We start from the raw sequence: 72,089 nt of genomic DNA, 5'->3' as shown, positions 1-72,089 counted from the left end.
TCTGAGTCAACTTAGACAATGAAACGTTAGTAATAACAGAATCACTACTTCTAATTGATCATAATCAGAACTTATTATAAAAGACTAATCCAATCTCATTTCAGAAGATACTCATACATAAGATCTTCTCATCTTCTCATTATGGGCATACATCCATACTGATATTCTTCAGAATGAACTTAAACCTATCTTCAGCAAGGGGTTTTGTAAAGATATCAGCCCATTGATGGTCTGTATCCACAAAGTTTAAAGATATAACACCCTTCTGAACATAGTCCCTTATGAAATGATGTTTAATCTCAATATGTTTAGCTTTTGAATGTAAGATAGGATTTTTAGATAAACAAATAGCAGAAGTATTATCACAGAAAATAGGAATGTTACTCTCATATATCTGATAATCTTCTAGCTGACTTCTCATCCAGGGCATTTGTGTGCTACAACCAGCAGCAGCAACATATTCTGCTTCTGTTGTTGAGAGGGCAATAGTAGCTTGCTTCTTGCTGTACCATGAGATCAGGTGACTTCCAAGAAATTGACAACTTCCAGAAGTACTCTTCCTTTCTATTCTATCTCCAGCATAGTCAGCATCATAGAATCCTACTAAGTTGTAATCTTTGGATCTTCTGTAAACTAAACCAACATTAGTAGTACCTTTCAGATACCTCAGAATTCTTTTAACCGCAGTTAAATGAGATTCTCTCGGATCTGATTGGAATCTAGCACACAGACAAACACTGAAGAGAATGTCAGGTCTAGAAGCAGTTAGGTATAGAAGAGATCCAATCATACCTCTGTACAACTTCTGATCTACCTTCTTACTTACCTCATCCTTACCTAGTATGCATGTTGGATGCATAGGAGTTTTGGCTTCTTTGCTTTCAGAAAGATTAAACTTCTTCAGAAGTTCTTTCACATACTTCGTTTGATGAACATAGGTTCCATCAGAAGTTTGGTTGATTTGAATCCCAAGGAAGTACTTGAGTTCTCCCATCATGCTCATCTCAAACTCAGCCTGCATAGACTCAGCAAACTCCTTTCCAAGTGTAGCATTAGATGTTCCAAAGATAATATCATCAACATATATTTGACAAATTAAAATATCCTTTTTAAATGTTTTACAGAAGAGAGTAGTGTCCACTTTTCCTCTAGTGAAACCATTTTCCAGAAGGAAAGAACTCAAACGTTCATACCAAGCTCTAGGAGCTTGTTTCAATCCGTATAATGAATTCTTTAATTTAAAGACATGATTTGGAGACATGGAGTCTTCAAAACCAGGAGGTTGATGGACATAAACTTCTTCATCTATGTAACCATTTAAGAAGGCACTCTTAACATCCATCTGATAAAGAGTGATGTTGTGTTGAGTGGCAAAAGAAATTAATAGACGAATAGATTCTAACCTGGCCACTGGTGCAAAGGTTTTTGTATAGTCAATCCCTTCTTGCTGACTATAACCCTGAGCCACCAGTCTGGCTTTATTTCTTACCACTTCACCTTTCTCACTCAGCTTGTTTCTGAAAACCCATTTTGTTCCTATAATATTGAATCCTTTAGGTCTTGGAACAAGATCCCAAACATCATTCCTTGAAAACTAATTTAACTCTTCTTGCATGGCAACTATCCAGTCTGTATCTTCTAGAGCTTGATCAACAGAAGTTGGCTCGATCAGAGAAACCAGACCTAATTGACATTCAGCATTGTTCTTGAGGAATGCTCTTGTTCTGATAGGATCATCTTTCTTTCCAATAATGACATCTTCTGAGTGAGCAGATGTGAGTCTAGATGATCTTCTGATAGTTGGTTCTTCAGAAATTCTCAGATTTTCTGAAGATGCAGCAACTTGATCTTCTGATCCATTGCTTCTGAGACTGCCAGCTTCTGCAGCTTTGCTTATTGGTTCTACTGCTTCTGATATATCAATATCAAAATCTGCAAAATTCTCAAACTGCTTTGGTTTTTCAAGACCAAGCTTATCATCAAACCTGATATTGATTGATTCTTCTACAACCAATGTTTCAGTATTGTATACTCTGTAGCCTTTAGAGCGTTCAGAATATCCAAGAAGGAAACACTTTTGTGCCTTAGAATCAAACTTACCAAGATGATCTTTAGTGTTCAGAATAAAACAAACACATCCAAAAGGATGAAAATATGAAATGTTGGGCTTTCTGTTCTTCCACAATTCATAAGGAGTCCTATTTAGAATAGGTCTTATAGAGATTCTATTCTGAATATAACACGCAGTGTCTATTGCTTCTGCCCAGAAATGCTTAGCCATATTGGTTTCGTTGATCATGGTTCTGGCCATTTCTTGTAGAGTCCTATTCTTTCGTTCTACAACTCCATTTTGTTGTGGAGTTCTAGGACAAGAGAAATCATGGGCAATACCATTTTCTTTGAAGAACTCCTCAAAGAATTTGTTCTCAAATTCACCACCATGATCACTTCTGACCTTTATGATTTTACACTCCTTCTCAGTTTGGGTCTGAGTGCAGAATTCAAAGAACGCTGAATGAGACTCATCCTTGTGTTTCAAGAACTTTACCCATGTCCAGCGGCTATAATCATCAACGATGACTAATCCATATTTCTTCCCTTTGACAGATGCTGTTTTGACTGGGCAAAACAGATCAATGTGCAAAAGTTCTAACGGCCTTGAGGAAGAGACAACATTCTTAGACTTGAATGCAGGTTTGGAGAACTTGCCCTTCTGACATGCTTCACAAAGAGCATCTGATTTGTATTTCAGATTAGGGAGTCCTCTGACAAGATTTAGTTTGTTAATCTGAGAAATCTTTCTCAAACTAGCATGTCCTAATCTTCTGTGCCAGACCCATTGCTCTTCAGAAACAGACATAAGACAAGTCACCTTCTGATTCTTAAGATCCTGAAGATTTGTCTTATAAATGTTGTTCTTTCTCTTGCCTGTAAATAGGATTAAGCCATCCTTCTGACTTACAGCCTTGCAAGACTTTTGATTAAAGATTATGTCATAACCATTGTCACTTAATTGACTTATGGACAATAAGTTATGAGCTAATCCATCTACTAGAAGAACATTAGAAATAGAAGGAGAGTTACCAGACTTTATAGTTCCTGAGCCAATAATTTTGCCCTTCTGATCTCCTCCAAACTTCACTTCTCCAGCAGATTTAAGCACCAGGTCTTGGAACATAGACCTTCTTCTTGTCATGTGTCGCGAGCACCCAGAGTCCAGGTACCATGACATTTTGCTTTTTGTCCTCTTTGCCGCCAAGGATATCTGCAACAGAAATTATCTTCTCCTTAGGTACCCACAATTTCTTGGGTCCTTTCTTGTTAGTTCTCCTCAAGTTCTGATTGAACTTGGGTTTAGCGAAATATTTAACAGGAGGAACAGCATGATATTCTTTAGGTTTGTCAGCATGATATTTCTTAGGATGTGTCACATGCTTCTTGGTGTGAACAGTGTTAAACTTCTGTGCATGTGAAGTGAGCCTAATATCATGAGCATGGCCATATTTGAACTGATCATACAATGGCTTGTATGTGATCTTCAGATCATCAACAGGTTCAAATTTATGTGAGGTATCACCCTCATAGCCAAAACCAAACCTTCTGTTTCCAGAAACACCATATATCATAGAAGCAAGATGACTTCTGCCAATACTTCTAGATAAGAACTTTCTGAAGCTCGAGTCATATTCTTTCAGAATATGACTCATGCTAGGAATGGATTTTTCTGTTTCAAAAGGAGATCCACTATTGTCGCACGCTCGCGAAAAATGAACAGAGTCGCCACCAATATATTTATCCCATAAGGGAAAGGAATATCAGAAAACCTAACAAAGGAAGGAACAAGGTCTTGCGACCAGAGAATCAAGGTACGGGAGTCGGTTACGCAAGGGGAAGGTATTAGCACCCCTCGCGCCCATCGTACTCGATGGTATCCACCTATGTTTGTTTCTATCTAAAGGGTGTATAACTATGTCTATGCCTAAATGCGAAATGAATGCAAAATGTAGGGAAAATAAAGAATTGTACTCGCACGGGCCCTACCCCGCTGCCTACGTATCCTGTTCAGGAATCAGAGTTACCGTAGCTCGGCTAAAGATTTTCTGTTTGTTTTTGTGTTTTTTAGTTGGGCGGAGTCAACGTTCACGTTCTTGCATAAGGGGACAGACCTACGATGCGTACGAACGGAAATGACATTGCCCTTAGGTGCCAACGAGGCAAAAGAAAAAGAAATGATTGGTTTGTGTCTTTTAGGATAGATGAGTGATGAATAGTTCCCAATACCGGGCCACTCACCACTTTCTCTACTTTGCTTTAGTCTGAACCATTGTTAGATGTTTTAAAGTGTTTTTGGTTGTGTATTTTTTTAAGGGGAGTTTACTTCACGATTCGAATCACATAAAATGCATAATGATCGAGAAGCAGATTAGAGAATGAATCCCACTCACTTCCATCCCATTATGTAATGTTTGAGAAACAGATTAGAGAATGAATCTCACTCATTTCTCTCCCATTAATTAATGTTTGAGAAACAGATTAGGGAATGAATCCCACTCGTTTCTCTCCCATTAAGTAGTGACCGAGAAACAGATTAGGGAATGGATCCCACTCGTTTCTATGCCACTAAGTGATTGAGAAACAAATTAGGGAATGAATCCCATTCATTTCTCTATCACTTTCTTAATGTGATTTGCATCTTCCTTTTATTAATGTTTTAAAGAGTTGAAAAAGAAAAAGGAAGCAAGAGGGAGCTAATTCTATGTTCTAATCTAAGTGTTGTCTAATTCCTACTTATGTACAAAAGGAGTATAAAATGGTACTAACAAAATAGGCCTAAAATAAGGCCCAAAATACAAGCAATAAAATCACACAAGCATCATACAAAAATAACATGGGAATAGCACAAAAACCATCCAAGCATTAATGCAAAATTACACTAAAATACTACTATTTTTATGAGCTTTTTTAATGTCAACGATTACCTAAAAATCTAGCAAATTTTAATGGTGACTATTTATTCTTTTATCAAAAAACTAACAAAGAAAATTGATTTTTATATGTCGTTTTTTATTACCTAAAAATCTAACAAAAATTATGATTCTAAATGTTATTATTACCTAAAAAAAATGTAGTAAAAACTAAGTAAAAAATCTAAAACCTATCAACTAAACATGTGAGCCAGGGGGTTGAAATTGAATTATGGAGTGTAATCAGCAAACAGGCGCACAGGGCCCATCTGGTTGGCCCAGAGTGATATTTTTTGTTCATTCAGGTTTGTCTATAGCTCAAAAAAAATGGTGCATGGGCCAAATAAGGGTGCAAAACGCAATAGCAGTGAAACCAGGCCCAGAAGAATTGATCCATCATGCATTCAGATTTTGTTGTTTTTTTTTCATAAAAATAAATTAAATTAACTTAAGAAAATAAACGAATAAACAATGAGAAGAGGAATTAGGGTTCACCTGTGTGGCTATTGAAATTCTCACGAGTCTTCTTCCTCAAGGTAAAACGGCGCAGCGTGGTCTTGCTCTTCCTCGATGAGTTTCCGGTGAAACGTCCTCTCTCGACTCTCCTTCAACAACGACGACGACGGCGACTCAAACTTCTTCTCCGATGAATTCTCTCCGGTCACGCTCCCCTCTCGTGTATCTCAACTCGATGCAATCGTGAGCGAATGGCTAGTTTATGCGATGGAGATGATGAACGTTGTTGTTGTGGATGCAGATTCGTGGATGAGTGTCATGGAGATTGTTGAATCGTATTTGCGATGAGAACGAAGACGCGACGAAGATTGAAGTGTTGTTGTTGTGATTGAAGCGTCAAGGAGTGGATTCGAGTTCAGATTGTGGTGAGTCCCTTTCTTTGTCAATCTTTTCTCTCTGACCTTCTGCTCGATATTAATCACCTCTCTGTGTCTCCTTTTTTCTGGTTGTGTCGAAGAAGATTAAAAGGATTTATGGTTTCTGAAGGGAGAGGTATCAAGACAGAATTTGAAGGTTGATCTATGAAGATGATGAAGTTATTGAAGGAGGAGGAGAAGAAGATGAAGGTGGAGTGAATTGGAGCCGGTGGTGAAGTGAAGGAGATTCTGATTTATAGTGATTGAAGGTTCAGTTCAGGTTAGTTATCTCTCTCCCAATTTTCTGTTAGTTCTGTTATAATTCTGTTAGAGGGTGGTAACTGAAATCGGTTAGTCTCTGTTGGAGTTTGTTATACAGTTAGTTATGAATGTTAGATTTCTGTTTCAGTTTGTTTAGTAGTTATAGTTAGGATTTTTTATTCAGTGGGGAAAGTCAGGGCTTTTGTAACTGTTTTGGTTTTTTGTTAGATGGTTAAAGGAATGGGACTGTTTAGAATTGGCAGCCTATTGGTGGTTGTTGTATATGCAGGGACTTTGATAGAATGCATTGTTTGACTGTTTGCTGTTAGTGATTTTTGTATGTAGGATTTTTATGGTTTGATTTATGCAGGGGCTGAATCTTGGTTTTTCATTGATGGGTTTGGATTGAATGTATGGGGACTGAACTGGTTTTGTTGAATGTTTTGCGGGATGCTGTTAGCAACAGGCCAAGTGCAAGATCCTCAGCAGTTACTTGTCAAGTGCTTCTTCTTTTATTTCTTCTCTGAAATTATGCTGTAGTATCAAATGGACCCAGTTTGAATGTTGACTGTGTGCATGTAGTGTTGGCTTGTATTTGCGTATGCTACCGGGTTTAATTTCTTTCTTTTTTCTGAACTGATGCAAAGGTGTTTTGGTATGCTGCAGGGCTGAAGTTTATTTTTCTTCGCTTCTGTTTTGTAGGATTAATGGTTAGAGACTGTTGATTGATTCTCAATAGAGGGCCACTTATCTTTCTCTTGAACATTGGAGTTACTAACATAGCTTTGATCATTATTTGTCTCCGAGGCATTCATGTTGTGATGTGAGGTGGCGAAGTCGAAGACTTAGAAACAGTAGCCCTTTTGATTGGCTTAAAGACCTTTGTAATGGAATTGTAACTTGATTGCAAATAAAATGTATCTCTTTTTTTGTAATTTCTCTTTATGATGTACTTGTAATGAGTAAGACTTGTAATGACTTTTGGTATAGGATTTGTAATAATGTGATATTATCTCTTGAACTTGAACGGGTGACTATATGAGAGATGACATTAGATGATTAGAAAAAAGTGGTGGGAAACTGCCTGGGAATTTGAATGGATTTGAAGCTCTTGAATGCATTCCTTTTACATGAATAACTCTTGTAAAACTCTTGGATAATTTCCAGTTACAACAAATCAATGCCAAAGAAATTGGTTTTTAAGCACCTTAATCATGTCCATTTTTCAAACTATCTCATTCAAATTTTCTATCCGTATTCCAACATGCTTCCAACACGCATCCCTCAACAATTTATGTTTCTTGATGATAAAAGCCAAAATCCTCTTAACGTGAAACCCATTTAACTTCAATTAGAACACCCATCTCAGACACCATATCTAAGAGGCTCTAATCTCTTGATAACCACAGGGAAATAAACCCTAACTGTTTGATCTTGGTGGAAATAGCCTTGTAGCACAATAACCATGGATCCAAACCCTGTTTTCACATTCCAATGCTCCAAGGAGAACTAGATGAATCAGAGCTATTTGATCTGTACACCTCAAACTCTTATGAAACCGTAACGTTTCAAAATCATTGATCCCATGCTTTGTTATTTTAGTTAATGATGCATGATCCATGTTAATGCCCTAATGGAGTATGTACATGAATGTGTAAAGCCTAAGCCAGTTAGGAATAAAGGGCAGGACAAATTTGGGGTATGACAGCTGCCCCTATTTAATCGTCTTAAACCTGAAAGTGAGATTGGCGTTAGCTTTTCGAACATTCAAGGTTTAAGAAGATTAAATATAAAGACCTGAAATTTGTCCTGAAAAGATGGTGTAAGTGTTATCCTTATTTTTGTTTCGATATCTGCTGGGGAAAGAGAAATTTATTTTTGTTTTTCTGGTGGAAGAATTTACAATGAGTAATGGATCTGAATGGTGGTAGCTTGTAACGTGGTAACGGTGCCAATACAAGGTTCTCAAAGGAGGTGATTGTTGTATGAAACTATGATTGGACAGCGCGGGTCTGATGAAAAGGTGGGACCTACGATCCACAAGAATGAAAGAGACGAGGATAAGGTTGACAGACCTACGATCCACAAGAAATGAAAAAGACGAGGATAAGGTTGACAGACCTACGATCCACAAGGAATGAAAAAGACGAGGATAAGGTTGACAGACCTACGATCCACAAGGAATGAAAAAGACGAGGATAAGGTTGACAGACCTACGATCCACAAGGATTGAAAAAGACGAGGATAAGGTTGACAGACCTACGATCCACAAGGAATGAAAAAGACGAGGATAAGGTTGACAGACCTACGATCCACAAGAAATGAAAAAGACGAGGATAAGGTTGACAGACCTACGATCCACAAGGAATGAAAAAGACGAGGATAAGGTTGACAGACCTACGATCCACAAGGAACGAAAAAGACGAGGATAAGGTTGACAGACCTACGATCCACAAGGATTGAAAAAGACGAGGATAAGGTTGACAGACCTACGATCCACAAGGAATGAAAAAGACGAGGATAAGGTTGACAGACCTACGATCCACAAGAATTGAAAGAAGGGATGAACATCAACACTGGGGTTGGAGGACATCAACGCTGAAGTTGGAGCGTATCAACACTGAGGTTGGGGGACATCAACACTGAGGTTGTGAAAGGAAAGGCGTCGACACTGAGGTCGAGGACATCAACACCGAGGTTGGGACGAGGAAAGATAAACATCGACACTGAGGTTGTGAATAACGATTGGCATCGACACAGAGGTCGGTGAAGGAGTGATAGGCATCAACACAGAGGTTGGACAAGGAAAGGATAAGCGTCAACACTGAGGTTGAAAAAGGAAAGGTATCGACACTGAGGTCGAAGGAAGAAAGAATTAATATCAACACTGAGGTTGGAAATTGGGGATTAGTTTTGAAATGGTTTGCCAGGACGGAAGGCAAAGGATACACAACACGGGGGTTGGATCTAAAAGTTTTCCCGTACAAGGGGAAGGGACCACGGAGACTAGTGACGACTAGACTCGATCAAAAGACATAATCACGAAGATGTTGATGCTTGCGAAGCATAAGAATTACATTAATCCCTCAGGCCAAAGGCGGGGTGTAACTCATCAAGAGTGGCAATCGTTCGAATTGCCACACACCAAGTATGGTTATTCAAACGGTTGAAAAATGAGATGGGTTGAATGCCCACCCTCATTCGCACTTTAATCTTCACGCAGCACACGGGAAATAACCTCGGAGACAACGATTCTGACGAAGAAGGCCAGGAGAGAGAAGATAAGATTTCTTTTGGGGATTGAGAATACCAGGTATTGGCACCATGGTTTGAGGAGATTTGTGATGTAGTAACAGATATCAATCGGAGTTTGTAAGGATAACATTTTCTGTGGGGAATTATCGTCGTCTTGATTGAGTGTTGATTTGTATTATCTGGCTTATGCTTTGTATGCATGTTTGAATTTTTCTATGGCGTAATGATCCGCTTTGACGGATATGCTACGCTTTTGAGGATGCAATGCTATATGCAATGGGTTCTATATGCAAAAGTGCCAAATAAAGGCGTTAGTGAGATAGGGAAGCATGATCATTGGGGTCCGTTGCTTGTCGTCTTGAGCTACCAATATGAATCGGTATTGGAAACCCTACAGTACCAAAGATCTTTAGCAACCGCATTGAGGATTGGAATGTAGCTTTGTTGGGGAGGAAGTGACTTCATTTGACTTTCCCTACACCTTGAACTGCTTGGGGATGGTGAGTTTGAGGAGATTCCCTCGATTCACCATGTTGAGGATGAGAAATTCAGACAAGGGGACCAAGTTGGGAATGGAACAACTCCCGTGAGAAATAAACTCATGCGCTTGGGGAGAGACCGAAGTTCCAGGAGAAATAAACTCCTATAATCGGGGAGAAGGCAATAAAACTCAGAAGATTGTGCCCCAAGATTCGTGAACTATGAAGGAATTTGCCCGAAAGGATCCTTGGAGAGATTTGTCAAATCTCGACGTAATTGCCCCAGATTAATTGACCTCAAGAGAGATTCCTCGACTTGATTGCCCCAGATTGATGGAAATTTGAATGGATGCCTCAGTTAACAGAGTCTTCACACATCTTGCCCCTTGGAGTAATCAGCCTCTGAAGTGAATGGCTCATGGAATCGATCAACTTTTTCTGCAGTTGTTCATTGTTGGATCTTCCTTGATGTCACGTGTCTATTCACAAGTAAAAGATATTTGTTTTGAAGATGCTAATATTAATGCAATGCTTATGCTAGCTTCGAAATCAAAGTTATTAAAACAAAGTTGTGACACTCAGTGCTTGAATTATTTGTCATATCGATATCAGCATAAATGGTAAGCAAACATCTAGGAGTCAGTTTTTCACAGCTTGCTTTTGAAATAAACCCTGCTTCAATTAGGTCTTTTAAGGGTTGTAACGGGGTCTGGTTCACGGTTTTAGAAAGAAAGGATTTAAGGCTCAAAGTCTAACCTAACCCACCCATTCTTCGTGATGTTCTCCAGTCCTAAGTTCAACTTAACCTGATACGAGCGTCCATCCTTCAAGAGGAGTTTTGAGATGATTGAGGAATCAATGAGGTATTCTTGGACATGGTAGTCACTCACTTTCTTTTTGATGTCTGATCACACAACTTTGTTCCTTTGATGAGGATCTTTATGTTGTAATCCTCGTTTTCCGCTTCTGCCTTCTTGTTTCCCTAACTTTTGCCTGGACAAATTCTTTTGAATTTTATTTTGGAGTCCAGCGGGATGCCCTAATTTTTGCCTAAGTCACTTGTTTTCAAGTTGGTGACTTAGCGGGCTCTCTTTTTTTTTATTCACTTCTTTTTTTTTTTTTGAACAAGTCGTGTGATCCTGAATCTCTGATTTGTTGGAGGTAATTGTGACTGCCTCATTCTTTGGTTGATGAGGGGTTACCATTGTGGCATTGACTTTCCTCAACCTTTTGAAAGATAATCATTGCTGTATCCTTGGACAGACACTCCTGATGAATTTGATTACTCGATCAGATTAATTGAATGCTACCCTGCCCCTGGGTTAAATGTGAGGGTTTTTTCTTTGGTATAGAAAAGAAACTCCTACTTCAAGGCTCAAAGGGGTTAACGAGGGTCTATCTCCCTTATATCTCCAGTGTTTGGGGATTTGAAACAATGCCTGTACATCCTCAGCGGGGTTTTATTCAAAAGCACATGATTAAAGATTTTGCGTTTTTATATTTTTCATCATTCTCCTTTTGATATTTTTGCTTAATCAAGAGTTTGATATCGATAGACAGAAAAATATGAGTGAACACGAATGGATTGATTCAAAACTAGCATATGCAGTGCATTTTTATTATTATTAAAAACAAACAAGTTTTACATGGAAGAAACATTTAACAAAACAAGGAAGACTACAAATGAAATGCAGAAATGAATTGATGATTGCCATAGTTGAGGAGGCTTGACTCCGTCTGGACTTGTTGATCTTGAATACTTTTTGCGGTTCTTTTCAAACACTTCAGATTACCTCAAAAGAAAAACTTCATCAAAGTCACCCAAGAGTTGTAATTTTTGTGTTACTTTAGGGATTCGAGCAATGCGAGTGACGCAATGCTCAAGATAAGAGTGTGTCTTGCTTATCCCTCGTGCGGGAGCCCCAAGCATAGTTGCTAGAGTAGTAATCGCCATCATAAATGGAAAGAATCTTGTATGATCATCAAACTCAAGAGAACTACTTGTGGTGGAGAAGACCCAATACTAGAATCTTAACCAATTGAAGTTCCAACAAACGGGGAAGCAACTTGAGAATGAGAAGCATTGTGTAGAACACCCTTGATTACCACATGGAAGAAGATTCTGATGAAATCACCTAGGAATTTGTAATTCTATAAGGGATTCGAGCGATGCAAATGGCGCAATGCTCAAGATAGACCAGGTCTTGCTTATCCCTCGATCGGGAGCCCCATGAACCTTTCAATTTATATGAAGACCATTTGGAGTGAATGATATCGCTTTGGAGTCAATGAGATCTTGGACCTTGTGTTTCAAAATATTACAATCCTCAGTTGAATGTCCAGATGTCCCAGAATGGTACTCACACTTTGCATTTAAGTCATATCCTTGTGGAATCGGTGTTGGAGGGGGCTTAAACTCCCTTAGTTCGACCAAGGATTCATTGAGTAAATGGGAGAGCAGTTGGCTGTAGGTCATAGGAATCGGGTCAATCTTTCTTGGTGGTCTTCTCGGCCTTCGTGGACCTTGTTGTTGGTAATTTTGGTGATAGTTAAGAACATGAACCTGAGGATAGGCAGGGAGTTCTTCTTCTCTATTCTCTGAAATTGCATTTGTTTCACTTTTCTCTTCTTCAGTGAATTCAGAAGCATTGGCCATATCTTGGATTTTACCCATCTTTAAGGCGTTTTCAATTCGTTCTCCTACGACAACCAAACTTGAGAATTCGGAGGAAGCACATCCAATCATCATGTTCAGATAAGGATCTTTCAGGGTATTCATGAACATGTCTACAAGCTCTCGTTCCAAGAGTGGAGGTTGAACTCTAGAAGCTAATTCTCTCCATCTTTGTGCATACTCTTTAAAAGACTCATCCACCTTCTGAGTTAAACTTTGGAGTTGTAGTCTAGTAGGAGCCATGTCACTGTTGTACTTGTAATGCTTGAGAAAGGCCTCTGCTAGTTCATCCCATGTGCGGACATGGGTTCGTTCAAGTCGTGTATACCATTCAAGGGATGCCCCATTGAGGCTATCCTGAAAGAAGTGCATTAGAAGCTTGTCATTTTCTGCATACGGAGCCATCTTGTTGCAAAATGCCTTGATGTGACTCATCGGACAAGTAGTACCCTTGTATTTCTCAAAACTGGGGATTTTGAACTTAGCAGGAATCTTGATATCAGGCACTAGGCACAAATCAATAGCATTTAAACCGGAGGAGCTTCGACCTTCTAAAGCTTTCAATCTTTCTTCCAGGAGATGGAATTTTCTCTCATTTTCCTCGATTGGGAACTTGAAAGCTTCAAATTCAGAATCGTTCTCATGGCGTGAATCCTCCTTGTTATGAATTTCCACAGGCACAGGTTTTGACCCCCCATTAGCAACAGTGGTCGGAGTACCATTAGCCAACTTAGCAACACTTTGTCTGAGCTCTTCTTGCCCCTGAATAACAACATGGAGAGTCTCCAAGAGTTGGTTCATCCTCTCCCCCATAGTATCCATGTCCTTACGAAGTTCAACCTGATTTTGTTCAAGACGGTCCATGATTATCCTCTGATTAATCCTTGTATGATACGGATGTAGGGAAGTCAAATTTGTTGATGAAGCAGAAATCTGGATTGAAAAGGACCCCAATAAGCTTCTGATAGAACTATGAAATGCATGATAATATGAATGCATGTTTCATTTATGAGAGATCCTAAAGTCTTTTCACAATCTTTCATTTTATTTCTTTCTTTCTTTATCTCTTTTTTGTATAGAATGTCTTTTCTTTTCTTTTTTGCTTTTTTATTTCCTTTTCTTTTACATATCTTTTCTTTTCTTTTCTTTTCTCTTTTTTTTTTTGAAATAGACTTCAGGATCTTTCATAAATGGAGTGGACAAAGCAATGATGTTATGCAATGCAAAAGCGTGGGATCAACGGTCCATATAATCTTAGTAACCACTGTACAATCCTCTGAATAACTGATACAGGTCAAATGTCACAGGATCAAAGGTCCGGCACCTTTTTGAATACCAGGAAAACCAATAGTCACCAACAGAACAGAATAGTCACCAATGATACCTGTCATGTATATCCCTCCCCACTCACAGGTGAATCTAGGTCAAGGTAGGTCAAAAAAGCCAACAGAGGATTGAAAGTAGGCGTAATCATACGATATTGCCTCTTTCAACCAAACTCTGTCCGTGGATACATGATCGGATCAATCAGACATACGTCTTCTGTCCGTCATGGCCACTCTATTCCTAGTTCCTAAGGTATCACTCATGGCCTGGGTATTGGGCCTTTTACCTCATAGAACAATCCCACCCAACCTGCAAAACAGAACAGAAGACCCCAAGGAACACAGAATATAATCCATATGCATGATGTGCAAACAGAAATAAACATGATATGCAAGCAGAAAAGTAAACATGCAAACATATATACAAGGTATAGACATAAAAACAAATAAACACCCAGTAAATAAACAAACAAACGCAGGCTAGGATCGACTCACTAAGGATGGACCAGCAACAGGTCTAGCAACATCCCCAGCAGAGTCGCCAGCTGTCGCACGCTCGCGAAAAATGAACAGAGTCGCCACCAATATATTTATCCCATAAGGGAAAGGAATATCAGAAAACCTAACAAAGGAAGGAACAAGGTCTTGCGACCAGAGAATCAAGGTACGGGAGTCGGTTACGCAAGGGGAAGGTATTAGCACCCCTCGCGCCCATCGTACTCGATGGTATCCACCTATGTTTGTTTCTATCTAAAGGGTGTATAACTATGTCTATGCCTAAATGCGAAATGAATGCAAAATGTAGGGAAAATAAAGAATTGTACTCGCACGGGCCCTACCCCGCTGCCTACGTATCCTGTTCAGGAATCAGAGTTACCGTAGCTCGGCTAAAGATTTTCTGTTTGTTTTTGTGTTTTTTAGTTGGGCGGAGTCAACGTTCACGTTCTTGCATAAGGGGACAGACCTACGATGCGTACGAACGGAAATGACATTGCCCTTAGGTGCCAACGAGGCAAAAGAAAAAGAAATGATTGGTTTGTGTCTTTTAGGATAGATGAGTGATGAATAGTTCCCAATACCGGGCCACTCACCACTTTCTCTACTTTGCTTTAGTCTGAACCATTGTTAGATGTTTTAAAGTGTTTTTGGTTGTGTATTTTTTTAAGGGGAGTTTACTTCACGATTCGAATCACATAAAATGCATAATGATCGAGAAGCAGATTAGAGAATGAATCCCACTCACTTCCATCCCATTATGTAATGTTTGAGAAACAGATTAGAGAATGAATCTCACTCATTTCTCTCCCATTAATTAATGTTTGAGAAACAGATTAGGGAATGAATCCCACTCGTTTCTCTCCCATTAAGTAGTGACCGAGAAACAGATTAGGGAATGGATCCCACTCGTTTCTATGCCACTAAGTGATTGAGAAACAAATTAGGGAATGAATCCCATTCATTTCTCTATCACTTTCTTAATGTGATTTGCATCTTCCTTTTATTAATGTTTTAAAGAGTTGAAAAAGAAAAAGGAAGCAAGAGGGAGCTAATTCTATGTTCTAATCTAAGTGTTGTCTAATTCCTACTTATGTACAAAAGGAGTATAAAATGGTACTAACAAAATAGGCCTAAAATAAGGCCCAAAATACAAGCAATAAAATCACACAAGCATCATACAAAAATAACATGGGAATAGCACAAAAACCATCCAAGCATTAATGCAAAATTACACTAAAATACTACTATTTTTATGAGCTTTTTTAATGTCAACGATTACCTAAAAATCTAGCAAATTTTAATGGTGACTATTTATTCTTTTATCAAAAAACTAACAAAGAAAATTGATTTTTATATGTCGTTTTTTATTACCTAAAAATCTAACAAAAATTATGATTCTAAATGTTATTATTACCTAAAAAAAATGTAGTAAAAACTAAGTAAAAAATCTAAAACCTATCAACTAAACATGTGAGCCAGGGGGTTGAAATTGAATTATGGAGTGTAATCAGCAAACAGGCGCACAGGGCCCATCTGGTTGGCCCAGAGTGATATTTTTTGTTCATTCAGGTTTGTCTATAGCTCAAAAAAAATGGTGCATGGGCCAAATAAGGGTGCAAAACGCAATAGCAGTGAAACCAGGCCCAGAAGAATTGATCCATCATGCATTCAGATTTTGTTGTTTTTTTTTCATAAAAATAAATTAAATTAACTTAAGAAAATAAACGAATAAACAATGAGAAGAGGAATTAGGGTTCACCTGTGTGGCTATTGAAATTCTCACGAGTCTTCTTCCTCAAGGTAAAACGGCGCAGCGTGGTCTTGCTCTTCCTCGATGAGTTTCCGGTGAAACGTCCTCTCTCGACTCTCCTTCAACAACGACGACGACGGCGACTCAAACTTCTTCTCCGATGAATTCTCTCCGGTCACGCTCCCCTCTCGTGTATCTCAACTCGATGCAATCGTGAGCGAATGGCTAGTTTATGCGATGGAGATGATGAACGTTGTTGTTGTGGATGCAGATTCGTGGATGAGTGTCATGGAGATTGTTGAATCGTATTTGCGATGAGAACGAAGACGCGACGAAGATTGAAGTGTTGTTGTTGTGATTGAAGCGTCAAGGAGTGGATTCGAGTTCAGATTGTGGTGAGTCCCTTTCTTTGTCAATCTTTTCTCTCTGACCTTCTGCTCGATATTAATCACCTCTCTGTGTCTCCTTTTTTCTGGTTGTGTCGAAGAAGATTAAAAGGATTTATGGTTTCTGAAGGGAGAGGTATCAAGACAGAATTTGAAGGTTGATCTATGAAGATGATGAAGTTATTGAAGGAGGAGGAGAAGAAGATGAAGGTGGAGTGAATTGGAGCCGGTGGTGAAGTGAAGGAGATTCTGATTTATAGTGATTGAAGGTTCAGTTCAGGTTAGTTATCTCTCTCCCAATTTTCTGTTAGTTCTGTTATAATTCTGTTAGAGGGTGGTAACTGAAATCGGTTAGTCTCTGTTGGAGTTTGTTATACAGTTAGTTATGAATGTTAGATTTCTGTTTCAGTTTGTTTAGTAGTTATAGTTAGGATTTTTTATTCAGTGGGGAAAGTCAGGGCTTTTGTAACTGTTTTGGTTTTTTGTTAGATGGTTAAAGGAATGGGACTGTTTAGAATTGGCAGCCTATTGGTGGTTGTTGTATATGCAGGGACTTTGATAGAATGCATTGTTTGACTGTTTGCTGTTAGTGATTTTTGTATGTAGGATTTTTATGGTTTGATTTATGCAGGGGCTGAATCTTGGTTTTTCATTGATGGGTTTGGATTGAATGTATGGGGACTGAACTGGTTTTGTTGAATGTTTTGCGGGATGCTGTTAGCAACAGGCCAAGTGCAAGATCCTCAGCAGTTACTTGTCAAGTGCTTCTTCTTTTATTTCTTCTCTGAAATTATGCTGTAGTATCAAATGGACCCAGTTTGAATGTTGACTGTGTGCATGTAGTGTTGGCTTGTATTTGCGTATGCTACCGGGTTTAATTTCTTTCTTTTTTCTGAACTGATGCAAAGGTGTTTTGGTATGCTGCAGGGCTGAAGTTTATTTTTCTTCGCTTCTGTTTTGTAGGATTAATGGTTAGAGACTGTTGATTGATTCTCAATAGAGGGCCACTTATCTTTCTCTTGAACATTGGAGTTACTAACATAGCTTTGATCATTATTTGTCTCCGAGGCATTCATGTTGTGATGTGAGGTGGCGAAGTCGAAGACTTAGAAACAGTAGCCCTTTTGATTGGCTTAAAGACCTTTGTAATGGAATTGTAACTTGATTGCAAATAAAATGTATCTCTTTTTTTGTAATTTCTCTTTATGATGTACTTGTAATGAGTAAGACTTGTAATGACTTTTGGTATAGGATTTGTAATAATGTGATATTATCTCTTGAACTTGAACGGGTGACTATATGAGAGATGACATTAGATGATTAGAAAAAAGTGGTGGGAAACTGCCTGGGAATTTGAATGGATTTGAAGCTCTTGAATGCATTCCTTTTACATGAATAACTCTTGTAAAACTCTTGGATAATTTCCAGTTACAACAAATCAATGCCAAAGAAATTGGTTTTTAAGCACCTTAATCATGTCCATTTTTCAAACTATCTCATTCAAATTTTCTATCCGTATTCCAACATGCTTCCAACACGCATCCCTCAACAATTTATGTTTCTTGATGATAAAAGCCAAAATCCTCTTAACGTGAAACCCATTTAACTTCAATTAGAACACCCATCTCAGACACCATATCTAAGAGGCTCTAATCTCTTGATAACCACAGGGAAATAAACCCTAACTGTTTGATCTTGGTGGAAATAGCCTTGTAGCACAATAACCATGGATCCAAACCCTGTTTTCACATTCCAATGCTCCAAGGAGAACTAGATGAATCAGAGCTATTTGATCTGTACACCTCAAACTCTTATGAAACCGTAACGTTTCAAAATCATTGATCCCATGCTTTGTTATTTTAGTTAATGATGCATGATCCATGTTAATGCCCTAATGGAGTATGTACATGAATGTGTAAAGCCTAAGCCAGTTAGGAATAAAGGGCAGGACAAATTTGGGGTATGACAACTATCTTTGGATAGATTTAAAACTTTTTCCTTCAGTTCAGAATTTTCCAATTCCAGCTTCTTAGTTTCAAATTCAAACTGCTTTTTCAGCTTTTTGTATTTGATACTAAGATGAGCCTTGAGTTCCAGAAGTTCTGTTAAACTGGAAACTAACTCTTCGCTAGATAGTTCATAAAATACCTCTTCAGAATCTGATTCTGATGTAGATTCTGATCCATCATCTTCTGTAGCCATCAGCGCGAAGTTGGCTTGCTCTTCTTCAGAGTCTGATTCTGATTCTGATTCAGAATCATCCCATGTTGCCATAAGACCTTTCTTCTTATGAAACTTCTTCTTGGGATTCTCCTTCTGAAGTTTTGGACACTCGTTCTTGTAATGTCCAGGCTCATTGCACTCATAGCAGACAGCCTTCTTCTTGTCAGATCTTCTGTCACCAAAAGATTCTCCTCGTTCAAATCTCTTTGAACTTCTGAAGCCTCTGAACTTCCTTTGCTTGCTCTTCCAGAGTTGGTTTACCCTTCTGGAGATCATGGACAGTTCATCTTCTTCTTCAGATTCTGATTCTTCAGGATCTTCTTCTCTAGCCTGAAAAGCGTTAGTGCATTTTTTAACATTAGATTTTAATGCAATAGACTTACCTTTCTTCTGAGGCTCGTTTGCATCCAGCTCTATTTCATGGCTTCTCAAGGCACTGATAAGCTCTTCCAACGAAACTTCATTCAGATTCTTGGCAATCTTGAATGCAGTCACCATTGGACCCCATCTTCTGGGTAAGCTTCTGATGATCTTCTTTACATGATCAGCCTTGGTGTAGCCTTTATCCAGAACTCTTAATCCAGCAGTCAGAGTTTGAAATCTTGAAAACATCTTCTCAATGTCTTCATCATCCTCCATCTTGAAGGCTTCGTACTTCTGGATTAGTGCAAGAGCTTTGGTCTCCTTGACTTGAGCATTTCCCTCATGGGTCATTTTCAATGACTCATATATATCATGGGCAGTTTCCCTGTTAGATATCTTCTCATACTCAGCATGAGAGATAGCATTCAGCAAAATAGTCCTACATTGATGATGATTCTTGAAAAGCTTCTTCTGATCATCATCCATTTCTTGCCTTGTAAGCCTTACGCCACTGGCTTTCACTGGATGTTTGTAACCATCCATCAGAAGATCCCATAATTCACCATCTAGACCAAGAAAGTAACTTTCCAGTTTATCTTTCCAGTATTCAAAGTTTTCACCATCAAATACTGGTGGTCTAGTATAGCCATTGTTACCGTTGTATTGCTCAGCAGAGCCAGATGTAGATGCAGATGTATTTGTTGGAATTTCACCAGCCATCTTTTACTAAAGCGTTTTTCTCTTCCTGAATCTTTTCTAAACACGGTTAAGTGCTTGCACCTTAGAACCGGCGCTCTGATGCCAATTGAAGGATAGAAAAACACTTAGAAAGGGGGGGTTTGAATAAGTGTAGTCTAAAAACTTGAACGATAAAAACAATTTGCACAGTTATTTTTATCCTGGTTCGTTGTTAACTAAACTACTCCAGTCCACCCCCACGGAGTGATTTACCTCACCTGAGGATTTAATCCACTAATCGCAACAGATTACAATGGTTTTCCACTTAGCCCACGACTAAGTCTTCTAGAGTATCCTGATCACAACCTGATCACTCTAGGAACAAATGCTTAGACACAAGCTATGACTTTCTTAGAGTATCCTGACCACCACGTGATCACTCTAATTACAACTGCTTAGACACAAGCTAAGACTTCCTAGAGTATCCTGATCAACACTTGATCACTCTAGTTACTTACAAATTAATGTAATCAAATAAGAGTATTACAATTGCTTCTGAAATGCTATAATCACAACAGTGATATTTCTCTTAAAGTTTAAGCTTAATCTCACTAATATATTACAACAGCAATGTAGTGAGCTTTGATGAAGATGAAGTTTCTGAGATTTGAGTTGAACAGCGTTTCAGCAAGTTTTTCAGAATAAGTTCTTTCAAAATCGTTAACCTTGCTTCTCATCAGAACTTCATATTTATAGGCACTTTGAGAAGATGACCGTTGGGAGCATTTAATGCTTTGCGTATTCCGTACAGCATTGCATTTAATGTTTCACGCTTTTGTCAACTACCTCGAGCCTTGTTCACGCTGTGTCTACTGACGTTGCCTTTAATAGCTTCCAACGTTCCTTTTGTCAGTCAGCGTAGCCTGCCACCTGTACTTTCTTCTGATCTGATGTTTGTGTATACAGCGTTTGAATATCATCAGAGTCAAACAGCTTGGTGCATAGCATCTTCTTGTCTTCTGACCTTGAAGTGCTTCTGAGCGTGATACCATGAGAACTTCAGTGCTTCTGCTTCTGATCTCAAGTTCTTCTGATGCTTCCATAGACCCATGTTCTGATTCTGCCTTGACCATCTTCTGATGTCTTGCCAGACCATGTTCTGATGTTGCATGCTGAACCTTCTGAGTCAAAGCTTCTTAGCGCTGATTTGTGCATACTCTTTATATATTTCCTGAAAGGGAAATTGCAATGTATTAGAGTACCACATTATCTCACACAAAATTCATATCCTTGTTATCATGAAAACTAAGAATATTGATCAGAACAAATCTTGCTCTAACAGTCCTTGTCGTAGCACAAGAGAAAGCTATGTTGGCTTGCCTAATTTGGCTCTAAGGAAAAGGGGTAAGAGGTTTCACCGGGAATAATTCCTCTTTATGTGGATGTGCCCTATTATTGATCTAAGAGTTTCAAGATGTTTCACCGGGAATAATTCATCTTCTGGCAAGAATCTATGTTGTCTAATTAGGAGAGGCTTCACCGGAAAGTAATCATCAATCCTGGTCATAGTCCTATAATATATATAAAGTTTATCTGTCTTAAGGTTTTCTATGAAGGAGATCTAAACAGTGTGTATATATATATATATATTATTTTTGACAAAGTATCAAAGCAGTAAATAAAAGCCATAAAAACTCACAGTTTGAAGAGGAGGCCCAAGACTGATGTGTGCATGGAGCCTTATTAAACAGTTGAATATTTTGATGAAAATAGTGGAGTGTTTTATTGAAAAGAAAATGTGTAGGGTCTTATAACTCAATGAGAGGCCCAAAAGATTTATTGACTGTATGAACAAAAGGTGTTGGGTCTTATACTGTAATAGAAGCCTAAGAATCTGAGATGAGAAAGAAGCGATGGGACTTAGACTCAAGGAGAAGCCCATTGATTTGAATTGAAAACATGAGAATTTTATTTCAAAGCAGTTGAAGTTTTGAAAAAGAAGAAGAGAAGTTTGGGGCTTATAGCTCAGAAGAGAGGCCCAAAGGTCTAAGAGCAGTTTCACCGGGAATAATGCCCCTCTTTGTACCAGAGTTTTATTTTGAAAACTAGATGAAAATATGGACAAAAGAGAAGGTTTAGGGGTTATAAATAAGAAGAGAGGCCCAAAGGTCTAAGAGCAATTTCAATGGAAATAATGCTCCTCTTAGTACCATAGATTTAAAAGAGGATGAGAAAGTTTTATAGAAAACAAGGTTTTAAAACAGACAAAAATATGTACAAAGGATGGGGCTTATACTCAAGGAGATGCCCAGCTGTCTTTGAAATTGAATTGTATGTATTTGAAAATTGAAGAAAAATAAAAAGGGTTAGGTCTTACACTCTTTTAAATATCAAGAGGCTCAATTGTATGTTAGTAATTTTAAAACATGAAGAGTTTTGTTGATTGAAAACCTAGAGCGTTCGATCGATAAATACTAACAAACATTTTGATTTTAAAGTGTAAAGACATTTAAGTCAAGGTGAATATGGTATGTACATCAAACCTTGTTTAAAAACAATAATATTTAATCACATGGAGGTTTAAAAATGATTGGATGGGAAGAGAAATAAAAAATTATGATTTTTTTTAAGTATTAAAATACTTTAAAAATGTGACTTTTTCAACTAATTAAAAATACATCAAATAAATATTATTTTTGTGATTTTTTTGGATATTCATAAAATATATATATTAAATTAGGAGTGTGCAAAAAATCAATTGAAATGATTAATTTTTATAGGTGAATTAATTAAGTGAAGTTGTGAAAAAAATGAAATAAAATAGTGGTAAAAATTAGGTTTTGGTCTTGCCAAGGGTTGAACCCACGCCCTTCAAGTTACCAGCGCAAAATAATACCAACTGAGCCACGCGTGTGGCTTGTAAGAGGGATGACTTTGTTTTATTATATTTTTCAAATGTTTCAGAGTTTCAAAAATGGCACCATGGTCGTCTTCAACCTCAAGCTTCCCTCAAAATTAAAATTCCTATCTCCCTCAATTATCAACCAATTGCAATGATCCAAACATGGTTTTCACTCGACTTTCAACAAGGAACATGATGGTGATCTCAGAATTCATTTATTGTTAGTGTAGCTTAAGAATTTTGGTATGAACACGAAGAAACTTAATTCTTAAAAATTAAATTAAATGATGATCATGATGAATAAATGAATGCTAATAAAGGACTTTTGACCCTCTCATGATGTTGAACAAGATGGTATCGAGTTTTATTAAAAAGGATGCAAGAATGATAGAGCTTGATTCTGAGTTACTTACCTCTGAAGCTGAGATCGAAGGCTATGATAGAGAGCTCCCAGCAATGCTTTGATGATTGGAATAGCTTCCTGGGACCTCAAGGATGCTAAAGGACTGCTTACTTCACCTTCAATGACTCTGAATTACTCTACTCGACTCCTCTTGCAAGAGCTTGAGGTGAAAATGGAAGATGGTGATTCAGTTATTACATAAGTGTTGTGAGCATCTGAATAGCTTCCTTACACCCCAAGGAAGACATTGATGTGCTTAAATTGTCTGGACACCCTCTAAATCTCTCAACCCGATCCCAACTACTCAAACTCCAAGTTGAAAGTGGATATGGTGATCCTGGAGTTATAGAGCTGGAAAGAGGACTTGGATCACTTGCACATAGTACCTATGATGTGTTAGAATCCTCACTTTCAAGGGAGAAGCTCTGCTTTGAAGAACTCACTTCTTCATGCCAAGAGATCTTTTGAAAACAATGAGAAAAGAGGGAGAAGTGAGAAAGCAAGGATTGAGTCATGGGATCTTTGTCTTGGTCAAAATTCAACTTTCTAGGTGAATTAGGTCAAAAATCCTAATTATGGGTCAGATGAAATTGGGAGTTGTTGAACTTGAATTGAAGTACATCTTGCATTAGATATTGATGTAGGAACCATTTGAAGATGATTGGGCTCTTTGGATCATGATTTGAAGCTTTATGAGTCTTCCCAAGTGAAAGCCTTGATTTTAGTCTTTGATAGGCTCAAAACCCTAATCTGGTGCCTTTGATGGATTTGAGGCTTGATGCTTTGAGATTGGGGATCATAGGTAGATGAATGAAGCATCTCGACCTTCATGATTGTTTTGAGGATCATTGATTGATACTTTGCCTGAATTTCCTAGCTTGAAACCTTAATCTGAGTACTTGGTAAACAAGTAACTGCTTTGGGTATCTATTTTGAGTTGATGGAATAGTTGAGATGTTATATGATGTGACATCTCAGAAGGTTCAAAAATTAGGGTATGACACTTGTGTCTACAAACAGCTAAGTGTCGATCAAATATAGAAAGAAACACCTCAACACATGGTGTATGTGTATCTCTACCTCAGTTGGGTCACCATCAGCTTGTCGTGCCGCAACTAGCGCATCAGTATATCTCTGCATCAGGAAGGAAAACCTCATGTGAGTGTCGCGGGTCTTATCCACCTCCTTAAGTGCAACTAGTGGATCAATCCCCAAGCTCCTCAACCAGAAGCTCTCTCGCTTCCTCCTTCGTCATCCTACCGTGACGGAGGAGGACACCTCTGAAAGATATTTGCAATAGACATGAAACGTTGTTCAATGTAATAGTGATCTCACCACGAGGTAGATGGAATAAGGACGTCTTAGGGTGCTATCTCTCTGCAAATTCCATGAGCATTCTGTTATGGATCTCGGTGTACCCGATCTCACAAAGGTCCTTCAGGCCAGAGGGTGTGAGGACATCCTGGAACCACGCCTCCTATGGCTGCTGCAGAGATAATATCTTCTGCCCATTGTTATAGAACTTCTAGGTCAGCCTCTCATGAAAATTTCCAATGAAAACCATGTTAATAACAATCAATGTTACAAATAATAAATTTCCAATGAAAAAATAAATAATTAATCTTAACAATGTTACCTCTCCATCCCATACATGTCTGGCAGTATGGTCAGCGTACCCTATCAGCAGCGACGTATCGGAGGGACCCCCAGGAAACCCTCAGGTGCATCAGCATCCTCATGCAGTGGGTCAACACCCTCTAGATGTGGCACAAGAGAACTATCATTGGCTAAAGGTGGCACATGAGAAGCATCATCATCTGGAGGTGGCACAAACATATCCCGATGAGGTATGCATGAGGGCGCATGTGATATACCCTCACCATCATCCCGAAGCCTCCGAGATGAAGAAGTGGAAGTGGACTGGGTATGTGCACTAGGTTGTGGAGTAGGCTGTGGCCTAGCTTCAACTGTGGCCTCTGCTATAACAGCAACGTCGACTCCCTCTGGCACTATCTGGCTTTGTGCACGTTGCACGGATGTATGTTATGCAACCCTCCCATGCATGATTCAGTCCGTCCCATCAACCATAATGTCTGCAAGGTTTAACAAATAAATTTAAATTAAATACAATTAAGTTATAAAAACTATATAAAAAACAAACAATTTTTAACTCCGGATATGTATATGTGGAATGCTTTCGTAGATACATCTATGGAAGCACCTAGCATACATAACAAGTGAGTTTGTTCCAGAGCTGTATCTACGGAACTACCCTAACGTTAACTTGTTTCGTAGATGCACCTACGGAACATTTTGCAACTCTTCAAATGCAACAATGGCGTCTGTAACTCTTCAAACCCTTGAAAACATATTTTTGAGGCCCTGATCATTCGTTTTATACAACAAGCAATACTTACATTGTATTTAAACTATGTTTTTAAAAGTATCTAATGATTTCTACACCTAAAAGTGTATTCTATACTCGAAGATACCTCGGAAACTCGAAAACTTACCGATTATATTGAGCTTTGAACGAGTTGGAGTGTGTTGATCGTTGATGCTCACTATCGAACTCGGGAGAAAAAACAAGTTTGGTGCAAAATTAATTTTTGAGGTTGAGAGAGTTTATAAGATGAAAGGTTTTGAGAATGATGGAGGAGAAAGAGTGTGGCGCGAGTTTAACATAAAATGTTTCCGAAGGTACATGTCGCGGGCGAAAAACCGTTTTTGTGTTCCCTTTTTTATGGATGAGACACCTGATGCCTTCTTTGGGCTCGAGTGCTCAAAAAAATGATTTTTCTTTTGTACCGACCAAACTTTTTATTATTTCCAAAGGAGGAAAAGGAAAAAAGCTGCAATAACCTAAAAGTGGGGGGAGAGATCTTTGGGTAAGAGGGTTGGTTATACGAAGGGAAGGTATTAGCACCCAACGTATCTATAGTACTCTATAGGTTTCTTTGTTATGTTTTATTCCATTCTTGTTGTGGTGGAGGTTCTTGTGAAATAGGTGGGACCTAAGGTGTTTGTTTGATTATGCTCGCAAAGATCATCGCGATCCTCTGCATACATATCCCTTAGAGGGAATCAGAGCATCTGTAGCTCGGGGTCTACGGGTGCTAAGGTTTGAATGGTTTTTTTTGTTTTGTTTTGCTCGCCAAGGATCGACCTTGTGCCTACGTATTCTCAAAGGGATGTTGAGAAAGTCAGAGCAATCGTAGTTCCCACTTATGCTAGTGGAAGCAAAGAAAAATAGACAAATGTCGTCTAAATGCTAGATGTATCTAATCTATATCATCACATACATCTGTTTGATTTTGTTTAAAAATCTTTTCATTATAAGCCCGGGGCCATGCCACTTAGGGTGCTTAGAATGATAAAGATGTTTTTGTTTAACCAGCCTTGTGGCAAAAACTTTCAATGAAGTCAGCCTTGTGACAAAAAGTTTTAATTAATCAGCCAGCCTCGTGGCAAAAGTTTCAATGAAGTCAGCCTTGTGACAAAAACTTTGATTAATCATCCAGTACGGTGGTAAAACAGTTTGATTGATTAGCCAGCCTTGTGGCAAAAAAGTTTGATTGATTGATTGATTGATTGTTTGTGATGATATATAAGAGATACTCCTAGCATAGAGATGAAAAATGTCTAATCTCCTAGGGTATTTGTTTTGGATATTGGGGATGCTTATAAGAAGCCCGTGGGTCCTTGTACGAAGCCCAAGAGGAGGCTATCCGAGGGTCCTTGCATTGTAAGCCCAAGAGGAGGCTATGGGAGGGACAATCCAGGGTCCTTGCATTGTAAGCCCAAGAGGAGGCTATGGGAGGGTCACTCGTTTGTACAAAGCCCAAGGGGAGGCATGGTATAGTTGGTTTGAGCTCTTAGAGCGATTTCACCGGGAAACCATACTCTATGTCCTAACCTAAACTAGTGGAGATTCTTTGCACGAAGCCCAATAGGAGGCTATGGGGAACCTAGTGTTGTACTAAGTTGAATAAGCATATAACACAATCACAAGTATGAACAAGTATGAACAAACATTAACAAGTACATGAACAACTATGAACAGTTATACATATATGACAGAGTGTGTGTATATAATGGAGTTTATGAAGGAAATATACCTGTAAGCATGATCCATTTGTATACACAGGGCTCGGGACTCATACTCGGGGAGAGGTCCACTTGAGTTTATTCAAAGCTATGTAAACAGGTATTTACAAAAGGGCTTGGGACTTATACCTACATGGAGGCCCATGGTATATTTTTGGGAAGATTTAAAGAAACCTTCATTTTGGTTTGTTATTCAAAGTTAAAAAACACATTGATTGAGATATGTACAAAAGGCGTACAATGAAATACCTAATTTCATGTACTTGAGTGGGTATGTACGAAAGGGGCTTGGGACTTATACCTACGTGGAGGCCCGTGTTTTATTTACAAAACATGGTTGACTGTTTATTTACAGACGCGTTGTTTGAAAAAACGGTTTGAAGATTTGTTTTGAAAGAGTTTTCTGTACAAAGAAAAACTGTATAAAGAAAGGGACTTATACTCTCTAATATTCGAGAGGCCCATGTTTTATTTTCATAAAACATGGTGGATGGTTTAAAAAAGAGTTGAAAGATTTGTTTGTAAAAACTGTTTGGAAGTTTATTTGGAAAAAGTTTTCTGTTAAAACAAAAAACTGTACAAAGAAAGACGAAAGGGACTTATACTCTCTAATATTCGAGAGGCCCCTCATCGTTTTGAAAATCAATTGATCAATTAAAAAGATTTAATCAATAGTTTCCTTTGAAAATCAAAAAGAAATGGTTTACCGTTTTTGAAAAGAATCGTGATCGCTCGTTTTTAAACAATTTGAATTTTGGAAGAAATCAATTTAATCAAGATAAACAAGAAGATTGTCTTCAATTAACACTTAGATGATTAGGGTTTGCTTCAAAAAATATTTACAAGTGATTAAATTTGAAAATCAAATGAAAAAACAATATTTAAAAGTATTAAAATTACTTAAAAACAAGTCATTTTAAAACCAATTAAAAATGTATCAAATAAATATTTTTTGATAATTTTTTTTAACATTGTCAAAATATGTATATTAAATAAAGAGTGTAAAAAAAATGAAGTGAAAATAATGAATTTTGATTGGTTAAATGAGTGGTTAAAGTTTGTTAAAAAATGAAAGAAAATAGGTTGCAAAAAAAATGGTTTTGTCTCCAATAGGGCTTGAACCCACGCCCTCTCTCTCACATGCCAAAACCTGGACCAACTGAGCCACGCTTGTGGCTTGTTAAACATACGCTTCCAGTTCAATATATTTTAAAACAACAATTTGAATTTTCTGAACCAAAAAAACGCGCCAAGAACACAACCCTAACTGATTTTCAAAATTCTTCAAAACTGTGTTGTTTTGATCAATCCAAGGGTCCATCTCACTCGGTTTTTCACGAGGAACATGATGGTGGTCTTATAATTCATTTATTTTTACTCTAAAGGGGTCAATTTTGTGATGAACACGAAGAACCCTAAAACTGAAATTCAATGTGAAATCGTGTATGATCATGATAATTGGCAATTGATTGAGGGTTAATGATCTATGCATGTGCAGAAACAAGATAGTATGGCAGTTTTTCATTTATGATGCATGTATGATAGAGTTTGAAGTTCATGAGGCTTACCTTCAAAAACGGCCAAACTGGAAATTGAAATCGTGCCTGGAGGTGTTACAGATGTTGTTTCTTGATCTGGACAGCATCAATGGACCTTATGGAACATGTTTGAATGCTTGGAATAGTTTGAATTCACCTGAGCTAAGCTATGGAACCTGAACTGCAGTTGCTTCAAGTATGAATCGAATTTGAAGATGGAGATGTTACAGGTCATATGTGAGTGTTTGGATCATTCATATGAAGTATATGGAAGGTGTTAGAAGTGATAGTTTGGACAGAAATGGCCTGGATTTGATTTTGGCATGATAAGGCTCTCTTTATGCAAACATGGTGGTTGAAGAGTGATTCTGAGATTTAGGTGTTTTTGGGGTGTGTGAGTGGTTCAAACACATCCCATATGATGTTTATGAGTTGTTAGAACCATCACTTTGGCCAGAAATTCAAAGGTTTGGAGGTTGGGATTTCTACCTCACTTTGAAACTTGAAACTTGCAACTTAAGAAAGAAGGGAGAAAGCCTATAATTGTGAGGTTTTGGTGTGAATTTGAAGATGATTTGAACCTCTATTTATAGGCCAAGGATTCTGAATGAAGAGCTCTTGCAAGTGGCTTCAAGAATGATGATTTGGCTTAAGAGATAAAATGGAATCTTTCACATTAAATGCAAATGGTTAAAGTAACTAAACCATGGTTATTTTGGCCAAGCTTCTTATCTCTTTCCTATCTGATCTTAAACCAGAAAATATCTCTCAATCATTGCTTCTTTGCATCATTGCTTGAATTATAGGTCATGTAGTCTTGAAACTTAGTGAAAAATGGTGAAAATTCAAGTGAAAATGATCACTAAATGCATAATTCAAAACCATAGCTACACTCCATATTTTTTCATGCTCTTGGACATTTTGGAAAGCTCATGTTACACACTTCAAAAGCTTAGTTGAAAGTTTCTTCAAGATCCTTAAGGAAGTGGGTGAAAAAGATCCATGAACTTTGAAGAAAATGAGATTTCAAGTGAAACTTTCAAAAAGTACCAACTTTGAAGCACCATATCTCTTAAATGGTTGATCTTATGGAAAAAATTTATATGTATCAAAGTTGTTTATTGGATCAAAATCTACAACTTTCATGTTGGAAGTTTTTTTCAGTTTGTAGGTGAAATTTTGAGAAATTCCCTTTCAAAGTTTGGAAAAAAACCATGAAAAACACTTAGAAAAATTTCTAAGTATGAAAAGTCAAACTTTGACTTTTTGATTCTTGATTGATTTTCTTGATTTTTCTTGATCAAATGACTTCATATATCATATATTGATGATTCAAAACTTCAAAAGTCATGGTTGACCAGAATTCCCCAAAAGTCAATGGTGATCTTGTTGAGTTGACTTTTTCAGACGAATCGCGTTTCTGGAGATTTCAAATGAAACAGGCTATCCTCACCATATGAATGGTATGAATGGATCATATTGAAGCATTAGAGGATATTGAGCCATGGTTTGAGTTGTGACACCATGTCCTGATTAAAAAGTCAGTTGCTCAGTGAATTTAGGTCAAAAACCCTAATTGTCGACCTGATGAAATTGATGACTGTGGATCTTGAATTGAGATGTAATTTCCATTGGATGTTGTCATAGGGATTATTTGAGGATGATTGAAACCTTTGATTGACTTCCTGGGGGTTTTTATGGTTTCCCAAATGTGATCCCTGATTTCAGTCCCTGATAGTTTAAAACCCTGATCTGAGGATTTGTCTGATCAATCTTTGTGTAGGAGATGTTATGAGCCAATGGATTAGGTCAAAATGATGCACTTGAGGTCTTGATATCATGTCCCAAGCCATTAGGTCAAATTCTGAGCAAAAGTCAAGAGTATGCTGTCTTCAGTCAAAACCCTAATTCAGTCGATTCAAAGTCTTTGAGCTTGTTGAAATGAATCTCTGAGGACCAAATGTTAATTGTTGATGAAGATGATTCATTTGAAATGAAGGGAGAACAAAACCCTAATTGATTGTTACTTGTATTGATGAGTGATTTCCTGATTAAATCCTGCTGAGTCACAAGTAGCAAACACAAGCTATGCAATTTGTTAGAGATGCAAATGATGCATATGCAGATGATATGAGGTGGTATCTTAGGTCAAAAATTGGGGTATGACAGTACATAACAGGAAAGTTTTCGTAGATGCACCTACGGAGCAGACCAACGTTGAGTAAAAAAAAAAGATGCATCCAGAGATACACCTTCGGAAGCATCGGTACTTTTGAAAATGCACATGATGCCTAAGAACCCCAAAGGGTGAAGTAAGAAATTCTCCTTTTTTGTAAAATAGACTTCAAGCATTATTCATATTTTCACCAATTTTATTCACAATACGTTTTACCAACAATTTTCTTCAAACCATGAAAATCCTCAATCTTCAAGACCTTGAATTATTTTGACAACTTTATTACCATACCTAGAAACAAAATCTTTGAGGAATTCGACTCTAATATTAGAATATGTGGAATTCCTTATAAAATCTTAGGTGGAGTCGGCTACATGGATCAACATTCACCATAATATTTTATCCAGGATCATGCTTCTATGACTATCCAAACTATTAATCTCGAGATATTTCTTAAGAACTTCTCTTATAGTCTTTTTAGGTCTTTCTCTTCCTCGAATTGGTTGTCTTCTCTCCATCTGGTATACTCTCCTAACTACAAAATCTACAAGTCTTCTTTCTACATGCCTTCACCATCTAAGTCTATTTTCCACCATATTTTCTACTAAAGGTGTTACCCCGACACTCTCTAATATAGAATAGTTTTTTTTTTTGTGAAAAATTTATTTAACAAAATTAATTTTTAAGTGCATTTTAATTGTAAAAATTTTATTTCATAAATTTTATTTTTTTAAGTATAAATAAAATAAATATAATGACATTAGTCTTGGTTGCCAAAAGAATCCAAGGTTAAATTCTAGGTATGGAAAAAAAACTCATACATACGGTAGGTATCCACAGATAAAATCTATTACGAATAAAATCTGTCACGGATACGGAGCGGGTAGATTAATGGACATCCATGAATAAAATAAATAAATATTTAAATACTCGGTTGTTAATGGATACGGATGCGAGTTTAATGATATTTGTACCCGGGAATATTCGTATTCGTTAATAAATTATTTAAATATTATTAATTAATATACCATGCCTTTTCATCTTTTAAAAAAATTAGTCTTCTTAAATATATTTTTTAAATTTCTTTGAAGAAAACGTTTCACTTTCCATACAAATCCTATTTGACCATTTTATATTTAAGTTTCTACAATACTTCAGACCTCACTTCAACAATCCCTCTTTCCAACCAACCTGTATCGTCCTTCCGTTGTCCAACCAATGCCTTTCTTCCTACTTCTTCGTCATCCGCTCTTTCACCATAACTCACAATCACAATATATTTTATTCGTTTTAGTTAAAAATAAAATGTATGGTTATTATGTTTGGATGTTATTATATTTTGGTGAAAAAAAGATAATTAATATGATAAAATTTTGTTGTTAAATAGAGAGCGGGTTGTATGGAGGTTATGTTATAATAATTTATTGTGTCTTTAAAAGTTAAAATATATATATTTTAAATATTTTAAAAACAAATGTTATCCATGGATATCTATAACTATTTGCAGATATCTTAAAATTTGTAAATTAGCCACTTAGTGGATACCCGCACGAATATGAGGCAGATATGAATATCATAATTATCCAGCGGGACGGACACGGATATTATAGTGTTATACCCTAATTTTTAACCCTAAGGTCACTTAATCATCTTACATTAATGCAACACATCAAGATCACTATCCTGAGAGTGACCCTCTTTTGTGACAATCTTACCTTTCAAGGATCACCAAGCATCCATGTTTGTTTATCTTGTGAATATTTTTTATGCTAATCTTTAACCAAAATACAAAAAAAAAATTGTTTCTCTTCATACTTTGTACATTGTAGGTGTTGAGCCAGGTACATTCATCTTCTCTCCAAAATTAGGGTTTTGAGGATTGACTCTTAATCAACTGGTCATTTATGGAAGTACAGTGGCTTAAACTTCAAAGTAACACTTTCACCATCAAAGTGTTTGTTAGAACATGAAATGTCCTGATCAATATTTCTAGTTTTGATGATAACATTATTTATGAATTTTGTATAAGACAATGTGGTACTCTAATTATTCACGTTTTCCATTTCAGGAAAAGTCTAAAAGAGTATGCACTAAATCATCATTCAGAAGCTCTGACCCAGAAGATCTTGATGGCTTCATCAGAACATGGTCTGGAAGACATCAGAAGATGGTCTTGATAAAAACAGAACATGATCTGGAAGGCATCAGAAGATGGCAATCAGAAGCATGGTTCTGAAGATCTGATGGTATCACGCTACAAAGAATTTCCAAAGTCTGATGACTGAAGTTACTTCTGCACATACCCTGAAGACTCTGATATTCAAACGTCATTCTAATAGTTTGAGTCCAGAAGAAAGTACAAGATGAAAAAGCTACAACGTCAAATCTGTCTGACTGACAAAAGGAACGTTAGAAGCTACAAAAGGCAAAGTCAGCAAGAGCAGTTGAAACAAGGCTCAAGGTAGTTGACAAAAGAGTGAAACATTAAATGCAGTAGTGTACTATTCACATAAAGCATTTAATGCTATTCAACGGTCACTTTTCTCACTGCCTATAAAAGAGAAGTTCTGGATGCTGAAGAAAAAAAAACACACACACACTAAGAGAACTTACGCTGTCAAAATTAATTCATAACGTTTTCACACAAACAACAAAGAAACTTCATCTTCAACCTCACATATTCTGTAATATCTTAGTGAGTGTTAGAACTTAATCTTGAGAGAAAAATCACTTGGTGATTATAGCTTATTAAGAAGCACATTAAACTCTTGTAATATTGTTTACTATTTTGTAAAAGGAATTCCTAGAGTGATCAAGTTGTGATATGTATACTCTAGAAGACTTAGAAGTTGTCTAAGTGGAAAACCATTGTAATCAAAGCTGATTAGTGGATTAAATCCTCACTGGAGGTAAATCACTCTGTAAGGGGTGGACTGGAGTAGTTTGATTAACAACGAACCAGGATAAAAATAACTGTGTGATTATTTTTATCTGCCATTTTTTAGAAACAACCCTTATTCAATCCCCCCTTTCTAAGTGTTTTTCACTCCTTCAATTGGCATCAGAGCGTCGGTTCTAGGTGCAAACGCTTAACAGTGTTAGACAAAAGATTCAGGAGAAAAACACGAAAATGGTTGATCCAGTACCACCTCCTAGTGATCAAAACAGCAATGGTAACAATGGAAGTAACAGTTTCAATGGATACAATAGACCACCAGTCTTTGATGGTGAGAACTTTGAATATTGGAAAGATAGGCTTGAAAGTTATTTTTATGTCAAGATGGTGATCTATGGGATTTAGTGTTGGATGGTTACACACATCCTGTAACTACTCGAGGAGTCAAGATTACTAGACAAGCTATGAGTGATAATCAAAAGAAAGAGTTCAAAAATCACCACAAAGCAAGGACTATATTATTAAATGTCATTTCACATGCTGAGTATGAGAAGATCACAAACAGAGAAACTGCTCATGATATCTTTGAATCTCTGAAGATGACTCATGAAGGAAATGCACAAGTCAAAGAGACAAAAGCTCAGACTCTCATTTAGAAGTATGAAGCTTTCAGAATGGAAGATGATGAAAATATTGAAGCAATGTTTTCCAGATTCCAGACTCTGACTGCTGGATTAAGAGTTCTTGACAAGGGATACACAAAAGTTGATCATGTTAAGAAGATAATGAGAAGTCTACCCAAAAGATGGGGACCAATGGTTACAGCATTCAAGATCGCAAAGAATTTGAATGAAGTGTCTCTTGAAGAGCTTATAAGTGCTCTGAGAAGTCATGAGATTGAGCTTGATGCAAATGAGCCTCAGAAGAAAGGTAAGTCTATTGCTTTAAAATCTAAAAATAAACATTGTGCTAACGCTTTTCAGGCTGAAGAAGAAGGATCTGACGAATCAGAGTCAAAAGAAGAAGAAGAAGATGATGAATTGTCTCTCTTATCCAGAAGGGTGAATCAACTCTGGAAGAGCAAGCAGAGAAGATTCAAGAACTTCAAGAAACCTGAAAAAGGGAGAATCTTCTAAACACAGAAGATCTGGAAAGAAGAAGGTAGTGTGCTATGAATGCAAAGAACCTGGACACTACAAGAGTGAATGTCCTAAGCTTCAGAGGGAAAAGCCCAGAAAGAAGTTTGAAAAGAAGAAAGGCATGATGGCTACATGGGATGACTCTGATTCATCTGATCAAAAGTCAAACTCTGAAGATGAGCAAGCCAACGTAGCACTCATGGCAACAGTTGATGCTGAAGAAGAATCTACTTCTGATTCAGACTCTGAAGAGGTATTTTCTGAACTCACTAGAGAAGACTTAGTTTCTAGCTTATCAGAACTTCTGGAAGTCAAGAGTAAACTTAGTCTCAAATACAAAAAGCTCAAAAAGTTTTTTGCATCTGAAACTAAGAGATTTGAAATAGAAAACTCTGAACTAAAAGAAAAAGTTTTAAAATTAACTAAAGATGTTATTTCGTTGAAAACATCTTCAAGTTCAGACACGTCTATTCCAAGAACTAACAATATTTTGAAAGTATATGACTTGAGCTTCAGAAAGTTCATATCTTGAGGTATAGGCAGAAGTCAGTTAGCCTCTATAATTTATGGTGTTAGTGGAAACAAAAGAATAGGTATAGGTTTTGAGGGGAAAATTCCATATAAACTAGAACCTGTTGATGAAATGATTATTGAATACAAGCATTTGTATGAACAGTTTAAGTATAGTCATTCTCATGATATCAAACACACGTCACACTCTAAAAGTTTCCATCACACACACAGAAAGAAACATGTTGTTGCACATTCTGGAAAAACTTATGTAAAATCTCGGTTCAATCAAAACGTGAGCAGGACTAACCCCAAAGGACCCAAAAGAATGTGCGTACCTAAGGAAAAGATAATTCCTGTTGCAGATCTCTTTCAAAGCACAAAAGACAAACATGTCATGGTACCTGGACTCTGGGTGCTCACGACACATGACGGGAAGAAGGTCTATGTTCCAAAGCCTGGAAGTTAGATCTGCTGGAGAAGTGAAGTTTGGAGGGAACCAGAAGGGAAAAATCATAGGCTCTGGAACCATATGTATCGGTAATTCTCCCTCTATAACTAATGTTCTTTTAGTAGATGGATTAGCTCATGATTTATTGTCCATAAGTCAATTAAGTGACAATGGTTATGACATAATCTTTAATCAAAAGTCTTGTAGAGCTGTTAGTCAAAAGGATGGCTCAATCCTATTTACAGGAAAAAGAAAGAACAGCATTTATAAGATTGATATTTCAGATCTTAAGAACCAACAGGTTACTTGCCTTCTGTTTGTTAACGAAGAGCAGTGGGTCTGGAACAGAAGATTGGGTCATGTTAGTATGAGAAAGATCTCTCAGATTAACAAACTCAGTCTGGTCAGAGGACTCCCTAATCTGAAATATAAATCAGATGCTCTTTGTGAAGCATGTCAGAAAGGGAAGTTTTCAAAACCTGTGTTTAAGTCTAAAAATGTTGTTTCTTCTTCTAGGCCTTTAGAACTTCTGCACATTGATCTGTTTGGCCCAGTCAAAACAGCATCAATCAGAGGCAAGAAATATGGATTGGTCATTGTAGATGACTACAGCAGATGGACATGGGTAAAGTTCTTAAAACACAAGGATGAGTCACATTTTGTGTTCTTTGACTTCTGTAATCAGATTCAATCTGAAAAGGAATGTAAAATCATAAAAGTCAGAAGTGATCGTGGTGGTGAATTTGAGAACAGATTCTTTGAAATGTATTTCAAAGAAAATGGTATTGCCCATGATTTCTCTTGTCCTAGAACTCCACAACAAAATGGAGTTGTAGAACGAAAGAATAGGATTCTCCAATGAATGGCGAGAACCATGATCAATGAGACTAATATGGCTAAGCATTTCTGGGCAGAAGCAATTAACACAGTACGTTATATTCAGAATAGAATCTCCATTAGGCCTATTCTCAATAAGATTCCTTATGAGTTGTGGAAGAACAGAAAACCCAACATTTCATATTTCCATCCATTTGGATGTGTTTGTTATATTTTGAATACTAAGGATCATCTGAACAAGTTTGATTCCAAAGCTCAAAAGTGTTTCCTTCTTGGATATTCTGAACGCTTTAAGGGCTACAAAGTATACAATACGGAAACTCTGATAGTTGAGGAATCAATCAATATCAGATTTGATGATAAGCTTGGCATTGAAAAGCTAAAGCAGAATGAGAATTTTGTAGATATAGACATCTCTGATCCATATCATGAAGAATCCAGAGGAAAGAATGATTCAGAAGATCAAGTTGCAACGTCTTTAGAGAATCTCAGAATATCTGAAGCGCCAACACTCAAAAGATCTTCAAGAATCAACTCTGCCCATCCAGAAGATGTTATAATTGGAAAGAAAGATGATCCCATCAGAACAAGATCATTTCTAAATAACAATGCAGAATGTCAATTTGGTCTAGTGTCTTTGATTGAGCCAACTTCTGTTGATAAAGCTCTGGAAGATGCTGACTGGATTATTGCTATGCAAGAAGAGTTGAATCAGTTTACGAGAAATGATGTTTAGGATCTGGTTCCAAGACCTAAAAGATTCAATATTATTGGAACAAAATGGGTATTTAGAAACAAGCTGAATGAGAAAGGTGAAGTGATTAGAAACAAATCCAGAATGGTTACTCAAGGCTATAGTCAACAAGAAGGTATTAACTACACTGAAACCTTTGCACCAGTGGTCAGGTTAGAATCTATTAGATTGTTAATTTATTTTGCCACTCAGAATAACATCACTCTTTATCAGATGGATGTTAAAAGTGCCTTTTTAAATGGTTATATATATGAAGAAGTTTATGTTCACCAACCTCCTGGTTTTGATGACTCTAAGTCTCCAGAACATGTTTTTAAACTAAAGAAATCATTATACGGTTTGAAGCAAGCTCCCAGAGCTTGGTATGAAAGATTAAGTTCTTTCCTTCTGGATAATGATTTCACAAGAGGAAAAGTAGACACAACTCTCTTCTGTAAAACCTGTAAAAAAGGATATTTTAATTTGTCAGATTTATGTAGATGATATTATTTTTGGAGCATCTAATGCTACACTTGGAAAGAAATTTGCTAAGTCTATGCAGGCAGAATTTGAGATGAGCATGATGGGAGAACTCAAATATTTCCTAGGCATTCAGATCAACCAAACCTCTGAAGGAACTTATGTTCATCAGACTAAGTATGTCAAAGAACTTCTGAAGAAGTTCAGACTATCTGAAAGCAAAGAAGCAAAAACTCCAATGCATCCAACTCGCGTTTTGGGTGAGGATGAGGTAAGCAAGAAGGTAGATCAGAAGATCTACAGAGGTATGATAGGATCTCTTCTCTATCTGACTGCTTCAAGACCTGATATTTTATTCAGTGTATGCTTGTGTGCTAGATTCCAATCAGATCCTAGAGAATCTCACTTAAATGTTGTTAAGAGAATTCTTAGGTATCTGAAAGGTACTACTAATGTTAGTTTAGTCTACAAAAGATATGAAGAATACAACTTAGTAGGATATTGTGATGTTGATTACGCTAGAGATAGAGTAGAAAGAAAAAGTACTTCTGGAAGCTGTCAGTTTCTGGGAAGTAACTTGATCTCCTGGTACAGCAAGAAGCAAGCAACAATTTCACTCTCTACAACAGAAGCAGAATATGTAGCTGCTGCTGGATGTAGTACACAGATGCTCTAGATGAAAAGTCATCTAGAAGACTATCAGATATATGAGAGTAACATTCCTATATTCTGTGATAATACTTCTGCTATTTGTTTATCTAAAAATCCTATTTTACATTCTAAAGCTAAACATATAGAGATTAAGCATCATTTTATTAGGGACTATGTTCAGAAGGGTGTCCTTTCTTTAAACTTTGTTGATACAGACCATTAATGGGATGATATCTTTACAAAACCCCTTGTTGAAGATAGGTTTAAATTCATTATGAAGAACATCAGTATGGATTTATGCCCAGAATGAAATTTTGAGATGATCTGATATGTGGATTAGTCTGAAGATTATGCTTTATTTATTTTCTTATTTTACCTATGAGGTGTTCTGATTATATGTGTTCATATGGATACTCTGAAACTGTTATCACTAACGTTTCATGTGCCTAAGTATGACTCAGAACTTCTGTTAAAGCAAAACAGTTGTCACCAGCTACCCCAAGATGATGACCATGTGTTCACTCATTCTGAAGGGACAAGCATGCGTGCAGTTGATGAGACGCCGCCCTAGGTAACTGTGCAAAACCTTTTCAAATCTCACGCTAACCTCCACTAACGTCTTTCAGCATTTATGGTAATTGATTCAGATTCTGTAACCGTCTCATTCATAATTCCATTGCATTCTCATTTCAAATCCGTCTCTATATATTGCATTTCAATTTCATTTTTACCTCTTTCCATTCTCTTTCTTCGTGTTTATGCATTTTTGTCTCCTCTTTTGCTTTCATCTAAACCCTAAACCAAACAAACTCAGAAAACTCAACTGTTCTTCAATGGCTTCTTTGTCTGTTCAACATAATGCTTCATCTTCTCAGCAAGCACAACAACAACAACCAACAGTCAATCCTCCATTGAAATCTTGTCTAATTCTTATGGCTGAATTAGAAGTTCTGGGGGAATTCATGGTAGATTTTGATAATCTTCAAGCGCATGGCTTCAACTTGAAGAACAATATGCTTGTTCAAGACTTGGAAACGTTCTTTAATCGTCTTATTGGACCAGTTTACCCAGAATTAGTAAAGGAGTTTTGGGTTCATGCAACCTTAATGCCAAAAGCTATTCTCTCCTTCGTCTGTGGTCAAGAGATCTCTATTACGGAAAACCTAATCAGAAAGTTGCTGAATCTGGAAGGATACTTTGGTGTTGCTGGAGCAATTGTAGGTAGAACACACTGGGATGTTGTTTATGCTGAAATCTTCGCCTCTAGAGAAGGTTCTACAAACATCAAGGATCTAAAGGATCCCTACAGAATCTGGGCCAAGATTCTTTTGGGATGTATCTACCACAGAAAGGCTTCTGTCTCTCCAAACTACATCAACCAAGATTAATAATACATTCTTTATTGTATTGGGAAAGGCGAAAGGGTGGATCTTCCATATATTCTGTTCATCCACATGTGGAATCATGTGAAGGACTCCAGAGAACAAGCAAGGCTGAAAACTCCAAAGATTAGAAGGAACATCATTCCTCTAGGAAGACTGATCACTGATATTCTGATTGAAATTGGGCTGGTGCAAGATCTGCTAGATGCTGGAATAGTTAAAGATCTGGAAGAAACAAGTGGGAGCACTATGAATGCTCACACTCTGAAGAAAATGAAATTGATCGAGAATATTACCTCTCCTCCTAGAGTGGTAAATGAGATTATGTCCAGAAGGATTCCTGTTCTGGCTGACTTTGAGCTCTTCTTCAAGAATGAGCATCCCAGCACCGTCCTATTCTATCTGGAATCTTATTTAAAGGAAGGCTCTGTGTTTGATCCATCATGGTTAAATGACAGAGTTCTTCCAATTATAGCTGATTCTGATCCATCTAAGAAGAAGAAAGAAAAGAAATAAAAGAAGAAAAAGAAAGAAAAGAAGGAGAAGAAGAGAAAGTCCACTAGAGATGGACCATCTAAACCTCTAAATAAAAAGAAGAAATCTTTAGGTATTTCTATAACCGATTCTGTACCTATTCTTGTTTTTAATTCTGAACATTTATCAACAGAGCAACCAGAAATTCAACTTACCTCTAATCTATCCGATAATGAAAACCTCAAGGTACCCTGATCATCTGAAGCTATTGGGAAACTAGTCGATGATATAGAGAACATAGCTACCTCTATTCTTCATGATGACTCTGAACCAGAACAATCACCTGAACAATAACCAAAAACCACCAAAAAAACCACTGAATCTCAACCTTTTGCTTCCACCAAATCTAAAGGAAAACAGCCTATCAATTCTTCTGAACCCATTCTCAATCCACAACCTCTGAACACAATTTTCCCATCTCTACCAAATGAAAACATTTTCTCCTCTGCTCAACCTCAACCTTCTGAAACTCAACCTCAACCTACCTCACCATTATCTGGCCCCCAACCAGAAATTGATATTCCCGTTTTCTGCAACTTTTCTGACCCTTCATCACCATCATCATCTTGTGACTCATTCTTTCGTAAACCTCGCCGCTCTGAACCTACTCCTGAAAAACCTTCATCTGAACCAGTTGTTGTAGTCTTAGACTCTAACAAAGAAGCAGAATCCTCACCTCACCCATCCTCTTCAAACATTTCTCTTCTGTTTGAAAGACCATCTGCACCATATATCATTTCTCACCCCCAAGAAAAATTTTCCTTCATCAGACCCAACCCAACCCAACCCCACCTTCTGTTGATATTCGTTTTCAATTATTAAAACATAAGGTACGGACTGGGTTAGACTATCTGCAGACTGCCTATGACTCCAAGCTGGATCATGTGGTTACTGGAAAGCTCTGGAAGGCTTTCTCTGAGGATGTGCAAACAGACTTTCTGGATCTCTAGAATGACTGTCTTGCTGCTGTTTCTGGTCCTGCTGGACTGGCTCTGCAAGTACTTTCATCCCATCTTGGACTGGAAGCCTTTGGAGGAAGCTCCGTTTGTTGATAAGATGGAGCTGGATTCTGATGATATGGAGGTTGATAACCCTCTGCCTCTGGTAGTCTGGACTCCAAAGAAGCCTCTGGTTGCTCCTAAGGAATTCGCAGTTCTGACTGGAGACATGGAGACGCTGTTTGAATGGTTCAAGGAGAATCCTATTGCTGGTCAAATGGTTCCAGCATCTGATCTAACTACAGTCCCTTCAACATCTGTAGTGTTGGAAACTCTGAAGGAACTTCAGCTGAATCAAGCAACTGTGTTTAGTCGTCTGGAAAAGCAGGATGAAACAAATACTGAGTTCAGAACATGGATGCAAAGATCTGAAGAAGCTTCCAAGAAACAAGCTGAAGACACTGCTGAGATCAAGAATTTGTTGGCAGCCTTAGCCTCTAAGCTTACCCAGTCTTAGTCTATGTCTTGAGTCTGTTATAGTTTTCTTTGTTTCTTGCATCTGTTTTCTCCATTGCATCTGATTGTAAACGTTCTGGCTAATCAATGAAGTTTCTTTCTTTATCTTTTGTGTCTTTCATTTGAATCTTTTATATATATTCTTTTTGATGTTATGACAAAAAGGGGGAGAAACATATTATTTGAATTGATTTATTATATCAGTTGCTGAGCTTAAGTCTCAACATTCCTAACAAATATTGCAAAGTTTTTATCTCTGATAGTCTTGCAGGAATGTGATAATCTGAAAAAGCTCAAAAAGGGGAGAAACGTAACTTGAGAAAATCTTTCAAAGATTTGAAGCAAACAAGGTTTAATGCTCTGATACAAGAAATTGCAAAGATCTAAAGCAATCTACCTTGATGCTCTAATAAGCTAAGTGTTTTAAAGAAAAATTCAAAGCTTTGAAGTTGTCCAATGGAAGCTCTGAAAGAAAGCTCTGAATTATCTGAAGATAAAGTTCAACGTGAAAGTCTCATCTGAAATGGAAAATACTCAGGGAAGTCATTTATTTATAAATTCTTCTAGTATTAATTTTAGGGGGAGATTGTTAATCTCAGGGAGAGACATATTCACACACTCTGATTAATATGCTTTTACGCTATATCTGTGTATTGTCTTTTTCATCTGATATTCTGGATACAAATTCATATCAATTCTGTATGTTTTTTGTCATCATCAAAAAGGGGGAGATTGTTAGAACATGAAATATTCTGATCAATATTTCTAGTTTTGATGATAACATTATACATGAATTTTGTATAAGACAATGTGGTACTCTAATTATTCACGTTTTCCATTTCAGGAAAAGTCTAAAAGAGTATGCTCTAAATCATCATTTAGAAGCTCTGACCCAGAAGATCTGGATGGCTTCATCAGAACGTGGTCTGGAAGACATCAGAAGATGGTCTTGAGAAAAACAGAACATGATCTAGAAGGCATCAGAAGATGGCAATCAGAAGCATGGTTCTGAAGATCTGATGGTATCACGCTACAAAGAACTTCCAAAGTCTGATGACTGAAGTTACTTCTACACCAACTTTGAAGACTCTGATATTAAAACGTCATTCTAATAGTCTGAGACCAGAAGCAAGTACAAGACGAAAAAGCTACAACGTCAAATCTGTCTGACTGACAAAAGTAACGTTAGAAGCTACAAAAGGCAAAGTCAGCAAGAGCAGTTGAAACAAGGCTCGAGGTAGTTGACAAAAGAGTGAAACATTAAATGCAGCAGTGTACTATTCACGTAAAGCATTTAATGCTATTCAACGGTCACTTTTCTCACTGCCTATAAAAGAGAAGTTCTGGATGCTGAAGAAAAAAAACACACACGCACGCTAAGAGAACTTACACTGTCAAAATTGACTCATAACATTTTCACACAAACAACAAAGAAACTTCATCTTCAACCTCACATATTATGTAATATCTTAGTGAGTGTTAGAACATAATCTTGAGAGAAAAATCACTTAGTGATTATAGCTTATTAAGAAGCACATTAAACTCTTGTAATATTGTTTACTATTTTGTAAAAGGAATTCCTAGAGTGATCAAGTTGTGATATGTATACTCTAGAAGACTTAGAAGTTATCTAAGTGGAAAACCATTGTAATCAAGGCTGATTAGTGGATTAAATCATCAGTGGAGGTAAATCATTCTGTAAGGATGGACTGGAGTAGTTTGATTAACAACGAACCAGGATAAAAATAACTGTGTGATTATTTTTATCTGCCATTTTTTAGAAATAACCCTTATTCAATCCCCCCTTTCTAAGTGTTTTTCACTCCTTCAGTATCATGTCTTGATCTTTTTATTAATTTCATTTTATCAAGCCCATCTCAAGATCATGTGGGTTGATTCATCAAGAAACTCCATAGGTTCATGTGTTTATTTCCATGTCTTCTTCAACAAGTTTCATCAAGCTTTAAGCGTCTTTATCAAGTGTGCTTCAAGATACATCATTTCAAGGTCCTATGTACTTCATCATGCCTTAGATTGCAAGTAAAGTTCAAAAGATTCAAAGTAAGTTCAAGGAGTTTGACCTAATTTGGCAAGTTCTTGATTCTATGGTCAAAAGGGCATAACTCTCTCAATTTTCAACATCTTTTAGTACTTATTTTTGCACATGACTCTCCTTGACATCATTAGCAACTTCTCTTCACAAGTCAAGAATTAATTTTGTTTATAAAGTCATCAAAGATGTGAAGATATTATAGGTCCCTCTTGAAAGCTCAAATAATTTTATGTCAACTTCAATAGATCATAACTTATTCAATCTTCATCATTTTGAGCCCACTCTTTTTGCATAATAATCTTGATTGAGTCTTCGTCATTTCATCTTTAAGGACCAAGAGCTAACTTGGAGTGTAAGACAATGAAAGGTTGCAAAATATTATAGGTCAAATCATTCAAATTCTTCAATCAGTTAGCTTCCTTGAACTTCATTGAAGCTAACTAGATCTTTAGCAAGCCAAAATGTGCCTCCATTGAAGCTCTTCACTTCAGTTTTCATAAGGTTTCAAGTGAACTTTGTTCAAGTAGAAATCATCATCAATTCAACTCAAACTTCTAGCTAGCATGAAGCTCATGAATCACTGATACTCACTGCATAATTTATTTTCATGTTTGGTACCATTTGATGCATTTGTTTTCAAATTTAGTTTTAAATCTATTCTGGTTTTTTCCAAAACGAGTAAGTTACAATTTAAATAAATGTTTCGCAAGGATATGGTTGAGATCATCTTGATGAGACGAATCCAATGATACCATTAGCATTTGATTTGGTTACCTTTTGAATACCTTCGCATTTCCTGCAGATTCCCTTTGAAATCTTTGGTTGGAGGTTGAAGATGACCTACGTGTCATCATAAACCAATGAGAAAGTGTCATTTGAAATAATTTCATTTGTTTGAATTTGTTTTGCTTTGTGTGCGTGCTTTGACTGAGGTTTACCATGCGCGTGTGTCTTAGAGTCATTAGATCTTCCAGGTCAATTAATGATTTTATTTCATTTAATTTCAAAAGTTCATAACTCTTTCATTTTTAATCCAAAAATTATGAAAAAAATACGAAAAATACTTTAAACTATTTCTGATTTTATGAATATTTTTCCATAATTTTATTTTATCATTTAATATTTTCTCTCATTTTCTTCATATTTTAATTAGTTTTAAATTGTTTTTAAGTGTCTTAAAATTCTGTAAGAAAATTTGGAGATGATCCAATGATGGTCCTTGACCTATGGTGGTCTTTGGTTTGAATTTGTTTGATATTTAGATGTGTGATTTTCTTTTTAGCTTTTATTTTTATTTTAAATTTTCATTTTAAATTGTTTTAAATCCATTTTTGACTTGTTTCTCCCTCTCTTCATCTTTTTTCTCTTGTCTCATGGGTGCAAGCCTTGATGAGTTCATTGTGTGGAGGTTATAGTTTTATCATTCCTCTAATGAATAATCAAGGTGAAGTCCCATAGTGACTAAGAGAAATTCATCTGGAATTGTGGTTTTGTGGTTGATTCATCCCCTTCCTTCTTTATCTCAATCCCATTCTTATTTTTTTCTTTTGATCAATTGGACTTAAAGATTCATCTGGTTCAATTAGGGTTAGATTGGTATTGATGAACTTTCATCATTTCAAATATACTTTAAGGTGATCATAAGATCATGTTAAATACTTTAGATTGATGATAAGTTTGTCCTGAGTACTAAGAAGACTTTGATTGATGTAATGATCTTATTAAGCTTCTTGAGTTTGTCTTGATCATCTTGTTTGTTCTTTTTACATGTGTTGCAAGTTTTTGGAGAATGATCTTCTATATCATTTCTCTAACTTATTCTTAAACACATAAATTGCTATTGACCGACTACATATAGGTAAAACTTCTACATAAGACCACTTACGATTGCTTAACATAGCACTAAATTTATCACGAATCGAGTTACTAACATTAATGATAACCATTGACCATATAATTATGCTAAGTTTTACTTTAATGCAATTTATTATGAGGCACTTTACTTTTTCTCTATTTAATTTCATTGTCATTTACCATTCATTGCATTTTCCTTTTTGCTCATTTGAACACTTATTTTCTCTTTGCTCATTTTAGCCTTTATTTTCTCTTTGCTCATTTGAGTCTTTATTTTTTTAACGTTCGACAAGTCATCTCATCGAGAGTTTTACCACTCCTCAGACGCATAAACATTCAACAATTGATGACATTTCATGTATGAAGAATGAAAATAAACATTAAGAGACATAAAACTTTTCTGTAGAAGTTAAAATTTCTTGAACAAAAGGGTTTCACTAGGTGTGCCAATTAGTTTACTAGTATATTTAGTAAATCAAATCACAAATTTTAGTTCACTTAAGGGATTAAATTTGAAAAATTCTAAGGACAATTTGTGTAGAATAGTATAACAAAAAGTGTTTATGATTGGAACTTAGATGTTTGGATATTAAGAGTTTGGATAGAAATTATGATTGAAACAATGCAGAATTATTTTAGAAGAAGAAATTAAACTAAAAGCATAATAAATTTCATTAAGTAAATGCTTGAATGTAAAATACTTAAAGAAGAGACGCAGGTTCATACATCTTCACACAAATTGTTCTCTCTGTGACTTAGATAATATTATTCTATAAATAATACTTAATGAATTTTGTGGCCCCTGTTTACATGATTGAGCTCGTCTTATATGTTGGAACAAAATTTGGTATACCACATCCCTTAGATTTTGATGATAATAAAGTATCTAACGAGAAATTGGGAAGACTAATGTGTGTTTAAGTGTGGAGGTACAAAGATTAATATACTGATTGGAAGTTAGTTTTGAAAGTTCACTGAACATTCAAAGAGAAGCTCTTACGAGTGATATTCTAAAGATCAGACTCTAAAGAATTAACTTCTGATTAAGTCATCTTCTGATGTCTAGAACCTGAAGACTCTAGACTCTGATCAAGTGAGCTTCTAAAGAACAATTCAGCCTCCGAAGAGGCGGAATCTGAAGGATCGGAAGCCAAGACCCAGACTCTGAAGGATCAGAACCTCAACCCAGTCAAAGCTCAAGAACTGAGGAATTCCTGATAGGTCGCTTAAACTCTGAGATCAATGTTCTAGTCACGTGAATACTTGCAGGAAGTTGCAGAAACCTGAAGGTTTACAACTGATAATTCCTTTTGTATCAAAGGGGTTTCAAATGGGATTACATTGGAATTAACCATATCCGGAAGCTTTGCAACAAATATGTTGATGCCTCTCTCAAAGACTCTATTGTGCTTGAAGTTCTCTCCAACGACTCTTTCATGGAACTCTATAAATGAACCTGTAAATTTGAAGAAACACATTGCGCCTTGAAAAGAAAAGAGAAGTTACTCTATCAAAAAAATAACATAAACTAATTTAGAACTTCTTACCAATTGTACATTATTAGAAGTTGTTAAGTCTTAGAGTTTTCTTTGTTGAATTATGTTTACACCTCTGATTGTATATCAAGTGCAAATATCACTCTATCACTATCATTTATCTGCTAATAGGTTATAGGAAGTCCCTTACTTGTGTGTTTGGGCATCGGAAGTCTCTTGCTTGGGTGCTTGAGCATTGAAGTCCTTTACTTTTGTGTTTGGACATTGGAAGCCTCTTGCTTGTGTGCTTGAGCAACTTGTAATCAGTTATAGTTGAAGTCTCTTGAAAGTGCAAGAAAATTGTACTACTCTTAATTTGTAGTAAGAACCAGGATAATTGCTTGTGTGTTGTCTTGCTCTCTTATTTATCTCCTATCAATATTATCCGCTGCTATTACTATGAGACCCTAACATAGAAGTTAACACAATTCAACCCCCTTCTTATATTTTTTTCACCTTCATTATATACTATTACAATAATTGTTAATAACGGTTATCATAGAAGTTAACACAATTCAACCCCTTCTTATATTTTTTTCACCTTCATTATATACTATTACAATGTTAATTGTTAATAACGGTTATCTTTGCAAACAACGACACGTACTCCCTTACGTGGGCTGTTTAGACCCTAACATAGAAGTTAACACAATTCAACCCCTTCTTATATTTTTTTCACCTTCATTATATACTATTACAATGTTAATTGTTAATAACGGTTATCTTTGCAAACAACGACACGTACTCCCTTACGTGGGCTGTTTATAATTGCTCTTGATGTTTCAAATTGTCTTTTAATTCTCCTAACTGCTTATATCAAGACATTTCCTGTCATAGTCTGCTCCCAGCAGGACATTTCCTATCGGGGGCATAAACTTTGATTTTGCATAGTTTGAAAATTGAATTGAAATACATGAAAATTTAAACATCCGTAAGTTGTTAATCTAAAGTTTAAAATCCAGACTTTTCTTAATCTTTATTGTCATGTTTCAAAATGTTTGTTGTGTATTTGATACATCAGAATTTTAAAAACCATATTCTAAAAGTATTTTTGAAATCTCGCCAAAATGTGCAAGTAACCCATAGTGTAATGAACAATTTCCTCTCTATTGGTATCTCATGTTTCCCATAGTGTAATGAACAATTTCCTCTCTATTGATATCTCATGTTCAAAATATTATTCTTAATGAAATGCTGCAGGCATTTTACTCTTAAAATTGCAAATGCTTCATTCACAATATTAATAAACTATCAATTTAGTTCCTAAAGTTTTCTAACAAATTTAGTCTCGCAAATAAATATAATTTGCCAATTCAATCTACAATATATAAAAACATTCGTCAAATTAACATCTATTATCTGCTTGAAAACATTGGCAAAAATATATAAAATATCAACTCAATCTTTAACATATAGCATTCATAAAATTTTCCATTTTAATCTAAAATATATGAGACCACTTGATATATTTACATATTTCAGGAATTTAATTAATTGATAGTTTATTCAATGAACATCAAATTTTAAATAAACGGGAAGCGAAAAAATCTTTAAATGAAAAGGGAACTTGTTATGAGCTCTCCTATTCAAAGACAACATGTATTTGATGCAGAACATACAGACCAATGAAATTTTGCACATAAAATGCATGGCTGCCTCACAATTTAGTTTAAGCTCTTGCAACCTTCAAATTAGGTTCATAGAAATCATCAACTTAGTATATACTAGTTTGTGCAGATTCAACTAGGATAATATTAACAGATTTTTGTGTATGGTTAGTAATCAAACACTAATGTTTGGTGACAAACTCAAAAGTGGCACAATATGTTTCCAACACTTAAAATAAATTGAAATAGGTTTTCCATGTAACACCAAACATTTTTACATCAGAACATAGATAGTGTCATTTCAATCATTAATGAACTACTAAAAATAACAATTATCCTAGGAAAGGAAAGGAAAGTCAAGTCCTGTTGTTAGAGATAGTGTTAATGTTAATAGATCCCATGAGACTACAAACCAAATATTCCATTCTTACCATGCAGACAATATTGAACGTCTCAGCATCCCAGGGTAACACCATTCTGCTATTCTTACAGATATTGAAGCAAAACTTCAGTTACATATTAAAAACAAAATGATAAATCCTCGTGCAAGGTAGAACAATGCAATTAGTTACTAAAAGATAAACTAAAACAAATATCACTGTCTGAAATATAAACCTATTGACAAATATACAAGCATTTTATCAGAGCATAAGACAAACCTAGAAGGAACTCAAAAGTACCATCTCAATTCAAGGAGGGGGGAGAACAAAGTAGAAAAGTTGCAGCATGCAGCTTTGTAAAATATAAACAAATAAACAAATATCATAACCAATTTCACATCTCAAACCTTGTAATAATGGTTCCCATTAGAGCAACTTGCTGACATCTGCATTTTGAACTAAAAGACATACAGTTTCTTCATACACGGGAAAATAAGCTTGGACTTGATGGTTGTCACATTTCAGAAACTGAAATGATTCCTTACATTTTTTAAAAATCCACAGGTGCAGATGGGAGTATTGAGCATGTAACCACACTATCGATTGGTCCATATATCAGAAATATTGTATTCACAAAATTTTGAATTGGCTTTTGCTCATAAAAATGATAGCTATCCCAAACATCTAACAGGGTATAATAATACATAATCTAATCTAACAGAACAAAAAATTGTTCCTCTGCACAAGAGCAGGGAGAACAAGAAAAATAAAAAAGGGGTGAAAGTACAAGGAAAAAAGAGACGACCCTGTACATGTACCTCTATCTTCGTCTCTTTCCAAAAAAATAAATGGGAGAAGAACCCCCTCTAAGAACAGTGGTAATATACAAGACTTTTGAAAGAAGAATAAAGCATGCAATGCTGCCTACCAATATAAATTTGTTAATCGTTTAACAGGACCCGCAGTAAACAATGGATACCCGTCTCCATATCCCAAAGCCCACATGAATGACCAGCTTCATCTGCACAAAACCCATAAAATAATTGAAGTTTTCTCCTATTTTCTTCTACAACTTCTATTCTACCATGAAACAATTTATAAATACACCCAGGAAAGAGTGGAAAAAAGCACAGGTTTGTAACACTCAGGAAAACATCTAATGCGCAATCATTGGGATAATAGAACAAATATGAATGCGATTCATATACCTGCAATATATAGGTGCATTATTTTCTTCACGAAAAAACCGTGCAAAAAGAAACATGTGTGCAATTCAGTATTTATGGAATTAAAATTTCATAAGCACAATAGAAATACCTGTACAGTGCTGACAAAAGGGCCTACAGATTCTAGTCCTGACAGAACCGAGCATACTCACAGCTGCTCCATCCATCAGAAGACATCATTCCACGTTAGAGTTAGGTGGACGGATAAGCAAACTGCTCTGCTCTGGTTGTAGATTTTGAACTTGTTGATGTTGCAAAGCCACATCTTTGGGAAAATGTTGCTCCTGCTCTTGTTGCTGCGGTTGATGCTGTTCTGGTAGTTGGCATGACTGTTGAGATATGTTAGGTTGCAACAAAGACTGTTGTTGTTTAAGAGACAAAGGCTGATGATGCTGCCACTGTGCCCCGGAAGTATGTGCATGAGAAGGCAAGTTAGCCGATGACTGTCGTGGGCCCAGCCCTTGATTAACAGTCGATGACTCAGTTGCAACAGAATTTCCAACAGATGTACCCTCCATAGAGCTCACTTGAATAACTGGATTGGGCATGGGGGAACCAAATGGTGGCTCTGAAGTTTTCCACTGAGAAGATGCCGTAGGAGCAACTGCTAACACACTAGCTGAATCCATAGAACCTTGAGACATTGAGGTGCTTGTACTAACTTGAGAAGCACTATTTCCAGGCTGTTGATCAATTTTAAGTGAATCAGGTTGAGACGTGCTTAATGACTCAGAATGCACCTGACAGTTTTGTTGCAAGGTCACCTGAACATTTGGTTGTGTTTGATTAATTTGCTTAGACTGTGTATGAGATTGCACCTGTAGTTGATTATGGTTGGGAGCAACAGCAGCAGGCTGTGTTGGTGTAGCTATATGACCTGAAATAACCGGTGAAACCTGAACTTGTATGTTACTGTCAGAAGGAGATGCCAATGACTTATGTTGCTTCGATGAAGAGCTGGTTGATCCAGAATGTAGCTTCTGCTGCAATTGGCAACTATTAGAAGGATGAGCAGAACCTGGGGGCTTGGGTGGTTGACTTGGATCTAAACCAGATCCAGGATATAAAGTTTGACCTTGCATCATTTGTGTGATTTGATCACCTTTCTCAACAGGTTGGCTTCCTGAAGCTACGGATAACCCATTTATATGAGAAGGATCAACAGAATTATTCTGATGGATCAACATGTTTCCTCTTCCTATTCCCTTCAAAAGCTTAGCCTGCTGTGGCTGATTAGGATGCTGCCTCGCAGGCTGTTGATACTGCCTCTGTTGTGCCTGCCGTTGTCGTTGCTTCACTGCTTGACTAGTCACACTAGAAACAGGATTTCTACTGAACCCAGGTTGTGGCAGATGATGTTTCTGCTGCTGATGCTGAGATGACATCGGAGTCAAAGGAGATGATGGTGTTGCAGGGGAAACAGATACTTGCTGAGATGAACTTTGTGGTTGGGCCTGGGAACTCTGTGCTTGAACATGTGTAATTGGTGGATTTGTTGCAGCAAGCTGCTGTTGCTGCTGTTGAAGATAACGCTGCTGGTGCAGTTGCCTTTCCTTTGCCAATCGGATTGCGTAGGCTTGTTGAGAATTTGTTGTGTGATTCGAACCTTGAAGATGAGGATGGGGATTGCTGAGATGAGACTGTTGCTGGGCATGTCCTGGGTATTGCTGAGCAGATGGGGGTGTTGTCTGACTATTAAAAGCAGAACTCATCCCACTAAAAGCTGGAATGCCTTGGCTGTTTCCTTGGGTGACCTGCATTGGAAGTTCCGGAACCATCATTTGCCTTGGGTGTCCTTGATTATGGCCAGGCTAATAAAAGTGAATGGAAATATCATTAAAAAAAATAGGACCATTATAAATGATAACAAAACGAAACATTGAGAATACTATATAAATATATAGTCATAAACTTATTGCCCATCAAAATCCACGAGAAGAAAAATGTGACTATATATTAAGTCTCATAGCAAGAGTGGAAATTGCAGCATCATTTCTACTATGATTTCAATAAAAGAACCCTGAGAGAACAGTAACCCTCCTTACCCTCATCATATGTACAGTATCACGGGGTCTCATCATTGAGTTTCCTTGTCCAGCACTAACTCCGGGGTGCATATTTACAGGGCTTGGCATCCCCACCATACTAGATGAAAGCATTCCCCCAGAACTAAGCATAGATGAAGATGTCATTCCTTGAAAACCTGGCCTAGCCATTGCAATGCTTCTGCTAATCCCACCCATCATGCCCATACCATTCGCACCAGAAAGCATGCGAACACCACGATCACTTCCTGAATGAGAACCAGGAACCGACATGCTAGACTGCTGAATGTTTCTGCCGGATATCATCTGATTATATTGTTGTAATCTCTGCTGTTCATCTACTGATAAGGGTACGCCTCTCGGAACTCCATACCTGCTATCCCTGTGAAAAAAACGCAGTCTCCAGCAAATGCATTACTAAGATTGTTATGTGCGCGCGCACACACATACCAGCACGATAAAATCCAATTATAAAATATACAAACCTAACAGAGGCTGCCATTGGACCAGATGGTGATGACAAGTTATTGCTAAGACTGATACCAGAAGACGGTGGGTTAGAAGAGCTTAACCCAGTCGAAGGAAGCGCTGATGGTACAGAACTGTGATTTGGTAATGCTAAACCCCCAGCATGAGAACCCTGATACCCAAGTGATAGCACATCTGGGCTACTTACATTTGTATCACATAGATCAAGGGGCCTTCAATCAGAATTCAAACAGTATTAAAATTCTTGTTCCAAACAAATTAAAATTGCTATGTAAATATATAAAAAAAATCAGACAGAACTTACGTCAAAAGTCCTCCATTCAAGTTGTTCGGGCAAACTTGGGAAAGAGCAATCACATGAGAATTATGGACAGTTGTTATTTGTTTTAAATCCTGGTTATCATTCTACATTTAAACAAAAGATTTTCAAATTAACTATGCTAGATAAACTAATACAGAAGAGGACAATATAGTTTCTTTTCAAATTCTTTTTTTTAAAACATTTTATAAAATTTTAATTCTAAGTTCCATAATAAATGTCAACAAGCAAGGTGTGTGGTTTGCTAGGCAATCATGCTACAAATACAGAATAAAAATGACAAAAATAATCAAATGCTTAGGCTTAGGGTGGATGATGTCAACAAAGCAAGGTGTGCGGTTGGCCAGGCCATCATGCCACAAATACATAATAAAAAATCGAAACAATGATCAAATGCACAACTTCTTAACTAGCGGTATTATTGAACCATTCAGGAGATGAACCAGATATGAGTTCCAATTCCAAAAATGATATGAAGTTAAAAAATAAGGATACAAGTATTTGAATAATCATTCGTGAAAGGAAGCACAATTAAATTCAAATTTTGGTAAATAAGTTAAAAATTGGAAAGACACGAGGTGTAGAGATTTCTATCATGACAACTAGTTAGTTCTTGCAGAAGAATATTCAGCCAGTGCTAAAATACAGTAGGATCTTAAAGTGATTTTTATACAACTGCAAATACCCCACTCAAGCTGTCCATTATTTAGGTTAACCACCGTCATTTAAACTTACTCCTAATCATCTGACTTGACCAGTTGTAGAAAAGGTAAGTTAATAAAAACCACTATTAAATGTCACTGCATATTAGAATCCACTTAGCAAAAATACTTCTGTATCAAACCTGATTCCTGTGGTAACGTTGCTTCTGCCCAATCATGATAATTTTATCAAAATGATTCTTCAAAGTCTCCTCCTCCATTGGCCCTTGCAAACGTTGAAACAACTGCCTGGCACTACCCTGCTAAATATACAAAAAAATCTAACCATTAAAAGCTGCAAAGCTTAGGTCAAGCATGAGGATCTAGTAATGTGATTAGCTATATTACAAAAAAAGATTAAATAAATATTCATGCCTTTGGAATTCCAGGTAGTGTAGAAGGGTATGACTGAGAAGACCCTGAATCTTCAGCACTATCAGCACCATCACCGGCACTTTTGTCCATTAAAATCTTGTGACGCTCCTTGCATTCTTTTGGTTTCCGAAAAATACACTGGAAATATTGCAAAAAAGTGTACTTTCGGTTACAAACCCAAGAAAATGAGAACTAGGTGATAAAGAAGAGGGGAGAGAGAGAGAGAGGGGGGGGGGGGGGGGGGGGGGGGTAGATATAGAGAGAACAAATTTTTGCAATGGTTGATTGATAAAAAAACAGAAATGGAAATGAAATTGTCAGAAGTAGTTTGAGAAAAGAGAGGTGGGAGAGAATTGAGAGAGGCATAACACAGGGCCTTTTACAACTAGCTACTACTTGGTTTCCCAATACAAATGAACCTGAATCTCTCCGGTCCCTCTCCTACTATTTTAAGCCCTGAGTAGTCAATCCCAGATAGCAACGTGACGCCACCGACCCCAAAAATGGAATAGCGGGATGACTACTATTTGATATTTTTTAGACAAATTAGATGAATAATAATTATAAACATATGAAATGTAGAGGGGAGAATGAAGTACAGAGGTGAGGGAGGAATTTGTGATTTTTCTTTGGAACGACTGTAGTGTAGAAATGGCGGTGAAGGAAGGTTAGGGTTGAGTCTCAACTCAAATTTGTTTGAAAAACCAAAATCATCCCTAAAGCGTTTTAAATTTAAGGGGTGATTTCAGTTTTTCAGAGGGGAAAAGGATAGCGGGACAGAAACCTTTCCAGGCTAGGAACCTTTTGCCCCCGCTACCCGCTATTTACCCTATAGCAGCCGCTGTAATGTCCTGCACCGCTAAGGCTCTTCACATAGCAGCCGGCCTCCATTCCACTATAGCGGGAGAGCGCCTCTATTGGCCGCTATTGACTATTCTGACCAATATTAAACAATTTTAGCTACTTTGTCGCATTTTCTATGTTTTTCTAACCCAAGTCAGTAGGTTCCATTGCCATCAATGAAATTCTAAATATCAATATTTAACTAAATAATTTTTTCCCTGAAAAAGAATATCAATATTTTAAACTACATAATAAACGAGAGAACACCGTTCCAAAAGATGTTGCCAATCCATAATATATTTGTGTATTATTTATTACCTTGAATTGTAAAGTACTGTTGACAGCATCACTTACAAACTCCCAGTTAGGACCCATATCATGAACCAGGACAACAAGAGCCTGCAAAATTTGAGAAAGGATGTTTCTGTTGAGTCGTGGTGATAGAAGTTCATTTAATCTAGAACGGACATAAAACAAAACTTGAGATGTTTAATCTCTAATGAACTACAAAAACCTGATCTTCAAATAGTGTCCAAGAACTTCCAGAACCAGGCTGTCCTCCAGCAGAATTCTATAAGAATTATAAAAATCAGAAGGCTAAATTTGTACAACAAGAATGTCAATCCCTAAGTTCGCACCATAATTACCTTTTGTGGTTTGCCTTTTCTTCCCCTATCCCGTCCATTAATGATTCTGATAAATTTATTTGGATTGGACATGTTACTCATTTGTGAGGCAGCTGGGGAGGGAATAGAATTATTTATTGGAGAAATATTGTCAAAAGTTTCAAGTGATTGCTTTGTCATCTTCTGCTTCTTCACATTGTGTTGCCCATACAAACCTTAATAACAGGACAGTTAGTACATAAAGCATGAAGAAAATTGAATATTAATTTAATTGTAAACAAAACAAACTTCAAAAGAATACATATTTAATAAGGCGATTTACCACTATTTCCATTGGATTCAAAGTGATGACTATCCAATCTCTTCTTGGAATGATCCCTCTGCATTGCAAACACATTAAGACACAAAGGAGAGCAAAAAATACAAAGGAGAGCAAAATGTAAAATATTCCTATGTTTCCTCAAATAGCAATACAGACATATGATTTGGAATTTGAAATTGGTCAGAGGCACGCAAATTGTGACCTGTGATAAGAACATTCTCAAGTACCAACAAGATAAATACAGGGAGAAACGTTTTGTTGTACCAAAAAAGGTAACAAGATTTATATTATGTACTAGTACTAGCATTGTCAGGAAAAAAAATCACCTGTTCACTTAGAACAACAGAATCCAACTGCCATCCCTGATCATATCCAGAACCCTGTAGAAATAATTGTTAATGTTAAGCAACCACAGGAAATCTAGTTTCCAACAATAAATTAATGAAAAGGAGCCACCTCTCAAAATGAAGTCTATAGACTTAGTTATATGAATATAGATTTCATTTACCAGATTCTTGGGCTTCTTTTTCTTTATTTTAACCGATGTTTCACCACAATCATAAGGTAACTGTTTTTCAAAATCTCCAACCGACTCCACCTCCATACTTTTCTGGAGCTGCAATCCAACATGTAAAGTACACTGGTCATCCTGAAAGGAATTGGTATCTCCACTTGAAGCAGCATCTGTCTTAGCTAGAGCCTGCACTGTCCCAGCGACCACTGCAAAAGGACTCACAACTCTTTGTCGAGAAGAAGCTGTACGCAAGCGTCTCGTTGGAACCGTACCAACATTTAAATTAGCAGGCCTACTTCCAGATAGTGTGGACGGATGAGCTCCAGTTGAATAATGTGCATAAGCAAAATCAGTTCCAATTTCACTGGACCTTTGAGTGTAAGCCTTTATCCTGTTTTTGTGCTTCTTCTGAACTGACTTCAATGATCTTCTACTTTCATAGGTACCAGGCAAATAATAAGTGCTGGTTTCTCCTTCATCTTCATCGTATGCAACCTCATCAAACCCAAACTCTACACAAATTTAAAAGGTGGGAAATTGTGATTGATTCCAGACTAATCGAAAAGCAACTCTCATAAATGAAATAATATATATAATCCCAATAGTACCTGCTCCAGTATCATATATGGATGTTTCAACTTCTTCTTGAATGCTACTACCAGTTTTCTAAAATAAATAATGAACAACAAAATGTTAAATATATTTTAATTTAAAAGAATATGGTTGTGCCAAAACTTTAGTAAGCAAATAAAACTTAAACGCCATTCAAGAAGCACACACTATCTGCAAAAATGCACAAGGTTATAAAACTTGAGCATATATGATCATAACTTTACCTCGCACTGTAGGAAATGAGATTCAATGGATTTTCTGTAAGTTTCCATGGCAGTGTGAGGAACTGTATAGAAAAGACTTTCCTGAAATTAAGTAAACGACGTGTAAACAAGCTATTTCAGGTAAAGTAAAACTTGTTTATCATAAACTAATAGCAAAAATATACCACAAAATCATCAAATAAACCATGATTGTAACCTAAGCTCTGATACCATAACAGAATGAGATGTGAATTCATCTCATCTAAAATTGAGAATTATATTTCTGTGTTGAGTAAAACTGATTACAAGGATGTTTATATCCATTGTTATCCTACACCAATCAGGGGGGGGCAACCTACACCCAGTAATTAACTGTTTGAGCAGATGTAACTGCTCTGATCAACTACCACATGGCAGAATATTCTAGAATGTAAGCAAGAAAGAATAACAGAAAAATAACAGCTAGTATTGAGAATATTCTATTCTAATAGTAATAGCCATATACTATGGACTTCAAAAACAACAATTTGATTTAACGAAGGTAGAAAAAATAAAGACGAGAGAGATGGGGGTTAATTATCTACAAAATTAATAAGCTATTAATATATTATAAATATAAAATAACTTGGTTCATACTTCTGTAAGATGTTCCTCCCATGACATGTCAACAGTGCCTGAATCAAATATCTTATCAGGAGTTGTCGGTGCTTCGGCATGAGAGGAAATCCCATGCGACCTACTATCTATCAAATACCTCAAAGCATAGGAATGTATTTTGAGTTTCACATTTTTTCTGGGGTTTTGTCCCTTCAAGTAGTTGTTTGTATCCTGGTAAAAATCACCAACATTAAGCATTTATAACAAGTTTGATGCATCTAACCAACATAAGACACAAGAAGCCAAATTACACAAACATACATCAGCAAGGATTACAACAATGCCCAGACAGAAAAAGGTAAGAATATGTTATTCAAAACCAATCTACCGAGCACAGTAATGAACAATTCATAGCATATATTCAAGTAATGTTAAAAAAACTGAAAATGGTCTCTAAACGTAAATAATAAGAGGTACAAATTTATTGCAACATAAGTGAACACCATGCTGTAAATTAATTTTACCAAAGAATAACATTTTCTCAAGTGACTAACTAGCTAAGCAAATCCATATAACAGTTCAGTCAGATCACCACATCGATCAGAGTAGCGGCCATTGTCCAATAACGTAGGATCACTTTTTGAGTGGATAGAATAATAGGTCAGAAAATACCTGCACCATTTCGGAATTTTTTCGCTTGTCCCTAGAAGCTTCATTTGAATCAATTTTTTTAGATTCAACTGAACCGCGATCACAGTTATGGTCAGGAACATCCTTGTCCAGTAGTAGTTCAACCGAATGCCAAAACTGCATGACAGCCTTTGCCATGGTGTGAGACAACATTTTCATCTCCAAATTCTTGTTTTGTGTTTCAAATCTTAGCCGAGAAGTAAAAGAAGCCTGATGACAGAGTTGTGCAGCAGCAGTTGTCTTCCAAAGACGCTCCTACAAATCACATTTTGGTGGAGAAATGATTTATTGAAACTCAGATATCAAGTAAATTTAATTGAGGTGGTATTCTTCAAGACGTTAAATGAGAAAGACAAACAAGGGTTAGAGCACAACATGAAATCACGAGTAGGTCTAGAAAATAAAACCTGTGCAAAATCATTTGCCAACCAAGCCATTTCCTCTAGGACAAAATCCCAGTGAGACTTCCGGAGGACAGGTGAAGGTAATGTGTGAGCAGATAACTCCATAATTCTCTTCCGCTTGACCTGTTTAACATATGATGTCCGAAATTTATAGTTAACAGAACAAATACAAATAACCTACGACTACCAGTATGTCTGCCACTAGAAATAGGAAGAGAAATGAAATACCTCGATAATTCGAGCCTCTTCCAAAATAGAATCTTCATGGGCCTTGTCAGCTAACTTCGAGTGGTGCGGTGTACATGGTTGACAATCAGACACAGCAGTAGTAAACTTTTCAGCCAGAGTACTTTGAGGATTTGCAGAAACTGACAAATCTACAGAAACTTTAAGCCTTTCACAGCCTTCATCCTTGCTAGAATTGGAACGATCAACCATGACAACACTTTCCTTTTTATCAGCCTTCAATATAGAACTGTCATTGTTATGCAGTCCTCTAATATTGGACGAGTCTTTCAATTTGTTTTGCATGCAAGAACTATTCATTTGGATGTCGTCTTCATTTTTTATGATAATATCACTACCAGAATGGTTTACATAACCAGTAGCATGTTCATTGTCAACAGTAGCAGCACCTTCACCAATGTTGGTGTTACTCCTTTCTTTTACAGCTTCGTAACCAGTTGAATTTAGTTTCTTCCCAATCAATGTTTGTTCAAATGAAATTCCATTTGCATCAGCATTTTCTGTATTAGTACACATATTGGTATCACTATTTACATCTCTAGCTAAACTAGGTTGAGCATTACAGCATTCTGGATCAAAACTCTTCAGGCCTAATGCAACACTGCAATTTTGGTCTTCAGGGGGTGCAGCTTTCCTGTCCACTTCTATGTTGTCAAAACTATTTGTCGGACCAGGACAAGAATCATCTCCTAGTTGTCCAGCAGCTACGCAGGGTGAAAGCTCAAGTTCACCTGAAGCTCCTGGTTTCATTTCACCACCTGCACTAGTTTTGACAGAAGACAAGACAAGTGGTTTCTGTACAGTATCATCTTGAGCAGGTACACTACGTTGATCTTCTTTGAAGTCTCTATTCAATGTAATATCTAATTTGTCTGCAGCAACACTAGCACTAATATTATTTTTTTGATGAGCTCGAGGACCCACAAATTCATTATCCAACAGATCATTTGTTGTTGGATCTTTAACAAGTTTCTCGCCATTTAAACTAGTAGGCTTTGGCTTGGAAACAGAAGGCACATTGTGATCCTTTTGATTGTTTGTATCTGATAACAAACCCTTTCCGTCCCTTGAACCCCCCCGGGAACCATGATTTGGTCTGGATCTGTTTCTTCGAGCATATGGGCGAAATATAGCAGAGTCTTCAGTCTCTTTAGCATTTTGACTCCCGCCAATTTGAGAAGACTGTTCTGAAGGAGTAATATTATTTCTTCTATATGAATGTAAAGATCGCTTTTCTCCTTCGGCCAACTCATTCTCACCATCAAAAAGTAAGAGGTTATCAGCAGTATTTGGCTCACTAATAGAAGGAGCACCCGGTCTAGCACTACTGTCTACAGAGTCACCGTGAGGGGAGGCAGTCAATACAAAACTACCTTTAGCTTCACTGAAGATAGGGCAAAAGAAAGAAGAAATATAATATCATTAAAAAAATTAGCATACAAATCAGATATCCATAAAGATTATGAAAGTAAAAATAAGAAAGGGCAAAAAATAGCAACCTGGTCACAAACTGTTCCTGATGTTGATCAGCAAGTGAAGTAGACTGAACACTAACAGAAGCAACATTCCCTAACTTAAAGTCAAGAGGGTTCCCACCCTGCAATTAAAAGACTCAGATGATCAGCATTTGCATTGAAGTATTGTTTTAATAAAGTGCAAAAGATCAAAACTTCCATACCTTTTCAAGAAATTCTAGCTCCTTTCTTCTTTCTTCACGAACGCCGTACTCCTGTCTGCTAACAAAGAGCATGAGTTATTCTTAATGCATAAGAGTATACTGATGCCTGAAACAAACAATAAAAAAGTGCAAGTACACAAAGGTTTTCTGCTTCCCATCACCTGAGCTCTGCTTGAGCCTTCTCAATTGCTGCTCGGCGCGGAGAGGTTTTCAAACCTATACCAACTCCGCCATCCACAACACCTCCCATGGAATCAACCTCAGCATTTACAACATGAGCAGATCCAGAGTTACATTCATGCATTCCCGCCCTTAATATCTAAGAGCTTCACTTCCCATTTAATACAGAATCTGCTATTTTTTAAAAAAGAGGGGGGTGAATAAGGCATGAATCCAATAATATAGCAATTCCAAGGACAGACTTTTTCAACAGCCAGACATTAGAAAGGTTGACATCATTTGAAAATCAAACCACACAACACAGAGATCAACTTCACACACACATCAATAATTCAACATGTTTCCCCTAATTGAAAAGACAATTCAATTCTCTATACCAGGCTGTTAAATTAGGAGGTCGAGATTTTGGATTTCCCAACAGCCAAACATTCAAAATGTTGATGTCATTTGAAAATCAAACCTCAATCGATACAACAGAGATCAACTTCACACACAAGTCAATAATTCGAAATGTTTCCCCTGATTGAAAAGACAATTCAAATATCTACGCCAGGCTGTTAATTTAGGAGGTTAAGATTTTGGATTTCTTAAAATCCAAATGCAAAATATTTTTTGGACGACTTGAATTTTTAAATTGAGTTTCAGATCATTTCTAATCATAATATAAACTGACTTAACCAATTATTAAGTATCATGAATGAATATATTTGTGCCATATTTTCCAAGCGTTCGGTATAAAAATAACATGTCAATAATTCTACACACTTAACATAAAAAAGAACAAGCAGAAGACGAGAAGATGATGTGAAGAATGTATAATGAATCAAAGTACCAGACACTGTATCAGTCGTGAGTTAATATGACTATCAAAAGGTGGTGCAACCTAGGTAGAAAAACAAGTGATCTCAAAAACTTAACAAGCATAAGCTTCATCTTTTTCACCAAATCCCCAAAAGTATTTCATAAAACATGGTATCCAATTTATGAAGTACAACAATACCAAAGATCATTCTAATGTCTTACATAAGTCAACGGATTATTTCCATCATTTAAAAGATAAGGATAGCATAGGTGTCTTAAATAATGGCCGGAGTCGCGTAAAGGCTTTGGCGATTTTGGTCGGTACAGGCGACACTGATTGTGGTCGCCGCATTGTGAATTAGCCACAATTTGTTTTTTTATCACAAAAACGGTAAATAACAGGTACCTTCCGATACGGTTTTGTCGGTAACGCATCGTTTGTTAAAACATTACATACAGTCGTAGTATCCTACATACTACAGGAAAAGCATACATCATTTAAAAAATTATGAAAGAAAAGAAAATTATCAACCAGAGAGAAGCATCATCATACTTCCAGCACACTCACATGCAATTCTGAAAGCTTCCAACTAAACTAATCACAAAAGAGTAAACCCATGGTGTAGTTAATACGTTAAGTACTAGTCACCATACATATTAACATGCATATTTGGCAACTATTGCATACATGAAAAGGTTGCCGCCAAGGATTCCCTTCAAACATTCAAACCCACAAACCCCAACCACATGTTTACACTTCAAATCACTAGCTCCCTCTCCACTAAAAGATTTGCATCCAAATATAGTTTCCCGATAAAAACACAAACATTAAATAACACATCAATGCCACAGCCCACATAAACACGCACACACTAAGCTACAGCAAGCCACGAAGCCCTTCCATTTCAACACAATGCGTATCACAGTATCAAACTATCAACTACAAACAACGCTACAGAATTCCCCAAAAAAAATTCAAAACCCTAATCGCACCCATTCCCGCGGAATTTCCCCAATTCGTACAATCCTAGGGTTTCGAGAAAATGTCAATAAAACAGCAATTGAGCCAAGGGAAAACACCTGAACATACAAATAGTCGCTGAAATTGGAAACTAGGGCACAATTCAACGAAGTCCCAACTTTCTAGGGTTTTGGAAAAAAGAGGGATATCTCTCGAATTAGCCCTAGAAAGTAACGTTGTGCAGGAAATGCAAGCCATGGAATCTGTAGGAGTGAGTCATGATGGAAGCGTAGCTTGTGAAATTCGGGGCTATGTGTTTCTCTCTCTAGAAGTTGAATGAAGAAGAGGAAGGGTGATTTTGTTATTTGATGTTGTTTTTGTTGGTGTTCGAGGTGAGAGAAAGAGAAACTCTGCTAGAGAGAGTGGTGTGGGCTTTGAGAATTGAAGACGATGACGCAGAGACAAAGAGGGCTTTTTGCGAATTTGGACAATCGCTTTGGGCTTTTATTGGTTTTTTTTGTTCTTAGATTAGGTGGTGGTGATGATTCAATCAAAATGAGATTAACTTGTTTTCATATTTTATCTTTTGTTTTGTGGTTGGTTAATTGGTTACTTAGATAGTTAATCAAAATCGTTAAATTTTTTAAATTTAATGTTTTCTTGTATTTAATTTAAATATAAATAATGTTATAATATGTATGTGAGATAAGTCCCGAATAAAGTAGTTGATGTAATGTGTAAATAGAAATAAATATTAAATTATAAAAATAAAAAATAAAATATGCATAAATAGGTAAGTGTTAGTTGATTTCGATAGTGTTTAATTAGAAGTAAATATGTAATTTTGTTATGATAAATTTTTTCTAACCAAATATACTATATATGAGAAGTTTAAGTGTTGGTTAAAATTAAATGTTAAATTTCATTTTTAAATTATTAAATTTATTTTTTTTCTTACTGAATATACTATACATAAAAAAGTTAAAGTGTTTGTTGGTTTGACTACGGATAATTAAAATTAAATGTTAAATTTCATATTTAAATTATTAACATATTTAAGTAAAAATAAATATGAAAGTTTATTTTCAAATATTGATATTATCAAAGATAAACTATATTTAACAACATGTTCAACTATCTACATTTTCAAAAAAAAAAAAAGTAATCAATATTATATTAACTATAAAAATTTATATGGTTTATGTATTTTTTTTAATTAGAAATAAAATGTTTCCGTAATTTTGTGTATGTTTTTATTTTATTTTAATCATTCATTCTTCAATAGGTATTTATCGCTGGTATGATTAGTTTTAATCATTCATTTTACCGTTATGAGTTTACGTTAAAAAAATTCTAATTTCAGGGTTAAAAAAGTCTAATTGCATTGTTGCTTCAATATTATGCATTTGACATTTATTAATGTTGATGTGTCACTCCACCAATTTTTCTTGCAATATTTATTTTTCTTTTGATTTCTAAATTATTTATTTAACATACATTGTATTTGTATCTGATTACACGTTTTCTATGAAAAATTAAAACGTCACATTCCATTTTTCAAGAGCAAGGTTAACCTACACTTTGTTCAATGCATGGAGAAGTGAAAAGTTGGAAGACATTTACTTATATTTAGGAGAGGGAAAGGTCACACACTATTCAAATTGTTTACTGACAAGCTTCGCTTTAAATTGAGTTCACGGTTTGTAAATCTACCATCCTCCATTGAATTTTGTCTGCACACAAGTTCTGATTGAGTTTTGCGGAAAAACGAGGTAAATGTTTTTAGTTCTTCTTCACTTATGCATTTTGGAAACCCTTACAACTTCTCTATATTCACCATCATCGTCACTTTCATGATTAGGTTATCCCGTCATCTAGTACCCACCATTGTGTTGCCTCTTGAGCCCGCAATTTCTCGAACATGGTGGAAAGCCCTTGACAGTGACGGGAGATTTTGAGGAGTTCCGCTGGAACGGAGAGGAAGATCATACATGTAGACATGTTCTAAAGATCATGTTGCTATTTCTATTGAATGTTAGTTTCTTTACTTTTAACGGGTGGCTGTGTCCATTTTCATTTTTGTTGTTGAGTAGCATTATGTTGGGTCATTTGCAGGAAATATCGTTATGGCGTGCACGATGTGTATTTCTCTTCAAGTTTAATGAGCTTAATAAAATAGATTAATTCTGAAGTTAAAGAGGTCAGTATTGTCGATAGTAGTTGTTGTTGTTGCTAAAGAGATAATTGTTTTCACTTTTCTTTGTAACAATGAGTTATTGTTGAGAGTTTAAGAGAGGAAGGTTTGTTTTAAGTTAATTTGTTTTTATGAAGGAAGACATTATTTTCTTTCTAAGATTTGATTTCAAGCATAAGAGAGAGAGGGGATTCATGGTTTATTGCATTATGTTTTTTATTCCGATTTTATGTTGCTTTATTTTAGGTATGTATATGCACACCATCTATTTAATAAAATATTGTAGCAGATTACCATCAACATTATAATGACTTATGAGGTTTGTCTTATGGTTCTTTATCGAAGGTAAGTTTGTGATTTTTATTTCTTATAATCTGATGAAGATTCATCCATATATTTTACTAATTGTAATAAAATGATACAATCTTACATGACATTAACATCGGGGTTCATGTTTTTCGACAACTGCATTTCAACGTATCTCAAAATTTTCGTGCCTCATTGCTACTCTCTTTTTCATCCGTTTTCAAGTAACTCCTCTTTCTTTCATTTTGCATCCATGAGATGTTATTATCACTTTTTTGTAGGCTTTACTATTATCCAATTGTGTTTGTGGCAGCTAAAGTATAGTTTTGGATTAACCATTTCGCAAGGTGTGCATCCTAACATACTTAAACTTCCTAAACAAGCAGTTTGCTAAATATTTTCTTTAGGTTACTCTTCCTTTCTAAGCGCCAAATTTCTCTACTACTATGGTATGTTTTGTTTTCTTTGTAAAAGTTATTTTTGAAGTGTTTTTAAGTTGACTTTTGTCTCACTTGAGTACATGGCTCAAGGAGTAACATTGTTTATTTCTTTAAACCTGAAATATTGGTCTCTATTATGTTTTCTGCTAGATGCAAGTTACTCTTATAGTATACATTAATTTTTCATACTTGAAGGGAACTACATTGTACATTTAATGTTGCGGCTGTGTGTAGCAATATTCGTGTTGCTTTTGATGATCAACTGGATTTAATTGAAGTGGCGGAAAAATTATCCTACAATTTTGAAATTTTATACAACGAGGAGGTTTGCACCATGATGGTGCTTACATAACATAGTTAATATTGTTCTCTCAATTATTAATTTAACATGCACATGTCTTGCTTGAGTATAAGTTGACACCTATATCCAAAATTGGATGTTAAAGTGGGATGTTCAATTGCATAAATGAAAAAAGAAGTTGGTGTTTTAATTGCATCAATAAATGATTTTATGAAGCCCTTGGGATGAGGGAGTTTGTAAAGTATGTGGCGTTGATAGAGACGGTGACAGTGTTATACTATGCGATACTTGTGATTACGAGTATCATAAATATTGGTACTGTCCATCTAGCATTGGTGGTAAATAGTTTAGTATAATTCTCTGTAGATATTATTTTAACTTTGTGAAGGAAAATTGTAAGACCCATAGTTCTAAAGTAACTATAAGTATAGGAATGTAGGATTTATAAGAGAGTTAGATTTTTTCGATCGTTAATCCAAATAATTGACCATGAATAACACCGAGTTGTTGAGAGTTGAGACCTTGCCGGAACACGGCCAAAACTTTAGTAAGATTGGCACAATGTTCTAATAATTCTAACTATTTGTGCAAAATATTCTTATTTTATCCAAATTTAAATATGAGTTTACTAGGCTGACCGGTTGAAGCGATTCGACACCGTGTGAAAAATTAGCGGTCAAAATATTTCGAGTTTTAACATGTATTAGACTATTTTATTAATCTATGTTACGCGTAACTCATGTAGGTAAGCTCATTTTATTTTTTCGACGCTTTTTACGGTCATATTTTTACCTGTCAGAGCTTGTTTAACCATGTATTTTTATTTTTGATTCTGATCATTTTCAGTCTATTTTTATTAAACTTCATTTCGCGTAGATCATTTTTATATATTTATTTTTTATTTTTTTGATAAAATGCGCGTTCGACTGTTATTCGTTCCGGTCCCCTTTTCTACAATTTTATTTGTGTAAAATAGTCTTCTTTTATTTTCTATAGTAGAACTAAAATCTTGTAGCCCAAGTTTATATTATGCACGTTGGCTTTAGAGTGATTAAACTACTAATTTAATTTGTTAAAACTACAAAATATTATGATATTTTTCTTCAAGTCATTATGAGTAAAGCATGTGAGAGAGAGGGATCTAATGGCTAATGATCATCCTTATCCCACACAACTATTAAATCCAAGGGTACATGTTTAATGACATAGCTTATAAATACAGGATCATATTTCTATTCTCTCTCTCCCTCTCTCTCTCTCTCTCTCTCTCTCTCTCTCTCTCTCTCTTGGTTAACCATTCCCACACCATTACTTTCACAAAATTTTATTCTTTCCACCATTTTCATCTATTGGGAGTTTGATCTTCAAATTAGAGAAAAAAAATGTAAATATCCATGTTTAAAAAAAAATACCAACAAAACAAGTTTTTCAAAAAATTTACCAAAGTGTCTAGGTTTGGCAGACCCCCTGGGGCATGCGCCAAACCATTTGGCGCATTGGAACAAACTTTTGGAGAACAAGCCATATGAAATGGTGCAAACATATATGGGAAATAGGTGAGCCAAACCATTTGGCGCATACATGTTGTTGTTTACACATATGAGCCATTTCAAATGGCTCATATGTGTTAGGTTTTTTTTATAAAAAAAATACCCCATTTCGATCCATTTCGCGCAAAGTTTTTATTCCGGTCTTCGATTTTCAAATAATTGTCCGATATCCTGATTTTGTAAAAGTGTAATTAACCCTAATAATGTTATTGAATATTCGTGTATCGACTTTGTAATATATTTTTAATCAATGAACTCAGGATATCTACAACACAAACATTCAATAACATTATTAGGGTTAATTACACTTTTACAAAATCATAATATCGGACAATTATTCGAATATTCGTGTATCGACTTTGTAATATATTTTTAATCAATGAACTCAGGATATTGACAACACAAACATTCAATAACATTATTAGGGTTAATTACACTTTTACAAAATCATAATATCGGACAATTATTCGAAAATCGAAGACCGAAATCAAAAACTTTGCGCGAAATAGATCGAAATGGGTTTTTTTTCTAACACATATGAGCCATTTGAAATGGCTCATATGTGTAAACAACAACATGTATGCGCCAGTTTGGCTTGCCTATTTCCCATACATCTTTGCGCCATTTCATATGGCTTGTTCTCTTAAACTTTATTCCAATGCGACAAATGATTTGGCGCATGCCTCAGGGGGGTCTGCCAAACCTAGACACTTTGGTAAATTTTTTGAAAAATTGTTTTTTTTTGTATTTTTTTTTTAAACATGGATATTAATTTTTTTTCCAAATTAGAAGTTTGGAACTTTAAAACTAAGGTAATATGACATATCTTTTTCTTTTCAAAGTGAAAAACCTTTATTAATCTTCATGATCTTTGGACTGGAAGTTAAGAACTTGTTACTATGTGAGAAGAAATATTTTGGATGTTGTATATTCATTTTAATCTGGAAGGACTAACAATTGTGGTGATATGTTGAAGTTTCAGTTATCTACCATCAAATATACTCTTAAGATGATAATAAAATGATAATTAACATGAATTTAAGATGATAATTGTGGCACAGTATTTCTAATTTTAAATTACTATTCTCTTTCTAGCATAATATTTAATTTTATCATTTGAATTAAACCTTCAAATTAAATAATTTAAAATATTAACATTAAAATGACGTAAATTCTCAATTATCCTTTTGTAATATATTGATGATGTGTAACTATATAAATATTTTCTTTTCTTATGAAATCAGATTATGATTATAATAAATCAAGATTTATTAAAAGTGGTATTTACTAATATATTTTTACGAGAGAGGATTTATTAACTATTATAGTCATGAAATTAACATATTATTTATGTGTTAAAGTTATTTATAAAATTTGAAATTATCAATCAAAATTTTAGATGTCAATACTAGTTTATTAATCAGCCTTTGTATTGATATTGTGTTGTTATTTTTAGAGAAATATTATAATTTCTATTTGAAAGAAATCTACTCAAACTTAAAATGATCTAGTTATCAAAAAGTCTTTTGGGTTATGTTTTTAAGAAGAAAGTTATGGTGTCTAAAGATTTTTAAGATCAAAATAATTTAATCTGAACAGGAAATATTATTTTATTCTAAATTTTAATTTATTTTTAGTATGGTTATTTAAATTCATAATTTGGAGTAAGAATTCAGAAAATAATAATAATTAGAGATTTTAACTTCAATTTCAAAAGGCATATTTAAGTGTTTATTATAAATAAATAAATATTATTTTAACTTTTCGATCAAATATTATTTAGTTGTTTACTTATTTATAGTTGTTTTTCAATGATTTTATTCACAGGATGATCAAAGTATTTGACATAATGGATTGCACAAAATAATAAATGAATTTAAACTAGTATGTTAGAAACATCTTTGAAATGGTTTTTATTATTCCTATAAGAGAAAAAACATTTTCTATTTGAAATGATATATATTTTTTTATAAAAACCATTAGGTTAGTAAAACAGTAATAAAACATAAACCTAATTGATTAAGTAAGTGGCCAAGGTAAATCTCTCATTATGGATGTGGTTGGATTTGTATTAACTTAATTAAGTTGTGTATTTTAAAAGGTTGAAAGGGTAAACTAGATAGGAGACCTCGTCGAGAGAGACAAATCATTCTCATATAGCGTAAGTTGAATATGTTGGAAGCTTACTAAGGTAATGGCACTTTCTAACGATATTATATGTGATTGAATGCATATGTGTTGGTATGAATGATGGTGTGCCCAATTGGGGGTTTTTTTGATAATTGTGTGCCCGACTGAGAATGATGTTGTGTGCCCAATTATGAAAATGTGTTTATGCTGTGATGCTAAACTTGTGAACATACTTTCATATGATTTTGAATAAATATATGAATTGACTATTGAGAAATGTTTATGATGCATTTGCATATATGTGCTCATGCATATCATAGTTGCATGTATGTCAAGTGGAATACACCGGGTGAGGACTCTAGTGGATTGAGCCCACCTAATCCTGCGGGATTTTATTGAGTCGGTGTCAGTAGGGAACGCTGCACCTTTATTGGATAGCAGGGCCGTCTCAAACTATTCGGAGGCCCTGTTCTAATTTTTAAAAAAAATCTCTAATAAGAAAATTCATACAACAACATTAACAAATTTTAGGTTTTCAAAAAAAAAATTGTAATTTTATGTTTTTTATATTCAAAATTAAACTTTCTAATCTTAAGAGATAATTTATGAAGCGATAATCAAGAACGAAATAAAAAAGAAAAATTAAAACCTAATATTTTGTATTATTTTTGGTCAAATATTCACAACATTGAAATTCGAACAAAATAGATAGACAATGTTAAAGTTGAACCGATAAATACAATTAAGAGTTAATTAACAATTAGAAAATAAAACTATAAATTAAAAATTAACCATAAAAGAGAAAAAATAATAATTAAAAAGTAAACTTATAAAATAGAAACAATGAAAAATATCATTATAATGTATAGTATACATTTGAACTTTTAAATTAAAATATTTATGCAAAATAATAGATAAATTTTAAATATTCAAATTTTAGAACACATTACTCTCTCCGTCCCAAATTATTTGTCGCAATGACCCAAATCACACATATTAAGAAACACTAATGAAAGAGAGGGAATGATGACTTTACCAAATTATCCTTATTAATTATTGGTGTATTTGAAATAAAACTAATATTAAGTGAAAAAATAATAAATTTTGGGACAAATTTTTTTCCAATTTTAAGATTAAATATAAAATTGCATTGGTAATGTAAAGTGAAAAGTATTTTGGGACAATTTTTTTTTCAAATGTAACATTTATTTAAATTTGAATAAGGTATAACATATTAATGAATTAGTTAATTAATTAGAAAATAAATCATTAAAATATTAAATTGATATTCATAAAAAATTATTACAACTCACTATTATATACAAATATATTAATAATAAGAATTAATTAAAAATGTATTCTATAAACTTTACTATATAAAAATCTTTAAAGAAAATATGATAGAAAAAGCGAAAGTGAAATGTTTATATGCTGCTTATTGGTTGAATCTGATAGCTACCTTTATTATCTACCAGTATGAATACAAGTTATATGGAAAATCAAATTTCAATGAATTTGCTGCGCACACAAGTTATCATTTGTTCTTTAATTTTTTAATTGGACTAACTTATTTAGAGGCCCTTATATTAGTAGAGGCCCTGTGCAGTGGACCAGGGTGCACAGGTGGATAACCGGCCCTGGTGGAAAGGGTCCACGACTCTCTGCGGAGAGGTTAAATTCTGGAATTCATACATGTGAGGAACCCGGTTAGGGAGAATCACACCCATGTAGAGTCTGCATTGGGCTATTGGTGCATTACTTTATTTGTTGAAATAAATATTATGACTGCTATATATCATGTTTTACTTGCATGTGTGTATTCTTTCATGTATGCTATTTTTAGATCGTAACCCTATATTATTATTATTATTATTGAATGGGTTGAACGCCCCCAGGTTGTTAGGAATCGTGATGTGTATGTCTTTGGCGGTCAAAATCATCAAGACCCAATGTCATAGTGAGTCATTTGTACTAAGTTATCCTTGG

At 35.8% G+C, this 72,089-nt stretch overlaps 1 protein-coding gene across 7 annotated transcripts; it reads right to left on the bottom strand.

Moving 5' to 3' along the window:
- Window positions 1–49,929: 49,929 nt before the first annotated feature.
- On the bottom strand, window positions 49,930–63,686 carry LOC131630208 (chromatin modification-related protein EAF1 B-like). 7 transcript variants are annotated; one of them, XM_058900991.1, is made up of 23 exons: window positions 63,302–63,686; window positions 61,402–61,594; window positions 61,241–61,295; window positions 61,062–61,159; window positions 59,545–60,946; window positions 59,320–59,439; window positions 58,895–59,167; window positions 58,262–58,453; window positions 57,647–57,727; window positions 57,419–57,476; window positions 56,805–57,322; window positions 56,623–56,676; window positions 56,297–56,354; window positions 55,996–56,189; window positions 55,863–55,919; window positions 55,667–55,747; window positions 54,506–54,643; window positions 54,274–54,393; window positions 53,415–53,515; window positions 53,107–53,322; window positions 52,622–53,003; window positions 50,668–52,387; window positions 49,930–50,371 (listed from the first exon to the last, which is right to left on the bottom strand). In XM_058900991.1, the coding sequence occupies exons 2-22, from the start codon at window positions 61,542–61,544 to the stop codon at window positions 50,753–50,755; spliced, it is 5,976 nt and encodes a 1,991-aa protein (XP_058756974.1). In that variant the 5' UTR covers window positions 61,545–61,594; window positions 63,302–63,686; the 3' UTR covers window positions 49,930–50,371; window positions 50,668–50,752. The 7 variants fall into 7 exon arrangements, with proteins under 7 accessions (XP_058756974.1, XP_058756973.1, XP_058756978.1 ...); XM_058900990.1 differs by having other exon boundaries at window positions 61,402–61,591; XM_058900995.1 differs by having other exon boundaries at window positions 50,668–52,330; window positions 61,402–61,591.
- Between the last annotated feature and the right edge of the window lie 8,403 nt (window positions 63,687–72,089).

The sequence above is a fragment of the Vicia villosa genome, unplaced genomic scaffold, assembly GCF_029867415.1.
Source record: "Vicia villosa cultivar HV-30 ecotype Madison, WI unplaced genomic scaffold, Vvil1.0 ctg.000659F_1_1, whole genome shotgun sequence".
In the NCBI taxonomy this organism is placed as follows: domain Eukaryota; kingdom Viridiplantae; phylum Streptophyta; class Magnoliopsida; order Fabales; family Fabaceae; genus Vicia; species Vicia villosa.
Note: the sequence above shows the minus strand (reverse complement) of the source record. Positions and strands in the feature narration are given on the sequence as shown.

Coding starts and splice junctions, on each gene's coding strand:
- LOC131630208 (XM_058900991.1), bottom strand. CDS start 61,544: ATGCATGAATGTAACTCTGGATCTGCTCATGTTGTAAATGCTGAGGTT. Junction 60,947..61,061: donor CAGGAACAGTTTGTGACCAG/GTTGCTATTTTT, acceptor CCCTATCTTCAG/TGAAGCTAAAGGTAGTTTTG. Junction 58,454..58,894: donor AAAATTCCGAAATGGTGCAG/GTATTTTCTGAC, acceptor GATTTTTACCAG/GATACAAACAACTACTTGAA.